The 70,766-nt window shown below is 52.3% G+C and overlaps 1 protein-coding gene across 1 annotated transcript; it reads left to right on the top strand.

Moving 5' to 3' along the window:
- Window positions 1-22,282: 22,282 nt before the first annotated feature.
- LOC128903287 (olfactory receptor 14J1-like) lies at window positions 22,283-50,962 on the top strand (the record flags this gene model as incomplete). Its single annotated transcript, XM_054187303.1, has 2 exons — window positions 22,283-22,744; window positions 50,945-50,962. Coding segments are annotated over 2 exons (480 nt in total), but the record flags the coding sequence as incomplete, so codon positions are not given.
- Window positions 50,963-70,766: the final 19,804 nt, after the last annotated feature.

Genomic DNA, 70,766 nt, shown 5'->3' with positions numbered 1-70,766 from the left:
TGCCAGGTGCAGGTCAGCAGTAGGAACCTCCCAGGATCTGGGGAGGGTGGGTGAGGAGGCAACGAGGCGCTGGAGCTGTAAGGACTTGGTGTCCTCTCATTGAGCTCAGTGGATGAGACAGAAGCCACAGCTGAGCAGACAAGGATCTCCGTTCTCTTGGGGTGTCAAAGCCCCACCAAGGCCCTTGGCCATCCCCAAAACACAGCTACACTCTCCTGTGCCTGGGTCTGCTCCCTTGCTTCCAACACCAAGCTGTGGGTTTCTGAGGATTTGCCAGTGCCTGTGAGCTCCCCACAACCCATCCCGTTTCTTCCAAATCCTTGCTAATGCTCACTTATTGCGCAAGATTTCCAAGCCCCAGAGTTCCTGGAATCCCGTATGTAGCTCCACATCCCAGCACCAAAGAGCACATCCCCCTTCTTCTTCTGCCTCAGGATCAAAACTCAACTTAGCTCACTGTTGCATGACACCCCCTGATATTTCCTTTCTTCTTTCTGCCTTTAAGTCCCTCACTGCTGCCCCTACACTGCTCTCTCCCTGGGCAAGCAAGGTCAGCTCCTTGGGCACGGCTACCCCAAGCCGTGGGCATTCCCCATTTGCCAGGCTGAGGCATGCACACAAGCTGGAAACAGCTGTTCTCATCCCTGGTTTGCACAGGAGGGGCCTTCCTCCCTGCCATCACTTTTGGTTCTTCCCCTCTTTTGTGTTGCTTTTGAAATCTTCTTTTGTTTTCCCCCTCACAGCCAGAATGATTTACCAAAACTGGTTTTCAGCGAGAAAGTGGTCAGTGACTGAGGAGGAGTCTGTTTACAAAGCTTTCTGTTCTACCTGGCAAAGTTCAAGCATGGATGGAAAGACAGTCCTGAAAAGAGAATAGTTTTAACACAGGCTTTTCCTCTTTGCCCTCTTTGGCTCTGGTTTTCCCTGAAAACCAAACCTTCCCCTTTTCTCTGGCTGTCCTGCTTACCTTTACTTCCCACATCTCTCCTCATTTGTCACCATCTCCACGCTGCTTTCTCTGTTTCTCTCCTAAGGTTAGGAGACAAAGGTTAAAGCTACTTTGCTGAGGTGTTTTATCTTTCAGTAGAATTCCTTTTAGCCCATCCTAAAAGATATATTTAAATAGACTAGAGTAAGAACGACTGAGAAACACCAATTTTTTTCTCCATCGACTGTAAAGAGGCTCTTGGGTAAAGAGCTCGAATCCAATAACTGGCATACATTTTATAGTGCACTCCTACTCTGACTCACTTAGCAAGTTTGTTCTCTGTACATCAAAGGATGTCTTCTTGCTCTCAGATGATTCTCCTCTCCTATCTTCTGTTTTCCTTCCAGCCTGTGCCCGAATGTCCCCATGAACCTCTTTTCTCGTCCTTCTACGTTCTTTCGCTCTGTCTCATCTTCTTTTAACCTCCTGAAGCATTGTTTCCTCCACTGACCATCTGCCCTTGAACACTGCAGCTTGGATGCAAACTATTGAACCATACCAGTGTCACGGAGTTCCTTCTTTTGGGCTTCCCCTCCCTCCACCATCAGGAGGTGCCTAATGGCAATAACTCTCTGGGCTTCGGACCTGGTTATCTTAGTTTGCCCTTTTGAGAGGCCTGGTTGACAGAGTCCCCTGGGAGGCAGTCCTGAAGGGCAAAAGAAGTCCAGGAAGGCAGGACGTTTTTCAAGAAGGAACTTTTAAAGGCGCAGGATCAGGCCATCCCCATGTGCCTAAACACAAGCTGGTGGGGAAGAAGACTGGCCTGGTCAAACAGAGAGCTTTGTCTCAAACTCAGGGGAAAAAAGGAGATTATGACATTTTGAAGAAGGGGGAGGCAACTCAGGAGAACTACAAGGATGTTGTGAGGTTATGCAGGGAAAAAATTAGAAAGGCCAATGCCCAACTAGGTCTTTACCTGGCTAATGTCATAACAGACACTAAAACATGTTTCTATGATTACATTAGAAACACAAAGAGAGCTAAGGAGAATCCCCATCCTTTATTGGATATGGCGGAAAACATAGTGAAAATGGATGAGGAAGAGGCTGAGGTACTTAATACCTTCTTTGCCTCCGTCTTTAGTAGTAAGACCAGCAGTTCTCTGGGTACTCAGCCCCTGAGCGGGAAGACAGGGATGGGGAGCAGCATGAAGCCCCCATAATCCAAAGGGAATAGTGAGGGACCTGCTACAGCACTTAGACATACACAAATCTATGGGGCCAGATGGGTTCCACCCACAGGTACTGAGGGAGCTGTCGGAGATGCTCACCAAGCTGCTTTCCATCATTTATCAGCAGTCCTGGCAAAGCGGGGAGGTGCCAGTTAAGTGGAGGTTAGTAAAGGTGACACCCATCAACATAAACGGCCAGAAGGAGGATCCTGGGAACTACCGCCCTGTCAGTCTGACCTCGGTGCGGGGAAGATCATGGAACAGATCATCCTGAGTGCCATCATGTGGCACATGAGGACAACCAGGTGATCAGGCCCAGTCAGCATGGGTTCATGAAAGTCAGGTCCTGCTTGACAAACCTGATCTCCTTCTATGAGAAGGTGACCCACTTAGTGGATGAGGGAAAGGCTGTGGATGTTCTTTACCTGGACTTTAGAAACGCCTTTGACAGCATTTCCCAAAGCATTCTCCCTGAGAAACTGGCTGCCCGTGGCTTGGACGGGAGTACTCTATGCCAGGTGAAAACCTGGCTGGATGGCTGAGCCAAAGAGTGGCCAAAGTGGTGGTGAACAAAGTTTAATGCAGGTGGCAGCTGGTCACAGGTGGTTTTCCCCAGGGCCTACAACTGGGGCCAGTTCCTTTTAATGTCTTTATCAATGATCTGGATGAGGGGATCGAGTGCACCCTCAATAAGGTTGCAGACGACACCAAGTTGGTTGGCAGTGTCGACCTGCTTGAGGGTAGAAAGGCTTTGCAGAGGGATCTGGACAGGCTGGATCGATGGGCAGAGGCCAGTGGCCTGAGGTTCAACACAGCCAAGTGCCGGGTCCTACACTTGGGTCACGAAAACCCAATGCAGCACTACAGGCTTGGAAGTGGCGAGGTGGCTGTTGGTGTCTTCTCCCAAGTAACGAGTTACATGACAAGAGGAAATGGCCAGGAGTTGTGCCAGGGAAGATTTAGATTGGATAGTAGGAAAAACATTTCTTCACTGAAAGGTTTGTCAAGCACTGGAATACTTTTATTTTCAGCCAAATCAAAGGGATTTGGTTGGTATCAGACAGCCAAGTTTAAACGCATGGGGGATGGAGGGCCCTGGGGACAGCCCAGTCCAAAAATCCAACCCCAACAAATCTAGCCCAAAAAGAAAAACCCAACCCAAACACCCCCAACCCAAAAAAACCCAACCAAACCCACCCCAAAATCCACTCCAAACAACTAAAAATCCCAGGGTTCAAAAAGCCCAACCCCAAAAATCGAGTCCCCAAAACCCAAAATCTAATCAAAAAACCATAAACCGAACCCCCAAAAACCCAATCCCAAAAAACCCAAACAAAAAAACCCAACCCAAAATTCAACCCAAACAACCCGAAAAATCCAACCTGAAAAACCAAACCCCAAAAATCAAACCCCAAAAATCCAACCTGAAAAACCCAAAATGCAACCCAAAATATCACTCAAAGAACATAAAATCCACCCCAAAAAATCCAAGTCCAAAAAATCCAAGCCAAAAAAGGTAAAGCCCAAAAATTCCAAAATCCAAGCCAAAATCCAACCATTAAAAAAAACCCCACTCCAACTTCAAACCCAACCGACCCAAAATCCCAGGGCTCAAGGCCAGCTTGGACGGCGTTGGAGGAACCTGACCTGCTTGAACATGTCCCTGCCGATGGCAGCCCCACCACTGCGGGCAGCACATCAGCGGTTGCCATGCCACCACCGCCAGACAATCAGCGCTGGCCCTGTCACTGTCATGTCACAATGGCTGCCTGACACACCCATGCAGGGGTAAAAATCAAACCCAAAAAACCCAACCCCAAAATCCAACCCAAAAAATCAAACCCAAAAAAGTCCAAAACCCAACTCCAAACAACCCAATCCCCAAAAAACCCAACCCAAAATTCAACCCAACCAACTGCAAAAATCCAATCCAAAAAGTCCAACCCCAAAAATCCAACCCAAAAACCCAAAATCCAACCCAAAATCTAACTGAAAAAAACCCCAAATCCACCCCAAAAAATCCAAGCCCAAAAAACCCAAGCCCAAACATCCAACCCAAAAAATCTAAAATCCAACCCAACAAAACAAAATCCACCCCAACATCCAACCCAACCCACCCAAAATCCCAGGGCTCAAGGCCAGCTTGGACGGCGTTGGAGGAACCTGACCTGCTTGAACATGTCCCTGCCAATGGCAGCCCCACCACTGCGGGCAGCACATCAGCAGTTGCCATGCCACCACCACACACTCAGCGCTGGCCCTGCCGCCCTCATGTCACAATGGCTGCCTGACACGCCCGTGCAGGGGTGAAAATCTAACCCCAAAAATCCAACCCAAGAAATACAATCAAAAATCCAACCCAAAATCCAACGCAAAAATTCAAACCCAAAAAAATCCAAAACCTGAACCCAGAAAAATCCAACCCCAAAAAACCCAACATGAAATTCAACCCAACCCACTTGAAATTTCTAACCCGAAAAATCAAACCCAAAAAACCCAAAATATGACCCAACATCTAACTGAAAAAAAACAACAATCCACCCCAAAAAATCCAATCCGAAAAAATCCAACCCAAAATTTCTAACCCGAAAAATCCAACCCGAAAAAAATGAAAAACCCAACCCAAAATCCAACCCGAAATTCAGCTCGGTTAACAGAAAAAATCTAACCTTAAAAATCCAACCCGAAAAACCCCAAATACAACCCCAAATACAACAACAACAAAAAAAAAACCATACAAAATCCAATCTAAAAAATCCAACCCCAAAAAACCCAAATACTCAATGGAAAACTCAACCAAAAAATCCAACATAAAAAATCCAACCCTAAAAAAACCCGCAAAAAACGCCAAATCCAACCTAAACGACCCAAAATCCCAGGGCTCAAGGCCAGCTTGGATGGCATTGGAGGAACCTGACCTGCTTGAACATGTCCCTGCCGATGGCAGCCCCACCACTGCGGGCAGCACATCAGCGGTTGCCATGCCACCACCGCCAGACACTCAGCGCTGGCCTGCTGCCCTCATGTCACAATGGCTGCCTGACACGCCCGCACAGGGGTAAAAATCAAACCCCAAAATTCCAACCGACCAACCCATAATTAAACCCAAAATCCAACCCCAAAACGTGAACCCCAAAAAACAACTTAAATAAAAAAAACAACCCCAAAAATCCAACAGGAAATGTCCAACAAAAAGAATCCAGTCCAGGAAACTCAACATCCAATCCAAAAGCCAAATCAAAAAACCCAAAATCCACCCCAAACTCCAACCCAACAAACCCAGAATCCCGGGACGCAAGGCCAGGTTGGACTAACAGCGTTCTGACCTGTATCAGGAACAGTGTGGCCAGCAGGACTAGAGAAGTGACCGTCCCCCTGTACTGGGCACTGGTGAGGCCCCACCTCGAGTGCTGTGTCCAGTTTTGCGCCCCTCACCACAAAAAAAGAGACTGAGGGGCTGGAGCAGGTCCAGAGAAGAGCAATGAAGCTGGTGAGGAGTCTGGAGAACAAGTCTGATGAGGAGCAGCTGAGGGAGCTGGGGCTGTTTAGCCTGGAGAAAAGGAGGCTGAGGGGAGACCTTCTCGCTCTCTGCAACTCCCTGAAAGGAGGGTGTACAGAGGTGGGGGTCGGTCTGGGGGCCGCCTCCGCTGTGCGCTAGTGCCTTGGTACCCGGGCCTTGGGAGAGGGTGCTGCCACACACACAGATGCAGCTCCTCGGGGCTTGTGAGCTGTGCTTGGTTGCTGAGGAAGTGGTGCCTGGCTGGTGTGTGTCCTGTTGTTGTTTGAAGGTGGCTGTCAGAGACCAAGAAGTGGGCGCTTTCCTTCCCGTGTATCTCGGACAGGAGGCACTAGCCCCTTCTGACACAAAAGTGTGCCTGGGCACTCTCAGTGGCCACTTCTGCGCGTGGACTCGCACATTTAGCACGAACCTGTGAGCTGCACTAAATGGCCGCATGGTTCATGGTGCTGGTTTCGCGTCTGGTTGAAAACCTCTGGTTTTCATCCAAAGACTTCTGCATCCAAAGATGCAGCGTCCCTGAACCTGACAGTGCCGGTGCTTGGCCATTCGTGGGTTGGTTTTCTCTTCAAGGCAGTCTTTGATTAGCCCAGTTCTCATTAGCAGGGGGCCCATTAAATGCTGCCGGCCTTCCGTCCCCTGCAACAACCTGCAACATTCTAGTCTCCAAAGTGTGCCGAAGAAGAAGGCCAAAGAAGAAGTGCCTAAAAGCATCCAGCCTACGCTGCTGCAGGCTACGCTGGACGAAGACCAGGAGGTTAAAGAGAAGGCCGAGACCATGGTCAAGGAAGTGCTGGAGCAGGTGAAGGCGCTGGACCAGTCCGTCCACGTCTTAAGGAGGGCTCCCGATGAGGTCAGCGGAAGCTCGGTTGCCAGTGCCAGAGGGGCAGATCCTTTGGACACTTCTTCTTCTTGGGCAAAGCTGCTCATCTTGCAGCCACTGCAAAAGGCTGTTGATATCTCCCAAGTGAGTCGTGAGACTGCCAAGGAGAGCACGCAAAAAGCCATCTCCAGAATTCAGCAGCTGGGTGCAGAATCGGTCGGGTATGCCAAAACCATTGACCCTGAAGTTCTGGAAACCTTGAAGAAGAAGTCAGAGGAAGAAAGGATGTCAGAGCAGAAATGAGAGAAGCTTCAACCAAGGAAGGTCTTGCCACCTCTCAGCCTCCCTCCAACAGTCCCACCTGCAGAGGAAGCAGGAGAAATCAAAGAGCAGATCTCACAGACTCTCCTCCCACCCCTCCCCTGAGGCGCGGAGCGAGATGCTCCCCGGCCAACAGAAGGCCTTCAGCAGTCCCGGCATTACACCTCTGGAGTCACAGAAGCAACTAACTACTTTAATAAAATATGAATAATAAAATAAAAAGAAAGTATTGAAATCTATACGATATGCACAAAACTGTATCAGACTCCCAGGATGACGATCACGTCACCGGCAGGCACTGGGAAAGTCCCAGACTGGACTCAGTGATGGACGGGAGCTGGATTCCCGATCTGGGTTTGGGAATGCACGGTTCAGGATTAAAGTCAGGTGAACTGACAGAGTCCTCCTGGGACGTCGGCCGTCGAAAGAAGAGACTGCCCCATGTGATCCCTCAGCTTTTATACTGAGCGTGGGGCAGGTGGGATGGAATACCCCGTGGGTCAGTTTGGGATCCCCCGTCCTGTCCCCTCCTCCCCGCAGGTGCCGCCCCTCTACACTTCTCCGCTTCCCCCCCTCCAACGGGGCAATAACACAGTGAGCTGAGCTTGGCTGTGACAGCAATAAGGATGAGCAGGAGCCTCTCTGCACACCGTTCCTTGGCATAAATTAGAAACAACCAGGTCTTATCACTCTGGGAGCGAACAGCGTCTGGACAATACGCTGTTAATGTCAGAGAGTTCAGTTGGTTAGAAGAGGCTTAGCTGCAGAGTAAAATTACTGAACACAAAATTGGTTCTGCTTTACCTCAAACCAGGACGCTCCCAAGGGCTTGCCTGTACCTACAGGAGTCACGCCAGGCCACACCGTGTCTGGGCATTTTCCCTGCAACGTTTTCCCTCGTCTTCCTCCCTCCTACAGCCCTGGTCAGGCTAAGACCCAGTTTTACAGGGAATGTGAAGTAGGGAAGAGAAAAGCAGCCAAGGTTTTAGCCTTGTGTAGGAAGCTTTGCGGCTGGGCTCTCTGAGGGGCTGGTCCAGCCCTGCAAAGCTCTACTCATGCCGTAGGCGAGTCCCATCTGCAGGTGCTGCTGAAGGCTGCGCCTTCTTCTGTGCCTTTATCCTCTGGTCCCCTCAAGAGCCCTGATGGGCCTTTCGGTTCCCACCCAGGGCCCTCGCTGGGCCTTTTGGTGTCCTGCCAATGGATGGGCTTCAGCTTGTTGTCTTTGCCACGGGACCCCTCCTCTTGTCTTCTCAAGGCCTGTTTCCTTCCCCTGTCCCCCCGGGACCAGTGTGTGGGCCTTTCGGGGCAGCTGAGGGGCCACCAAATGGCCTTTGGCTGCCTCCCAAGGACCTCCATTTCTCTTTGCGTGCTTCCTAAGGCCCTCTGCTTGCCCCTTGGTGCGGCCCTGGGCTCTAGATGTGCCCTTTGCTGCAGCCCAGAGCCCTCTGGCTGCCTCTCGATGCCCACCCCGAGCCCTTGGCGTGCCTCTGGGTACCCACCACGGCCCTCCGTGTGCCCTTGGGTGCCACCCAGAGCCCTCCCGCTGCCTTTCTCTATGCCCGGGGAACTCCTTTTATCCTCTTGTCCCCTCCAGCCTGGCTGGAGCCCTGCCAGAGCAAAAGGAGCAGGGGAGAGGGTTTAGGCTCCAAAGCTACACATACAGTGTCCAAAGCCTCATTTTTGTTTTCCAAAGTCTTAGTTTGGGCTTCCAAAGCCTCATGGTAGGCTCTAAAGCACCATTTTCATGGTCCAAAGGCTCCGTTTCAGTTTGCAAAAGCTCCTTTTCAGAGTCCAAAGCTGCATCTTAAGTGTCCAAAGCCTCATTTTCAGGCTCCAAAGCATGGTCTTGACGATCCAGCCAGTCGTTTTTAGGGTCCAGGTTGCACTGTAAGTGTCTAAACCCTCATCTTTATGGGCCACAACCCTCCCTTAAAGATCAAAGCCACACTTTTTAGGCTCAAAAGCCTCATTTTTAGAGTCCAACACCTTCATTCTAGGCCTGAAAGGCTCCTTCTTTGGGTCCAAACCCTCACTTTTAGGGTCCAAGACCTCATTTATACTTTCCAAGCCCCACTTTTAGGTCCAATGACTCATATGAAGGGCCGAGAACACCATTTTTAAGGCTCAAAGTCTGATTTTGGAGGGCCAAAGCCTCATTTTCAAAGTCCAAACTTCATTTCCAGGACCAAATCCTCATTTTTAGCTTCCAATACCTCATTTTCAGGGAGGAAATCTCCCTTTTTAGGATTCAGTCCACAATTTGGAAGGCCGAAAACCTCATTTTGAGCCTCCCAAGCCCCATTTTTAGGGTGTAAAGCCTCAGGTTTTGGTAGAAAAACGTCATTTGAGGGCACAAAACCTGATTTCAGGGTTCAAAGCTTCCATTTCATTTCCAACGCCCCATGTTTAAGGCTGAAATCCTCAGTTTTGGGACTCAAAACCATCTTTTCCGACACAGGACATTTCTTCAGGGCCCACAGTTCCAACCTGAGGGTCTGAACCCAAAGGCGCAGCTTGTCGCCTGGCAACGTCCGCCCTCCCCTCTGTGTCCCGCCTATCTGCCCCAAAGAGCCAATCGCCTTTGAGGAGGCGGGAGCAAGGCACAAGATTGATGTGTAAACAACCAATCAAGCTTCAAGGCCTGCAGGGAAGGTGGCAGGAGTCAAAAACAACCCTTGGCACCCTGTGGGGGCGGGGCATGTGGGCTCCACCAATCACAGCTGGAGTTCGAGCAGCACACAGATGATTGATAAGCGTCTGACCCATCAGTTGATGGGAGGAGCAAGGCAGAAGTAGAGCCAATGAAAGAAAAGATCCTGGGCAGAGTGACAGCCCAGACAGCCAATCAGAGAGTGCATCACCTCAGGTGACCTGCGCCTGGGCAGCCTGACCACCTGGGAGCCAATCAGGAGCCGCCTCCAGGCAGGGCAGGCCCCAACCCAGGGCAGAGTGACAGCCGAGGGGACCAATCGGAGGCAGCATCACCTCAGGGGAAGGGCGGGTGCTGCTGCTGTGCAGCCTGAGCACCCAGGAGGAGGGCGGTGGGCTGGGCCGGGATGGGGGAGGGGGATGCTGGCTGTGGGGCCGCCCGCCATCACCTCACCCACTCCCCTCCCGCCAGCCCAAGCGACCCCGCGGCAGCCTGAAGGCTTGTGAGGAGGGGGAGGACGCGCCCCCCGAGACGGTGCGTTGAGCAGGGGGAGATGGCGATGCTGGGCCCTCCCCCTCAAAGCCGGGGGTGCCCAGGGTTGATGCTCTCCGCCCCCCTCTCCCCACAGCTGCTGCTCATCATCTCCTTCCTGACGCTGCCCGACCTGCTGAGCCTGGACCCGACGTGCCGCTGCCTCCCCTCCGCACCCCTCTCCCCCGCCAGTGCCTGGCCCTGCAAGAGGGCCGCCATCCTCAACTGGGAGTTGGCCGTTGCCACGGGGGCGTGGGGGTGGTGGCCCTTTGTCCCACAGCCAGTAACAACGTCCCGGCGTCCCCCCCCTCCAGACACCAAGGGGCCGTACCTGCAGAGCCTGGGCCGCGGCTGGCAGCGAGCACTGATGGCCTCCATCCTGTCTCCCCCCTCTCATGGCTACCACAAGCTGGCGCTTGCCCAGCAGCACCTCTTCCTCCTGGGTTACAGCAGGACCCACCTCTTGCTCCGTGACTCTGGCCGTCACGCCTGCTCCTGCCAGGCCCTCTCCCACGGCGTCAGGGATGTATGCCGACCCCTCACTCTCCCTTCCCCCCCTGCCACCGCCATGCTGGGTGACCGTCCCCTCCTCCCCACAGTGACAGTGGATCCCCGTGGGGAGCCCCCCCACGCCTGCATGCTGACGGAGCAGAAGCAGAGCGACACCCTGGAGGTGTTCGACCCAGCCGACGTCCAGCACATCTTCTGCATCAGCTTCCCCTCCTCCATCCGCGTCAGACAGGCGGTCGTCACCAGCACGGAGGTGACGTGGACCCTTCTGCTGCTCACAGGTTTGGGGAGGACACTGAGGAGATGGGGAGAGCACCTTGGGGTGTGGGGACACTGCGGGGAGGGGGACACACGTGCCAGATTCAGCCCCCTGACTTCCCCGTGTGGGAGCGCAGAGGAGGGGCAGGTGTACAACCTGCAGCTGACCCTATCCCTGACCCCAGTGTCATCCCTGTAGGTGCCATGTCCCCATCGCTGTCCCCACAGGTGTCCTGGCCACACCACTGTCCCCAGCCCTGTCTCTGTCCCTCCAGGTCTCTTGTCCCCCTCCCTGTCCCCACAGGTGCCCTATGCCCAGGGCTGTGGGGACAGCGGCCGCCTGCTGGGCTGGTTCCATGGCAGCATCAGTTTTGTCCACCTCCGTGTCACAGTGAGACCAGGGGACACTGTCGACCCCACTGGGGGCTGGAGAGGGGCCCCCAGGCTCAGTTGTGTTTTGTAAAGTCTCCTTTCAAGAGCACAAAAACGCATTTTTTGTTTCTAGAGCTTCTATTTCAGACTCCAAAACGGCATTTTTAAGATTAAGCCAGTCAGTTTTAGGGTCCAAGATGCATCTTGGATGTCAAAACCTTAATTTTTATGGTCAAAACCCCTCTTTTAGGGACCAAATTATCATGCATTTGAACCCAAAGCTTCATTTTTAGGTACAAACCCTCATTTACAAGTTCCAAAGTCCATTTTAAGATTCAAAGACCCATTGTCAAGTTCTAAACAAGCATTTTTAGGATCCAGCCAGTCATTTTTAGAGTCCAAGCCACATCTTGACTGTCCAAAGCGAGAGCGAGTGGCCCACACGCGTGTCCAGACGAACCTCCAGGTGGGCCCCGAGGTGGCTGGGCAGCAGCCGGGCAGCGGCGTGGCAACATGACGATGTGCAGTGCGGTGTCGTGGCAACGTGACGATGCAACAATGTGCGTCTGCTCTCTAGAGCCGCTTGCTGGGAGACTGGCTGTGGTGGCCGCAGCTGGGTGCCTCTGGAGCGAGAGGTGCCATCACTCTGTCTACCCGTCTTTTAATTACCTCCAGGGATGGTGCCTCAGCCACTTCCCTGTGCAGCCTGTTCCAATGCTTGAAAAACCTTTCAGGGGAAAGACTTTCCTAATATCCAGTCTAAACCTCTGCTGGGGCAACTGGCGGCCATTTCCTCTTCTCCTGTTGCTTGTTTCTTGGGAGAAGAGACCGACCCCCACCTCTGTACACCCTCCTTTCAGGGAGTTGTAGAGAGCGAGAAGGTCTCCCCTCAGCCTCCTTTTCTCCAGGCTAAACAGCCCCAGCTCCCTCAGCTCCTCCTCATCAGACTTGTTCTCCAGACTCCTCACCAGCTTCATTGCTCTTCTCTGGACCTGCTCCAGCCCCTCAATGTCTTTTTTGTGGTGGGGGGTGCAAAACTGGACACGGCAATCAAGGTGAGCCAAGTGCAAGGTCCTACACTTGGGTCAGGACAACCCTCGTTACCAATACAGGCTGGGGGATGACTTGATAGAGAGCAGCCCTGTGGGAAAGGACTTGGGGGTCCTGGTGGATGAAAAGCTGGACATGAGCTAACAATGTGCGCTTGCAGCCCAGAAGGCCAATCATGTCCTGGGCTGCATCAAAAGAAGCATGGCCAGCAGATCCAGAGAGGGGATTCTCCCCCTCTACTCTGCTCTCGTGAGACCCCACCTGGAGTACTGTGTCCAGCTCTGGAGCCCTCAGCACAAGAAGGACATGGACCTGCTGGAGCGGGTGCAGAGGAGGGCCACGAAGATGATCAAAGGGCTGGAGCACCTCTCCTGTGAAGAGAGGCTGAGAGAGGTTGGGGTTGTTCAGCCTGGAGAAGAGAAGGCTCCAGGGAGACCTTATAGCGGCCTTCCCATACCTGAAGGGGCCCTGTCAGAAAGCTGTTGCAAGGCTGTTTGCAAGGGCATGTAGCCTTAGGACGAGGGACAATGGTTTTAAACTAGAGCAGGGCAGGTTTAGATTAGAGTTTAGGAAGAAGTTCTCTCCACTGAGGGTGGTGAGACAGTGGCTCAGGTTGCCCAGAGACGGGGTGGAGGCCCCATCCCTGGAGACATTCAAGGCCAGGTTTGATGAGCCTCTGAGCAACCTGATCTAGTTGTCGGTGTCCCTGCTTACTGCAGGGGGGTTGGACTAGATGACCTTTAAAGGTCCCTTCCAACCCCACACATTCCATCATTTTATTATTCCATGATTTGTCCAAAAGCTTGTTGCTGCTCAGGGCCCCCTTTAGGCAGATTTGTGTATTCAAAAGACCATTTGATTTACTTTGTCTCTTTGCTTCTCTCTGCGAATCGAGGGAGCTCGTGACGTGAGTGTAAGCCTCACTGCGTGCAAAGAACAATTATGGACAAAGAAAGAAAGTCCAGGACAGGGAATCTTTTGGGAAGTCTTGGGATCTGTGATTTAACAAAAATTATGTTTTCTGTTGGTCTAAGGTTAGCCGCTGTAGGAAGCAGATTTCGGTGGGGGTAATGTGGACTTTACACATAGCTGAGGAATGTCTCGTTTTTTTACTGAACTATGCATTCCTTTGTTTCCATTTGTTGGCAAGTGACAAACACCCTTCTGTGTCCGTGTGCTGCTCGTTCTCCAAGTAACCCAGGTGGGAACCGGTGCCAATGGGCTGAACCGCGCAGCTTCAGTGGAGGAAGCTCAGATTGGAACAGGGCTGCTGTAAGTCCCAGGGGGCTGATGAGAGAAATGCTGGGTTGGGGGCAGGATGAAGACTGGCCATAGGTTGTGGAACACAAAGGGTCTTGATTTTCATATCTGTTCAGACTGCATTAGCAGACGCTCAGGATCAGTATCATGTAGAGACTGCTGATTTCCATTCATGTATAAGCAGAAAAATAAAGTAGGAAAAAGAAAAAAGAAACCCTTTCTTCTTGTTGTTTAGTAATCATATTATTTCACTTTGATTACATTCCTGCAACTTCTCTAATTAAGCACATGAGAATTGAAGACTTTAAGGAAAAATATGCCCAGAGAGACTTGACTTGTTAGGGCGTTTTGCATGTTAATGAGCCCTCTGGTGCCAAGTGCCTGAACTGCAGATCCTGAAAGACTGAACAAGCCTCAAGACAAGTAAAAGTCAGCAGCAATCCTCCAAGAGTTTCCGAGAGTCCTTGGAGGCTGGTGAAGCAGGAAGTCAGAGGTGCTGCTTCGAGGTGGAAAATCAAACGTGGAACGTGGTTGTGAAAGCCATTGATGTGTGTCACCAAGCAGGACAGCCAAGCCCTGACCCCATCTGCTGGGAAAGGGGATCCGTCAACTCACGGGATGCTCACACCTCAAGCCCTGCTCCCCCGGACACTGCTTCAAGGCTTCTAACAGAGATGCAGACTGCTGCATTGGACATATGTATGTTTATATTTTTTTTAATAGGTACTGATACTCCTTGGGAAATCAAACAAACTCCTGAAGGAGTATTGAAGGATTCTTGATATGGTCAGGGCTGTATAAGGGCATGTGTAAAGCATCCCTGCACCTGATGCGAATTAATTCGGTGGCCATGGAAGCTCTGATGCACACACAAGATGCCGGTGTGACCAGGAAGGGGAAGACTGGATCTAAACAGCACGTTTCCAAAGCTGAGAGCATGAGCGTCATGGTTTCACTGCAGGAGAGCTCCAGCCTTGGGGCTAAATCACAAAAGTGGTCTAGTACATCAGGGCCAGCAAATGTGTCTGGGACAAGAAGGAAGTGATTACTGCAGATGACAGAAATCCCCCCAGCCAAGGTGCAGCTGTCTTCTAGCGACAACCCTTCCAGTTCAGGAGTCTTGCAGAGAGCAGGGGGTGGCACAGAGCCAAGTACTGTTCATAGCATGTGGCCACCAGCAGGAGCCACTCTGTACCTGCCAAAGGTGCAGGAAATAGCCCTAAGAGCGCTGTGAGCAGAGATGGTGCTGTGCCCAGTGGGAGGACAGTCAGGGTGGCGGAGCTGTAGCAGGTTTCCATGTTTTCCAGCAGCAGCCCCATGCTGAGGCTGTTCCCAACTGCAATTATGGGGCAGGTCATGGGAGGGAGGAGGAAGAGATTTTTCTGAAGGTTGGGGACGTTCCCCATTCCCATTAGGGGAAACTCCATTGATGATGACAAATTGTCCTAATCCCCTGTTTCCATGGAAAATTTTAGGTCTTCCTGTCCCCTCTCTCCTTGTGGGTACGCCTTCGAGTGACCACATTTGTTTCTCTGTTAGGTGCCTAAGGACATTGGGAAGGAAGTTCAGAGAGGTGAAACACGGAGGTGTCTGTGCTTCTGAGTGCATCATAGTCCCTAGACATGCTCTGTTCTGTGTGAAGGGTGAGAAAAGCCATCTTCTGGAGGGCAGTGACACTCCTGCTTGCAGAACGCTTTCGGACTGCGCGGGCGAAATGCTCTGTGGACGTGCTGCTTTCAGACTGTGTGAAACAAGAGATGGGCCATAAGGACAGGGGAGGGTGAGGCAGCACACAGAGGCACTTGCGATGAACCGGAAAAGGCAGGTGAGAGAAATCTCATTGGGCCGGTGGGGTTGTTCCTGAAGTCACACGCAGAATTGTCAGGGCTCTGACAGGGCTGTTCAAAGCCGCGAGCCCTTCCCTTCCACGTGCAGAGGCGTAGGGACTCTCTGGCCTCCTGCTGCCACTCCCAGATGCTGGGAGGCACCTCAGCCCTGTGGTGTGGTGCCCATCTGAGATGCCTCATGGCATGAGGTATGGACATAGGGACCCTGGTTCACGGAAGCACATCCCAGTGCGGCATCCAGGTGGTTTCCCAGAGGATGTTCCTCTCAAAGTCAAGTTACCCGAAGACAGAGTGTGTCCCACAGGCCTTCGTGGACGCTCTGGGAATAGCTGGTGGCACTTGTGCTCAACTCGGGTTCCTCTCCCCACATGCACATGATGTGCATGCTTCAGTCTCCTCCATGCAATGCAATTGAGGACTTCTGACCTAATCAGGTGGCACTTTCTCGGCTCGCTGTGGCTCCATCATAGATGTCCCTGAGGCTCCAGGGGAACCTGCTGTGAAACAAGCTGAAGTCATGACTGATGTTTCCTCCCTCAGCTGTTGGGGGGGGACATTCCTTTCCGGCAGTATCATTTCCCCTATCAGAGGCAGAGTTAGGTCCCAGAACGACCTCTTCTTTTCCACCTATGAGACAGGACACCCAGACAATGAAAGGGAGGAATCTCCTGTACCCCTGCAAACCACAGTGCACATTTGAAGTGCCAGAGGTGGCCCAAGACATGTGCAGGTATCTCTAAACTTTGATGGAGCAGTTCAGAGGGACAGGGCAGCGTCTGGGGCCATCATTTTGGAGGCTCTTGGGGCATTGCTTTGGGCAGCTGAAGTGACAGCAGATGACCACCTTTAGGACAATGAAGCCTGTTCCTGCTCACTATGTACAGGGCAGCCTATAGAGCTATTCCTCTGAGCAAATGGAGTCATTGCCATCTGAAGAGCTACGTCTCTCTCTCTTCTCCACCAGCCGTCTTTACCAGATCTCCGTTGGCAGTTAGGGCTGGGTTCTCACTGGCACCCCTACAATGCCCAACCTAATTCAGGGCAGCTGCCCAATTTCAAGGTTAACTCCATCCTGTGGAGCTGCCTGAGGTGCCAGGGCTCTCCAGCACAACTGCGTGCAGCCGGCAGGGACAGCACAGGACTTGCGCGAACATCATCCCCATTCAGAGCAGCCGTGTAAGAGACCCCAAGAGACCTTCTGAGGCGGTCAGTGCTTTCCTTCAAGCAACTGCAGTGAGGCAAGTGCTGTCCCATCTCAATCCAGTAGATGCAGGGAGTGCTTCTCCCACATCCCTCAGTCATCCCTTTGATGATGCAGTCAAGGAACAGAGCAATGATTTGCACAGTGTTCCTGGATCTTAGGATACCCATAGCCAAGGACACTTGCTAAGCCCCTTGTCCTTCCTGGAGATCAGCTTCACCTGCACCACAGGCCCTCTGGGGCTGCAGACACCCCGCAGACAGCAAAGCCCTCTCGTGCTGTGGCTGCAGAGTCCAGCCCTGCTTCTCTCTCGTCCTGAGGAGAGCAGGGATTGATCTCCTCCTTTCCCCTTTACATTGCCATCTGCCATCCCCCCCAGCATGCTCTGACGCAAACCTTTTGCCTGCACGGTACTTGGGCACTTGGTAACAGCTGGCTTTGTTGCACGCCTGAGCTTGGCCCTGGTGCCACGACTGAGGTCCAGCACATCTCTGCTCTGACACAAAGAACCTATAATGAAGGAGAGGAAGGGGACCAACTCTTATTTAACCAACCTGAGGAAGTCTTGGGCTCACCAACGACTTAACGTCTTACCGGGGACATCAATGACCCTGTGTATTGCGTTGACATGGCTAGGTTTTGGTAGGGGTGAGGGGGCTGCAGAGGTGGCTTAGGAGAAAAGGGATCAAGAGGTGACTCCATGTGAGAGAGAGCCACTTTCAGCTGGCTCCAAAGGGGACATGCCACTGCCCAAAGCTGAGCCAGTAAGCAATTCTCGTAGCACCTCTGTGATAGCATATTGAAGCAAGGCTAAACAGCAGTGTGCAGTCACTGTAAGAGAGAGGAGTGAGACACATGGAGAGAAACAGCCCTGCAGACAGCAAGGCGAGTGGAGAAGGAGGGGGAGCGGGAGTGAAGCTGGGTGGGCACCTGGCAGCCAAAAGTCAGCCCAGCACCCCCTGACATTCCCAGGAGAGCACGGTGCAAATGCTCCTTTAGGTGTCTGGAGGCTCTTTGCCTCAGCTTTTTAGCACAGCTGCCAGATGGGCCAACCAAGGTGATGCTCATCTGGATCAGAAAACCTGTGTCATCCTTGTCAGCCTTGGCTCTAGTAGCAAAGAAAGAGTGGAGTCTCAGCTCCCGAGGGAGTGAGGACGAAGAGCAGAGTGCAGATTCCAGGTCTCAGGGTGGCAGACATTGGCCTGTTCTGGGAACTTTCCGTTCAGGCTGGAAGTGACCTTGCAAGATTTCTATAGACCAACATTCTACGCAAAGCAGGGTCACAGCAGAAAGTGCCTGCAGCATTTGGGTGCTGCCAGTTGTTAGGGAGTTCCCGCAAACTCCAGATCCTTTCAAGGATGATGGAGAGTGGCTTTACTGTGGCATCGTCCTGCCCTCTCAGCTCCCTCGGATGCCACCCCTCCAGTCCCATAGACTGGTAAGGATTGTGTTTGCTCAAGTAACTCCTGACTCTCTCCAAATTCACCACGGTTTTTTTTCCCTCCAGAGTCCTGCCTCAAGGCACAAAGGCCTGGGAGAGCTTGCTGGAGGAGACCAAGGCAAGAAGGACACAGGGAATCTCAGATTCATCTACACCTGCTGTTACTAAATTCCAGCAGTGGCCACTCATTCTCTTTGTTTCTTCTTTAACTGTTCCTGAAGCAGCGGCCTCTCCTCTTGGTGCCCTCGAACCCTTGCCTTGCAAGGGTCTACACTTGGGAAGCTCTAGCTTACCTAAAGCCATCCCCATTTCTCCTCTAGAGACCCAGCATCTGTAGTCTGCTGCGGTCTTTTCTCACTCCCCTTGGGAGCTGAGACCCCGCTATTTCATGGTCGCTACAGCCCAGGCTGACATTTTCACACCCCTGATCAGAATTCCCTCTGAATTGACTGGACTCAGCAACACCTTTGTTGGCCTACCTTGCGCCTGTGCAAAGAAGTTGTCCCAAGAGACATGAAACCTGCTGGACAGTATGCATGCTGCTGTGTTCCCCTTCCAGTGGTGTCAGGGTCATTAATGTCTCCAATAAGACCTGGGGTCATTATTCTGGAGACTTCCTTGTGTTGCTTAAATAGGCAAATGAGTGGAGATCCCAGTGTGATGTGCTTCCTGTTCCTGAACTGCTCTGCATCGACTGGATGGAGGTGGGTCAGACCCTGCCTCATTGCCCTCGTGGGATTCAGTTGCCGGCCAACAGAAACTGAATCTATGAGACATGGCATCTGGAGTGTGTGTCTCGCACCCACTCTGAAGGCGATGCCTTTCCCGTAGGTCCTGTGCAGTCCCTGCCGGCCACCTGCAGTTGTGCTGGAGAGCCCCGGCACCTCCTGTAGCACAACAGGCCTGTCCATGGCCATTGAGTAGCTGCCCTGAATTAGGTTAGGTGATGTGGGGATGTCCATGAGACATCTGCCGTTACAGTCAGTGGGGATCTAGTATACACGGCTGATGGAGAAGATGGATGATGTCAATGGCAATGAGTACATCTGGTCCCCTGTCTACCTCAGAAGGCTGCCCTGGGTTGAAAGAGTAGGGAAAAGTTCAGTTGTCCGAAATGTGGGCACGTGCTGGTGGCCAAAGGAATTCCTCGTGAATCTCAAAGATGGTGGCACCAGATACTGCCCTGTCTCCATGAACTGCTCCGTTAGATCTTGCAGTTACCGGCACGTATCTTGGACCACGTCTGAGACCTGAAATGTCAGTAGGTGTTTGAGTCTGAAGAGCTCACTGCTGGCCTCCATCTCCAGGAATGACGCTGGGAGCTGAGACCAGCAGCTCCCATGCAGCAGGTGCCTATTTTGTGCCCACCTGAAGAGAGGCAAGAGGAATCCCCCCTCCTGTGGGATTGTGGCAGCCCTAAGTGAGAGCTGAGTCCACTTCACACCCAGGACTACAAACCAAGGAGGAGATGCCTCAATTGACGAAGCCGACTGCCTTCGCTCAGCAGGGGCAAAGGAGATCTGGCACTGTCCAGGTTTCCTGTCTCATACCAGAAGGAACAAGACCTTTCTCGTGCGCAGCACTCTCTGATAGCAGAAATTACCCGGCTGGAAAGAAGCGTCTCTCCAGAGGTGCAAGAGAGACCACACAGTATTACTTCAGTCTCTTTCCCAGCAGGTTCCCCTGGAGGCACAGGGACACCTCCAGGGAGCCCCGAGGAGGCAGAGAAAGTGACGTCTCGGGCTGGTCCTCTGCGTCTGAGCTGGGCTGGGCTCCTGGCATGGAGGGAGCTCGTGGCAAGCGGGCAGCGCTGCAGAGAGACAGCTCTGCCCAGGAGCAGCTCCTCTGCAAAGGGCAGCAGGGCTGAGGGCACTGCCTGCAGGTAACGAGGGGAGATGTGTGAGGCCAGCGGATCTTAAAGGCAGCCTGGGGTGGGAGAGTGCTGAGAGCTCACTGGGAGAAATCCTCACAGCCTTTGCACAGTCTCTGGCTGCAGGGCATTGAATCTGCAGCTGCTGGAGGGATCTCCAGAAGCTGGAACATCCCCCAGCCTACGGGATCTGCAAGTACAACTCTCACAGTTTCTCTAGTTTCGAGGAGAAGGACAACGTGTGGAGCAGGGCTTCCCTGCTGCACCGTCAGAGGGACAGGGCATGCTGTGTCTCTGCTGCAGTATAATGCAGAGAGGCTCCCTGGAGCAGTCTCCTAAAGCTGGCATAGCCCATGGCTAATGTGATCTGTCAGGAAGGCTCTCAAGGCTCCGTCGGTGTTGAGAAGGATGTGCTCGAGAGCAGGGCACCCCTACCACATCACCAAAGGCACAGGGCATGTCGGCTGCCTTCTCCCAGGGACGGCTGCCGGGCTGTGAAGGTGGGTGTGCGTGCAGGGGTGCTCAGGGCTGTCCTTCAGAGCAGGGTCCCCGTGTCCCAGGGAACTGTGTGCTGGGCCAGGGACTCTGCTGCCTGCCAGGGTCACCTCTCAGCCTGCCCGGGGAGCTCCCCCTGGCGCTGCGGGGAGAAGCTGTGGGTGGAAGGAGTGACCCCAGTCGTGTCATGGCAGGGTCCTTGTGCAGTCGTGAGGGTGCTGCATGGGTCGTGTTTCCTCCCAGCTCCAGATCACCCCCAGGACATTTGCAGAGGATCCTTTTGGAGAAGGACTTCAAGGCAGCATTTACCTGAAAGAAATGGAGCCCATGTTTTGAATTTTCCACCTTTAGTGGGATGCATGGGGAGTGGGAGAAAGGAATTTCCTTTTCCATTTAGGATGGCACCTCCCCACCACCACACATACATTCCCTGGAAATACTCCCTGGTCTCCTCTCCCACATCCTGGAGGAGAAATGTTCAAGTGTCTCCCTGTCCTGACTCTTTTTGAAGAAGAATTTTCACCTGTTCCCCTCTCGCCCCTGCTGTCCTTGTTCCTTCCCTTCTTCCACTGTGGTGGGGGCTGAGGATTCAGGTGCAGCTCAGACACTGACGCTGCACGTCCTGTCATGCAGGTGTATCCAGGGAGGAAAAGCATCCAAATGCTTTTAATATTTTGGGCTCTGGGGACTGCAGTGTGTGGGGCCGAGAGTAAGCCACCCCATCTTTAGGCTAGTTGGCTCTTTCCCAGGAGTGTCCTGCTTGGCTGCACGCTGCCCTCCAGAAGGGCTCAGCTCTCCCGTGGCATCCCTGTGTCGTCTAGCAGCCCCACGGAGTAGACATGTCAGTGCCAAGGCCACGTAAATCCAGCTGGAGGGCTGAATGTAGGCAGCTGCAGTGAGCCCCCTGTGTCCCTGGCTGGGAGGGGAGAGCTGAGATCCTCCTCGGGTCCAGTGAGCTCAGGTGAGGGGCTGGGAGAACTGCGCTTGTAAATGGGACTCCTCTGCTCTCAGCAGTGTCCAGGTTCTTCTCAGGGGAATGTCTGCTTGGGATCATCCTCCAGCTCAAAGGGGCAGCAGCACAGGGCAGCTGAGAGCAATTCCGATGGACAAACTCGCTGTCCTCGCTCTGCACTGAGGGACAGTCCCCTTGGCTCGCAGGACCCACAAGGTTTCACTTGCAGCACAGCAGAAATGCCAGGGATTTCTGCCTTAAAAACACTCCTCAGGTGTGGTGGGGAAACTACAACAGAACAACACCAACAACAAGGTGCCCTGAGCTCTGCCCTGCAGTCGGGTGACAATGCTGAAAAGCCCTTTGATGCCAGGAGTGGATTTAATCTGAGATCACCCCGTGTTCCTTTTTACCCATGGCTGTAGGGCAGGACTGAATCCTGCAGAGATCTCAGCTCTCTGGTGGACTATCAGCCAGCACCAACCAGAGTGTACAAAAAGGACCTGCAAAAGGTCTTCCTGAAAGGCGAGAGCCAGTTTGGTGGGTTTCTAAGACCAATTGAATACTTTAGTTTGAGAGAAATCTTCCCTAACTTCTCACTGCTTTTCTTTCCATTCACAGGTCTCCAAGCCCAGGGGAAGAAAATGTCGAATGGCAGCTCCATCACCCAGTTCCTGCTCCTGGCATTTGCAGACACGCGGGAGCTGCAGCTCTTGCACTTCTGGACCTTCCTGGGCATCTACCTGGCTGCCCTCCTGGCCAACGCCCTCATCATCACCACCATTGCCTGTGACCACCGCCTCCACACCCCCATGTACTTCCTCCTCCTCAACCTCTCCCTCCTTGACCTGGGCTCCATCTCCACCACTCTCCCCAAATCCATGGCCAATTCCCTCTGGGACACCAGGGACATCTCCTATGCCGGATGTGCTGCACAGCTCTTGTTCTTCATCTTCTTTCTCACAGCAGAGTATTGTCTTCTCACCATTATGGCCTATGACCGCTACGTTGCCATCTGCAAACCCCTGCACTACGGGACCCTCCTGGGCAGCAGAGCTTGTGTCCACATGGCAGCAGCTGCCTGGGGCAGTGGGTTTCTCTATGCTCTCCTGCACACGGCCAATACATTTTCCCTGCCCCTCTGCCAGGGCAATGCCCTGGACCAGTTCTTCTGTGAAATCCCCCAGATCCTCAAGCTCTCCTGCTCACACTCCTACCTCAGGGAAGTTAGGCTTCTTGTGGTCAGTGCCTGTTTAACCTTCGGGTGCTTTGTTTTCATCGTGCTGTCCTACGTGCAGATCTTCAGGGCCGTTCTGAGGATCCCCTCTGAGCAGGGACGGCACAAAGCCTTTTCCACGTGCCTCCCTCACCTGGCCGTCGTCTCCCTGCTTGTCAGCACTGCCATGTTTGCCTACCTGAAGCCCCCCTCCATCTCCTCCCCAGTTCTCGACCTGGTGGTGGCTGTGCTGTACTCAGTGTTGCCTCCAGCACTGAACCCCCTCATCTACAGCATGAGGAACCAGGAGCTCAAGGAGGCCATTAGGTATCTGATTTCTTGGATTTTTTTCAAGAGGGAGAAATGTTCCACCTCTCTCCACAAATGACTCCCGCACTGTTTGATTCCATCTGCTTTTTTGTGTGTTTTGTTATTGGCTTTGTGTTTTTAATGATTACATTTCTCATCATTGCTGTTGATATTGTCATTTATGGTTTTTATGCTCCTACACAAAGGTTTCACTTGTGTCACTTCACCTGAGACATTTACGTCTTAGTTTCACCTGGTTCCCTTCTAAAAATGTATTTCACAGTGGCTCAGAGCTGGCCTCTTTCACAGAGTCTCTGTTAACAAAGCAAGATCTCCCTGGTGCAGTGCTTTAATGCTGGGGTCTTTCTCCAAACATGCCTGAGGAAATTCACCCCTGAAGGTCTTCTTCCTCCTCCATGTGTCCAGGAATAAAAAGCTGACTGTCCGTTTGTAACATTTTAGAGATATTGGACTGGATTTAGGAGTCACCAGTCGGTGTCTGGTGAGAGGTAAGATCGTGGGTTTAACTGAGGGACGTACCCCAGCCCTTCACACAGATGACATAAAGGCCACCCATCCTGTGGGAGGGGAATCTGGAGCTGTCTGGAGAGGCTGGTGTTTCTCCAGGGACAGCATGTTCCTGGGGTTGTGCTGGGATGGCAGAGGTCAGAAGGATGGGGTCTGGGGCCTCAAGCAGAGGCCATGTGCAGACCTCCTCTGGGCACTCTCCCGTTCCTCCCCACCTGTCTACAGCAGGAATTCCCACAGAGGGACAGACACGTCCAGGTGTGGCCACACCACGGCTCACTGAAAGGGCATGAAAAGTCAAGCTGTCTGGGTAGCCCTCTCCTCCTAATCCATCCCTGTGTGCAGCTGGCCTCGTTCATGGTCAGCATGTGCCACTGGCTCACGTGGTGTCCCTCATAATGCGTGGGCCCTTCTCCTCAAGGTCACTGCTCATCCTGTCACGTCCCACCTGGCACTGTAATACGGTGTTTTTCTTCCCCCTGATGCAGGACTGGCCACTTCTCTTTGTAAAACTTCAGCAGTTTCTTCTGGCTGAGTCCCAGAATTTCCCAAGGTCCCCCTGGACTGAAGATCCATTTTGTTCGTTCTTCATGTTTGCGTGCAGGCAGCTCACCATGGTTGTGGTGATGCATCAGCACAAGATAACAGCACGAGGAGTTGCAGGGCACTACAGGGAATTAAAGACATTCCTAATTTTGTACTGTCCAGCAGAGGAATTGTCACAACAGCTATGTTAGAAACATCTTTGTGCCCCGTAGAGAGGGCACAAAGCAAGCAAATGTAGGGCCTGTGGGGAAAGAGAAGCTGGGCTGTTTGTAGAGGAATCTATGACAATGGTTAAAGAAAAGAACTTGGGAAGGGGAAAGAGGAAAAAGGAAAACCAAAAGTTCAACTCAGGATATGATGAAAGCAGTTTGGAGATACCCGATGAGCAGCATTGAGTCAATGCCTTGAGTGGGACAAAAAACCCACAGCGGAGTGGACCAACATTATGTCTGCTTACTTCTGTGGTCATGGGCAACGTGAGCGCTCTCCCCCTCATCATGAAGGGAAGACCCGTGGTGGAAAGAAATGCACAGTCTCTCATCCTGGAAGGGACCTTGGGAAGACTCCAGACCAAGACAATCCACAGTCTGTGGAGAAAGGGCAATGAGGATGGGGCTGTTTGCATGCTAGTTAGCGTTAGTGTTTGATGTGTACCTCTATAGATACACAGACAGCACGGATCCCTCCAGGAGCTGGTCTCAGACCCTCCATCTCTCTAGAAGCTGGCCTCGGGATTCCCTCATCCCTCCAGTTCCCCCATGCACAGACAAGCACACACACACACAAACAAATGGCCCTCTCCAGCACAGAACCACGGAACCCTGGAGGCTGGAAGGCAGCCAGCTTCCACCTTCTCTGTGCTTCCTCTTCAGGCTTGATGTTACTCAGAGCTCTTTTCTCATGCATGCCAGCCTCCTGACACCTTGGCATGACTTCCTGCATGTTGGCATGGACCATTCTGGATGACGAAGAGGTGATCCTTGACCACCAAAAAGCTCTCTGCAGGACCCACCTGGCCACAGACATCCTCTGATCCAAGGTTATCAAAATCTACCTCCCTAACTGTTATGCCCATCAGTCTTTATCGTATGAAAAGGAATTGACTTTCTTAAGATATATATCTAGCTAGCTCCCATTGTGTACTGATTTATCATGCTTGCGTAAGTGAGTTAAAGGAGGTCAGCTCATCACAAGGAGCAGAAGAACAGCCCTGCCCTCAAAATAAGGACTTCTCAGAATCATTCAGCTGTCCATGAAGGATAAAAGATACCCCTGGAGAACCGAGATAATGCCAGTATCCTCGTCCCTCTTACACACCTTTGAAACTCTCCCAGTGTCCAGCATCACAGACAAGTAATTAGCAATAGACCAACTCCGGGGACGTCTGGATCAATAGACAAGCCGCGAGAAGGCTGATGGCTGATGGAGCTGCAGAGATATAGCTACTTTGTGCAGTTTTACTGTGATTAGGAATTGGTACTCCGTGTCTGTGTTAGTTAGTCATTAGTCAAATAATAAGGTACCTGAATGCTTGAATGGCATAAGAACCCTGTGTTTAACCGCATTTGAGGTACCCCAATTGAGCTCGGACACCTCATGCACATGACTAAATATTTACGCGTGCACCTCTGTACTTTGTGTCCTAGCCTCTCTGCTCGGTCAGCACGGGCCACTTGCAAATTTTCATAACACAAGTGACTGATTGCCACTGCAGTGGGACAAGGTCTCTCCCTTCTCCATGCAGTACATGTGAGGCAGTTTAGAACACAAGACACGTCACACCAGGGTCTCCACTCATGTGTTGCACTCTCAAAGTGCTGTGTTTTCTCTTGCCCAACATTTACTCGCCCTCTTCATAATACAGTCAAGGAACAGGCAAAAAAATCTCGTGGGGGACCTGTCAGCAGCACCTTGTCATTCATGGAGATCACCTTCACCTTTGTCAAAGGCCCTTGAGGGCTGCAGAGACACCACTGACAAAAACCCTCTTTCTTGCCAGGGCCGCCCTTCCCAGCCCTGTTTCTCTCTGTTCTTGCAGACAGCAGGCTTTGCTCACCATCAACATCCAATTTCAGCTTTAAGCTTCCAGGTGCCGTCCACTTGACCGTGTCTCTGCCGTGAAGCAAAGCCTTTGCACACAGAAGGTCTTCAATGCTTGGTACCAGGTTTCCTTTAAGAGACGTCCGAGCTTGGCCTGGAGCTACACCTGAGGTGCCACAGCCCAGATGTGCACCAAAACTCTCAGCCAGGGGAAGAGACAAGTTGAGAGAGAGCCTGTGCTTTTTGACTTTGACAGAGGAACTGCCAAGGCGTGGTGGGACAAGGCACACAGCTTGGGGTGCTGCAATGGATGGCTACAGGCTTTTCAGGAGAGACAGGCTGGAAGGATCAGGAGTGGGGTTTCCTGAAAGTGAAGCCGTTAACTGGATGTATGGCGCAACTCCTTGGGGCAGGTGAAGAGTTTGGTGAGCCTTTGTGGGGGAGGGTGAGAGGAGAGGCCAGTAGAAGTGTCCTGTCATGGTGGGAGATAAGGAACCCACAGTCAGGATGAGGAAGAGGGTATAGTCTTTCTGAAGGATCCCAGGGAAGCGTCTGGCTGTACGAGCCTGGGTCTCGCTGGGGACTGCCATGATACTGGCAGCTTCTGAAAGAGGAGCACAGCAGCACGTACAGTCCAGGTGGTTTCTGGAGTGTCTTAGGACAACGTCTTAGCACAGCTGCCAGATGGGCCAACAAAAATAATGCCAACCTTGATGTGATACCTGCAATGCAGGAAGAGCTGGTCAGAGACGTGAAGATTGGCTGTCGTGACCCTGAAGTAGTGGGGTCCCAGCACTCCAGGGCAGTGAGGAAGCAGAACAGAAGACTGCAGACGCTGGACCTCAGAGGTCCTTTTGCCTTTGGCCTACACTGAGGAGTTTTCGTGGGGATCCAATGGTCAGGAGCACTGAAGGTGGCGCAAAGCTCTGTACAGCTGGTCTTCAAGGACAGCATCCTCCAAGGAGAACATTGGCCTGTATCAAAACTCAGTTTGAAACCTGAAAGTAAATTCAGGGGAATCATAACGAGATTTCCAACTTCAGGAATTCTTACAGAAGAAAACAAAGATATTAGTTGGACACTGCTGTATTGAGTTAGAGTAGGGAGAGAGAGTTCCGAGATACTCTATGCCTTTTTTGCCTCAGACTTCCCCAGCAAGGTCTCTCAGGGCTTTGTGCCTCGAGGCAAGACTCTGGACAAGAACAGCCAATGGCGGATAGGAATGAAATCAGGATCTACTGGAGCAAACTCAACCACTACCAGTACATGGGAATGGACGGGTTACATCCAGAGGTGCTGGAAAGTAAGAGAATGTCACAGTGAGGCCACTCTCCATCATCTTGGAAAGGTCCTGGAGGCTGGCGGGACTCCCTGACATCTGGCCAAAAGTAAATGCTGCATGCATCTTTCAAAAGGGTCCAGAGAAGGAGGTGGGGAGCTAAAGGCTGCTTAGCTTCCCTTTAGATGAGGAACATGTCCCAAAGCATGTTCTCTCGCACTGCATTTCTGGGTGCCTGAAGGAGACGGTGCCTGGATGAACTCAGGGAACATGTACACCGGTTACGGTTTGGCACTTGGAGGACCATGGTGTTATGCCATTGTATGCCCCATAAAGATTTGGCCATCTCAAAAAAAGGGACGATAGGAAGGAAGTGCTAGCAGGTGGGACCATTGCTTGACTGCAAAGAGATAAAGGCAGGATCTATCCAACGTATCCAACCTTCATTGATCCCAGCCTCTTTTAGATAGAAGATATAGATGTGAAATATATTAAAATAAACTTGTCCTCGGAACACAGTCTGGGATCTGTGCTTGACAGGAAAATGTGTTTTCTATTGGTCTAAGGTCATCCAGAATGGAAAGTGAACTTCAGGGCAGGGAATGGGGACTTGACATACAGCTGAGGAATGTCTTCTCTGTATTGAACTCTGCCTGCCTTTGATTTCCTTTGTTGGCAATTAGGAAACACCGTTCTGTGTCAGCTCGTTTTCAAGGTAAAGCAGGTGGGAACCGGTGCCAAGGAGTGGAAACACGCAGCTACGGACTGGAGTGGAGAAAGCTCAGGTTTGAACAGGCTGCTGTCAGTCCTGGTTGCCAGGTGAGAGACATGGTGAGATTGAGACAAAGCCTGTCCATGGAGTGTTTGCAATAAAGGGTCTTGCCTTAAAGGGTCTTGAGGCTCCATTAGCAGAAATTCGGGGTCAATATGAACTGGAGATTGCTGGCATCATTTCATGTGTAAGAAGAAAAAATAAAGAACAAAATAAGAAGGAAGCAATCCTTTCTTATGGTTGTTTAGTATTGAAATGTATTCATCTGAGAACTCTCTAATTAAGCACAGAAGAACTGAGGAATCCAGGAAGTCTATGCACAGAGACTTGGCTGGTTATGGCATTTTGTATGGAAATGAGTCCTCTCTGGCCAAGATCCTGTAGACCCTCAAACACTGGGCAAGCCTCTAGAGAAGTAAAACTCAGCAGCAAACCCCAAGATGGTGAGGGTGTTACCAGGCCCCACTGATGCCCATCACTGGAGACACCATGGAGGGAACGACCGGACAAGATTCCTGTCCCTGGGGACCGGTGAAGCAGAAAGTCAGAAGCACTGGTTATAGGTGGAAAATCAAATGTGGAGGTGGCTCTGAAAACCTTTGATGCATTTCATCAATGGAGATAGCTACGCCCTGTCCCCTGTCCCTTGGGGATTTGCCAGAGCCTGTGAGATTCCAACAGTTCACCCACCTTCTTCCAAAGCCCTGATAATGTTCCCCTCGCACAGAAGATGCCTTAGCCCCCCGACTTGCTTGAACCTTCTGGTGGAAGTTCCAATATGAACTGGTGCCAAAGGCAGCCAAGTGGTGTGCTACATCTGACATTGCCAATGCATTCTTCTTTTTCAATCCCTTTGGCAGCAGGGTGCAGGCCACAGTTTGCTTTCACGTGGTGTCCAATGCACCTGGAATGCCCCCAGTGACAGGACAAGAGGTACTTGAACATAAGAAGTTCCATCCAAACATGAGGAGGAACTTCTTGACTTTGAGGGTGGCAGAGCACTGGAACAGGCTGCCCAGAGACGTGGTGGACTCTCCTTCTCTGGAGACTTTCAAAACCCGCCTGGACGCATTCCTGTGCAACGTGCTCTAGATGAACCTGCTCTGGCAGGGGGGTTGAACTACGTGATCTCCAGAGGTCCCTTCCAACCCCTACCATTCTGTGATTCTGTAATCGACTATCCTACAGTTTGCCATGGACTAATCCAAACTGCACTGGAAGAGCCTGATAGCCCTGAACATGTACAATACATCCATGATCTCATCATGTGGGGCAACAAAGCAGAAGTGTTTGAAAAGGGGAAAAGAGCAATTCAGATTCTTCTGAAAGCTGGTTTTGCCATAAAAGAAGCAAGGTCAAGGGACTTGCAGAGAAGATTCAGTTCTTGGGAATAAAATGGCAGGATGGATGCCATCATGTCCCTATGGATGCAGTCAACAAGATTGCAACCATGTCTCCACCAGCTAAGAAGAAGGAAGCACAAGCTTTCTTAGGCCTTGTGGGATGCTGGAGAATGCATATTCCAGGTTGTAATCAGCTTGTGAGCCCTCTCTATGGAGTAACCTGAAAGAAGATCTATTCTGAGTGTGGCCTTGAGCAACAGCAACCCTTTGAGCAGATCAAACAGGAGATAGCTCGTGTGGTAGCTCTTGGGTCTGTCCAGACAGGACCAGCTGTGCGTAATGGTCTCTACAGTGCAGCTGGGGCACGTGGTCTCACCTGGAGCCTCTGGCAGAAATCATCGGGAGAAACCTGAGGTCAACCTCTAGGCTTTGGAGATGAGGGTATTGAGGATCGGAAGCCCTCAGCACCCCAACCGAAAAAGAGATCCTGACAGCGTATGAGGGGGTTTGAGCCACTTCAGAAGTTGTTGATGGGCAAGCACGGCTCCTCCTGGCACAGCAGTTGCCTGTGCTACACTGGATATCCCCTCCACACATCACGCGACTGACGCTACATGGACTAAGCGGGTAGTGCTGATCACACAGTGAGCTCGACCAGGAAAACCAAACCTCCAGGAATCCTTGAAGAGATTACGGACTGTCCAGAGGGCATAGATTTTGGAGCATCTCATGAGGAGGTGGCTCCTGCCCAGGTGGCACCCTCATACAATGAGTTGTCATCTACTGATGAAAGGTGTTATGCTCCGTTCACTGAAGATCCTGTCGTGTTGTAGGAAACCATCGGAAGCTGTGGTGTGGAGTCCCACACAAAAAGTTGCTGAAGCCACGGAAGGAGAAAGGGTGTGAAGGCAGTTTGCAGAAGTGAAAGCCATCCAACTGGCCCTAGAGACTGCTGAACAAGAAGAGTGGCCAGTACTGTCTACTCTGGGGGTGACCAGAGCAAAATCAGGGGCAGAGGGGAGGGCATCAAGACTGCCTTGCAACCGTCAGCTCCAGGTGAGCTTTGCCTTTCCTAAAAACATTCTTGTGCAACACAGACAATAAATGCCAAGTACTTTTCTGTAACCCGTCCTTACTTTCACCTCCTGGACACCTGCTTTGTGGCCCATACCAGTGCCCTCTCCATACCCAGCCCCAGCCCCACGCTCGGTCCCACTGTGCAGGAGCCCCGTGGGATGCATCGGTTCAGGGGTGGGGAGAGATCACCAGGGCAAAATGCCCTGAGAGCCCTCAGTGCTCAGTCCATGTCTGCCCTCCTGCACTGACAGCACCCTCAGTGCCTGACCGCTTCCCAGCCCCAGCCGTGTCCCACACGGAGGGTCGCAGACAGTCCTGCTGTGGGGTCAACCAAGGTCTGGGCAAGTAGAGAGACTGGGCACGGTGGGGTGTTCCCCCGACAAAGGCGCTGAGACCAGCAAACCTCACCCATTACCTGGGGCGAGTGGCAGGTGCTGGCAATGGCCTATGGGACATGCTGGGGTGATGAATGTCCCGGACACCTTCCTGGTCTGTTCATGCCACCAAGGGCACACAGCAGCCTCCTTTCTCCTGCACCTATGTGCCTCCGCTCCCTTCATGGACACCTGGCTCTGCACTGCACACCCACGGGAGCGTGTCCTCACCCTGCATAGTCACACCGCCCAGCTAATGCTCTTTGGTTTTTTTCTCTCCTGGTCACTTTGCAGTCCAGGCCAGCTCTCCTCACCTCCCTCGCCCTCACCCAGCTGAACCCAGACCAGCAGAGCAGCCCATTCTGGGCTGGCCCCATGGCAGAGCCCACCACAGGGTGAAGCAACACTTGGGGAGCTCACCCCACAGCCCCTCTACAGGGCTCAGCAGCTGCTGGGGGGCAGAGAGGGGTCTCTGTTTCCCCATGAGCCCCTGGGCTGGAGGCTGAACACAGCAGGAGGAAAAGGAGGTTAGTGAAACTTCGTGATCCCTGGTCTCAAGTCCAGGAGATCCCCACCACAGACTGCCTGAGCTCCCCCAGTTCCAGCCCCTCTCCCCAGGCCAGATCAAGCACCCTGGCCCAGCGACAGAGCAGCCTGCCCCAGGCGTGTGCCTGCAGAAAGAGTTTCTCTTTCTCACGGATTCCTCCCTGCAGGCAAACAAATGCTCCCTTGCTCTTCTCCAGAGACACCCCTTCTCCCCAGAGAGCCTTTCCCCAGGTGAGTGTGTCTCTGCTGGCCTGGCTGGCCGTTCATGGTTGCCTCCTCATGCGCCCTGCAGGGCCCCGAGCTGGCGGTGCTGCTCTGTAGAAGGAGGGGGCTGCGGTGCCCTGTGGCCATGGAAAGACCCTGCACTGGCCGGGCTGGTCATAGTGCCGAGCAGCCCCAGCCGTACGATGTTCACGCTTGCTGAGCCCTTCTGCATCTTCCTTCATGGCTCAATAGCCAAGGATGGGGCTGGGCAGGATTCAACCCAACCAACTCGAAATTTCTAACCCAAAAAATCCAACTCAAAAAACCCCAAATCCAACCCAAAATCTAACTGAAAAAAACCCCAAATCCACCCCAAAAAATCCAAGCCCAAAAAATCCAAGCCAAAAAAGGTAAAGCCCAAAAATTCCAAAATCCAAGCCAAAATCCAACCATTAAAAAAAACCCCACTCCAAACCCAACCGACCCAAAATCCCAGGGCTCAAGGCCAGCTTGGACGGCGTTGGGGGAACCTGATCTGCTTGAAGATGTCCCTGCCGATGGCAGCCCCACCACTGCGGGCAGCACATCAGCGGTTGCCATGCCACCACCGCCAGACACTCAGTGCTGGCCCTGCCACCGTCACGTCACAATGGCTGCCTGACACGCCTGCACAGAGGTGAAAATACAAGGCAAAGAATCCAACCCTAAAAAATCGACCTGACCAACCCACAATCAAACCCAAAATCCAACTCATTAAACCCAAAATCCATCCCCAAAAAAACCCAACCCCAAAAACCCAACCCCCAAAAACCAACCACAAAAATACCGGTCCAAAAATCCAACCCCAAAAATCCAGTCCAAGAAACTCAAAATCCATCCAAAATCCAAATCAAAAAACCCCAAATCCAACCCAGAATCCAACCCAACCGACCCAGAAGAGGCTGTGTCCAGACCTTCTCGCTCTCTACAACTCCCTGAAAGGAGGGTGTAGAGAGGTGGGGGTCGGTCTCTTCTCCCAAGAAACAAGCAACAGGAGAAGAGGAAACGGCCGCCAGTTGCCCCAGCAGAGGTTTAGACTGGATATTAGGAACAATCTTTCCCCTGAAAGGTTTTTCAAGCATTGGAACAGGCTGCACAGGGAAGTGGCTGAGGCACCATCCCTGGAGGTAATTAAAAGACGGGTAGACAGAGTGCTGAGAGACCTTTGGTTTAATGATGGTTTTTCTTAGAGTTAGGCTGATGGTTGGACTAGATGATCTGAAAGGTCCCTTCCAAGCTAGGGCAATTCTATGATTCTATGATTCTCCCTCAAGTGTGCCCCGGGGCCCGGCTCAATGCTGCTGGATGAGCCAGAAGGGCACATTGCCCCAGCACCTGGACACACAGACGCCTGCTGCAGGCAGGGCCCCGGCCGCGCATTGGCACGGTGCCAGAAACCAACCCAGAAAACTGGCAAGTCCTCCTTTTTGTCTCTGTGCCAGGGAGCCAGGAGCTCCCCTCTCCTCCCCTGCGCTGCCACGTTGAAGGGCTGCAGCGCCCACTGTAGAGCAGCTGGCCACAAGGGGGAAGGACAGGGGGACTCTGTCAAAGAGGAGAGCTTTTCTACCCCTTTCCACTTCCTTTACCTTTTCCCCCAGCTTTGTCCTGCAGAAGACAGGCTTGGAGCCAGACAGCACGGGGACCTTGACCCCGAGCGGGAGGTCCAGCAACGCTGTAGGTCCTTCTGCCAGTGGCTGTCTCCTGCTCCCGAGCTAGAAAGAGACACACACTCAGGGGCGCTCAGGCACTATCTCCATAAGCCTCCTGCACGGCACTTGCTAGAAAGGCTCTCGCAAGACTCCCACCAGGGGCAGCGCCAAGAGCAAGCCCCGTCAAAAGCTGCTCTCTGCTTCCTCGCCCCCGGCCCCACAACTCCCATCCTCTCCTCAACCCACATCCGCCTCCTGTCGCAGCAACCCCTGCCACCTGCTTAGCCGTGAGCCATGCTGGGCAGAGAGGCACGACTCCCCACAACTGTGCCCAGCACCACCACCTTTCCATCCCTCCCAGCTCCCCACACACGCCCCGAGGCCCCAGAGCAGCCCCACGTGTCCCCGGCTCCCGGGCTGAGCCCTCTCCATCGGCCCGTTGCTCACCTCTCCCCTCCTCCCCGCTGTGCTCAGCAGTGTGTCCACCTTTGGGACGCCAGCAGTGAGACGGTGCTCCATGGCTCCTTGCAAGAGCTCTCCTGGAGCTGTGACCCTGCGCTGCCACCTCTCGCTCCAGAGGCACCCAGCTGCGGCCACCACAGCCAGTCTCCCAGCAAGCGGCTCTAGAGAGCAGACGCACATTGTTGCATTGTCACGTTGCCACGACACCGCACTGCACATCGTCATGTTGCCACGCCGCTGCCCGGCTGCTGCCCAGCCACCCCGGGGCCCACCTGGAGGCCCATCTGGACACGCATGTGGGCCACTCGCTCTCGCTTTGGACAGTCAAGATGTGGCTTGGACTCTAAAAATGACTGCCTGGATGCTAAAAATGCTGTTTGAGAGCTTGACAATGAGTCTTTGAATCTTAAAAAGGGCTTTGGAACTTGTAAATGAGGGTTTGTACCCTAAAAATAAAGCTTTGGGATCAAACCCATGATAATTTGGTGCCTAAAAGAGGGGTTTAGACCATAAAAATTAGGGTTTTGACATTCAAGATGCACCTTGGACCCTAAAACTGACTGGCTTAATCTTAAAAATGCCTCTTTGGAGCCTGAAAAAGGGCTTAGGAAACTAAAAGTGCGTTTTTGTACTCTTGAAAGGAGACATTACACACCACAACTGAGCCTTGGGGTCCTCCCCAGCCCCCAGTGGGGTCGACAGTGTCCCCTGGTCTCACTGTGACACGGAGGTGGACAAAACTGATGCTGCCATGGAACCAGCCCAGCAGGCGGCCGCTGTCCCCACAGCCCTGGGCATAGGGCACCTGTGGGGACAGGGAGGGGGACAAGAGACCTGGAGGGACAGAGACAGGGCTGGGGACAGTGGTGTGGCCAGGACACCTGTGGGGACAGCGATGGGGACATGGCACCTACAGGGATGACACTGGGGTCAGGGATAGGGTCAGCTGCAGGTTGTACACCTGCCCCTCCTCTGCGCTCCCACACGGGGAAGTCAGGGGGCTGAATCTGGCACGTGTGTCCCCCTCCCCGCAGCGTCCCCACACCCCAAGGTGCTCTCCCCATCTCCTCAGTGTCCCCCCCAAACCTGTGAGCAGCAGAAGGCTCCACGTCACCTCCGTGCTGGTGACGACCGCCTGTCTGACGCGGATGGAGGAGGGGAAGCTGATGCAGAAGATGTGCTGGACGTCGGCTGGGTCGAACACCTCCAGGGTGTCGCTCTGCTTCTGCTCCGTCAGCATGCAGGCGTGGGGGGGCTCCCCACGGGGACCCACTGTCACTGTGGGGAGGAGGGGACGGTCACCCAGCATGGCGGTGGCAGGGGGGGAAGGGGGAGTGAGAGGTCGGCATACATCCCTGACGCCGTGGGAGAGGGCCTGGCAGGAGCAGGCGTGACGGCCAGAGTCACGGAGCAAGAGGTGGGTCCTGCTGTAACCCAGGAGGAAGAGGTGCTGCTGGGCAAGCGCCAGCTTGTGGTAGCCATGAGAGGGGGGAGACAGGATGGAGGCCATCAGTGCTCGCTGCCAGCCGCGGCCCAGGCTCTGCAGGTACGGCCCCTTGATGTCTGGAGCGGGGGGACGCCGGGACGTTGTTACTGGCTGTGGGACAAAGGGCCACCACCCCCACGCCCCCATGGCAACGGCCGACTCCCAGTTGAGGATGGCGGCCCTCTTGCAGGGCCAGGCACTGGCGGGGGAGAGGGGTGCGGAGGGGAGGCAGCGGCATGTCGGGTCCAGGCTCAGCAGGTCAGGCAGCGTCAGGAAGGAGATGATGTGCAGTAGCTGTGGGGAGAGGGGGGCGGAGAGCATCAACTCTGGGCACCCCCGGCTTTGAGGGGGAGGCCCCAGCACCACCATCTCCCCCTGCTCAACGCACCATCTCGGGGACGTGTCCCCCCCTCCTCACAAGCCTTCAGGCTGCCACAGGGTCAGTTGGACTGGCGGGAGGGGAGTGGGTGAGGTGATGGCGGGCGGCCCCACAGCCAGCATCCCCATCCCCCATCCCGGCCCAGCCCACCGCCCTCCTCCTGGGTGCTCAGGCTGCACAGCAGCAGCACCCGCCCTTCCCCTGAGGTGATGCTGCCTCCGATTGGTCCCCTCGGCTGTCACTCTGCCCTGGGTTGGGGCCTGCCCTGCCTGGAGGCGGCTCCTGATTGGCTCCCAGGTGCTCAGGCTGCCCAGGCGCAGGTCACCTGAGGTGGTGCACTCTCTGATTGGCTGTCTGGGCTGTCACTCTGCCCAGGATCTTTTCTTTCATTGGCTCTACTTCTGCCTTGCTCCTCCCATCAACTGATGGGTCAGATGCTTATCAATCATCTGTGTGCTGCTCGAACTCCAGCTGTGATTGGTGGAGCCCACGTGCCCCGCCCCCTCATGGTGCCAAGGGTTGTTTTTGACTTCCGCCACCTTCCCTGCACGCCTTGAAGATTGATTGGTTGTTTACACATCAATCTTGTGCCTTGCTCCCGCCTCCTCAAAGGCGATTGGCTCTTTGGGGCAGATAGGCGGGACAGAGAGGGGAGGGTGGACGTTGCCAGGCGACAAGCTGCTCCTTTGGGTTCAGACCCTCAGGTTGGAACTGTGGGCCCTGAAGAAATGTTCTGTGTCGGAAAAGATGGTTTTGAGTCCCAAAACTGAGTCCCAAAATGGAGGCTTTGAACCCTGAAATCAGGTTTTGTGCCCTCAAATGACGTTTTTCTACCAAAACCTGAGGCTTTACACCCTAAAAATGGGGCTTGGGAGGCTCAAAATGAGGTTTTCGGCCTTCCAAATTGTGGACTGAATCCTAAAAAGGGAGCTTTCCTCCCTGAAAATGAGGTATTGGAAGCTAAAAATGAGGATTTGGTCCTGGAAATGAAATTTGGATTCTGAAAATGAGGCTTTGGCCCTCCAAAATCAGACTTTGAGCCTTAAAAATGGTGCTCTCGGCCCTTCATATGAGTCATTGGACCTAAAAGTGGGGCTTGGAAAGTATAAATGAGGTCTTGGACCCTAAAAGTGAGGATTTGGACCCAAAGAAGGAGCCTTTCAGGCCTAGAATGAAGGTGTTGGACTCTAAAAATGAGGCTTTTGAGCCTAAAAAATGTGGCTTTGATCTTTAAAGGAGGGTTTTGGCCCATAAAGATGAGGGTTTAGACACTTACAGTGCAACCTGGACCCTAAAAACGACTGGCTGGATCGTCAAGACCATGCTTTGGAGCCTGAAAATGAGGCTTTGGACACTTAAGATGCAGCTTTGGACTCTGAAAAGGAGCTTTTGCAAACTGAAACGGAGCCTTTGGACCATGAAAATGGTGCTTTAGAGCCTACCATGAGGCTTTGGAAGCCCAAACTAAGACTTTGGAAAATAAAAATGAGGCTTTGGACACTGTAACTGTAACTATGGACCGTACAGCAAGGCTGCATGCCTGAGAAAATGAGGGTTTACACCCTGAAAATGAAACTGGTGGCTCTAAAAAAAGCTATGGTCATTAAAGATGGGTTGTGACCCTCAAAATGAGGGTTTTGACCCTATACCAAGGGCTCGGGGTGGGCATCGAGAGGCAGCCAGAGGGCTCTGGGCTGCAGCAAAGGGCACATCTAGAGCCCAGGGCCGCACCAAGGGGCAAGCAGAGGGCCTTAGGAAGCACGCAAAGAGAAATGGAGGTCCTTGGGAGGCAGCCAAAGGCCATTTGGTGGCCCCTCAGCTGCCCCGAAAGGCCCACACACTGGTCCCGGGGGGACAGGGGAAGGAAACAGGCCTTGAGAAGACAAGAGGAGGGGTCCCGTGGCAAAGACAACAAGCTGAAGCCCATCCATTGGCAGGACACCAAAAGGCCCAGCGAGGGCCCTGGGTGGGAACCCAAAGGCCCATCAGGGCTCTTGAGGGGACCAGAGGATAAAGGCACAGAAGAAGGCGCAGCCTTCAGCAGCACCTGCAGATGGGACTCGCCTACGGCATGAGTAGAGCTTTGCAGGGCTGGACCAGCCCCTCAGAGAGCCCAGCCGCAAAGCTTCCTACACAGGGCTAAAACCTTGGCTGCTTTTCTCTTCCCTACTTCACATTCCCTGTAAAACTGGGTCTTAGCCTGACCAGGGCTGTAGGAGGGAGGAAGACGAGGGAAAACGTTGCAGGGAAAATGCCCAGACACGGTGTGGCCTGGCGTGACTCCTGTAGGTACAGGCAAGCCCTTGGGAGCGTCCTGGTTTGAGGTAAAGCAGAACCAATTTTGTGTTCAGTAATTTTACTCTGCAGCTAAGCCTCTTCTAACCAACTGAACTCTCTGACATTAACAGCGTATTGTCCAGACGCTGTTCGCTCCCAGAGTGATAAGACCTGGTTGTTTCTAATTTATGCCAAGGAACGGTGTGCAGAGAGGCTCCTGCTCATCCTTATTGCTGTCACAGCCAAGCTCAGGTCACTGTGTTATTGCCCCGTTGGAGGGGGGGAAGCGGAGAAGCGTAGAGGGGCGGCACCTGCGGGGAGGAGGGGACAGGACGGGGGATCCCAAACTGACCCACGGGGTATTCCATCCCACCTGCCCCACGCTCAGTATAAAAGCTGAGGGATCACATGGGGCAGTCTCTTCTTTCGACGGCCGACGTCCCAGGAGGACTCTGTCAGTTCACCTGACTTTAATCCTGAACCGTGCATTCCCAAACCCAGATCGGGAATCCAGCTCCCGTCCATCACTGAGTCCAGTCTGGGACTTTCCCAGTGCCTGCCGGTGACGTGATCGTCATCCTGGGAGTCTGATACAGTTTTGTGCATATCGTAGAGATTTCAATAGTTTCTTTTTATTTTATTATTCATATTTTATTAAAGTAGTTAGTTGCTTCTGTGACTCCAGAGGTGTAATGCCGGGACTGCTGAAGGCCTTCTGTTGGCCGGGGAGCATCTCGCTCAGCGCCTCAGGGGAGGGGTGGGAGGAGAGTCTGTGAGATCTGCTCTTTGATTTCTCCTGCTTCCTCTGCAGGTGGGACTGTTGGAGGGAGGCTGAGAGGTGGCAAGACCTTCCTTGGTTGAAGCTTCTCTGAATTCTGCTCTGACATCCTTTCTTCCTCTGACTTCTTCTTCAAGGTTTCCAGAACTTCAGGGTCAATGGTTTTGGCATACCCGACCGATTCTGCACCCAGCTGCTGAATTCTGGAGATGGCTTTTTGCGTGCTCTCCTTGGCAGTCTCACGACTCACTCGGGAGATATCAACAGCCTTTTGCAGTGGCTGCAAGATGAGCAGCTTTGCCCAAGAAGAAGAAGTGTCCAAAGGATCTGCCCCTCTGGCACTGGCAACCGAGCTTCCGCTGACCTCATCGGGAGCCCTCCTTAAGACGTGGACGGACTGGTCCAGCGCCTTCACCTGCTCCAGCACTTCCTCGACCATGGTCTTGGCCTTCTCTTTAACCTCCTGGTCTTCGTCCAGCATAGCCTGCAGCAGCATAGGCTGGATGCTTTTAGGCACCTCTTCTTCGGCCTTCTTCTTCGGCACACTTTGGAGACTAGAATGTTGCAGGTTGTTGCAGGGGATGGAAGGCCGGCAGCATTTAATGGGCCCCCTGCTAATGAGAACTGGGCTAATCAAAGACCGCCTTGAAGAGAAAACCAACCCACGAATGGCCAAGCACCGGCACTGTCAGGTTCAGGGATGCTGCATCTTTGGATGCAGAAGTCTTTGGATGAAAACCAGAGGTTTTCAACCAGACGCGAAACCAGCACCATGAACCATGCGGCCATTTAGTGCAGCTCACAGGTTCGTGCTAAATGTGCGAGTCCACGCGCAGAAGTGGCCACTGAGAGTGCCCAGGCACACTTTTGTGTCAGAAGGGGCTAGTGCCTCCTGTCCGAGATACACGGGAAGGAAAGCGCCCACTTCTTGGTCTCTGACAGCCACCTTCAAACAACAACAGGACACACACCAGCCAGGCACCACTTCCTCAGCAACCAAGCACGGCTCACAAGCCCCGAGGAGCTGCATCTGTGTGTGTGGCAGCACCCTCTCCCAAGGCCCGGGTACCAAGGCACTAGCGCACAGCGGAGGCGGCCCCCAGACCGACCCCCACCTCTGTACACCCTCCTTTCAGGGAGTTGCAGAGAGCGAGAAGGTCTCCCCTCAGCCTCCTTTTCTCCAGGCTAAACAGCCCCAGCTCCCTCAGCTGCTCCTCATCAGACTTGTTCTCCAGACTCCTCACCAGCTTCATTGCTCTTCTCTGGACCTGCTCCAGCCCCTCAGTGTCTTTTTTGTGGTGAGGGGCGCAAAACTGGACACAGCCTCTTCTGGGTCCTGCTGGCCACACTGTTCCTGATACAGGTCAGAACGCTGTTAGTCCAACCTGGCCTTGCGTCCCGGGATTCTGGGTTTGTTGGGTTGGAGTTTGGGGTGGATTTTGGGTTTTTTGATTTGGCTTTTGGATTGGATGTTGAGTTTCCTGGACTGGATTCTTTTTGTTGGACATTTCCCGTTGGATTTTTGGGGTTGTTTTTTTTATTTATTTAAGTTGTTTTTTGGGGTTCACGTTTTGGGGTTGGATTTTGGGTTTAATTATGGGTTGGTCGGTTGGAATTTTGGGGTTTGATTTTTACCCCTGCACGGGCGTGTCAGGCAGCCATTGTGACATGAGGGCGGCAGGGCCAGCGCTGAGTGTCTGGCGGTGGTGGCATGGCAACCGCTGATGTGCTGCCCGCAGTGGTGGGGCTGCCATCGGCAGGGACATGTTCAAGCAGGTCAGGTTCCTCCAATGCCATCCAAGCTGGCCTTGAGCCCTGGGATTTTGGGTCGGTTGGGTTGGATTTGGGTTGGTTTTAGTTGCTTTTTTAGGGTTGGATTTTTTGGGTTTGGATTTTTTGGCTGAGTTTTTCGGTTGTGTTTTTGGGCTTTTTGGGGTTGTATTTCTGGGATTGGATTGTTTGGATTGGATTTTTTGTAGGTTTTTTTTTTTTTTTTGGTTGGATTTTGGATCAGATTTTGGGTTTTTCGCATTGGATTTATAAAGTTAGATTTTTTGTGTTATTGGGTTGAATTTTGGGTTGGGTTTTTTGAGGTTGGGTTTGTTGGGGTTGGGTGTTTCGGTTTGGTTGGGTTGAATTTTGGGTCGGATATTTTGGGATTGGGTTTTTTGGAGTTGGCTTTTGGATTTTTTTGGGTTCAGTTTTTGGGGTTGGATTTTGGGGTGGTTTTTTTGGATTTAGTTTTTGGCCTTGATTTTTGCCTTTGCGTGGGCGTGTCAGGCAGCCATTGTGACATGACAGTGACAGGGCCAGCGCTGATTGTCTGGCGGTGGTGGCATGGCAACCGCTGATGTGCTGCCCGCAGTGGTGGGGCTGCCATCGGCAGGGACATGTTCAGGCAGGTCAGGTTCCTCCAACGCCGTCCAAGCTGGCCTTGAGCACTGAGATTTTGGGTCGGTTGGGTTTGAAGTTGGAGTGGGGGTTTTTTTAATGGTTGGATTTTGGCTTGGATTTTGGAATTTTTGGGCTTTACCTTTTTTGGCTTGGATTTTTTGGGCTTGGATTTTTTGGGGTGGATTTTATGTTTTTTGAGTGATATTTTGGGTTGCATTTTGGGTTTTTCAGGTTGGATTTTTGGGGTTGGATTTTTGGGGTTTGGTTTTTCAGGTTGGATTTTTCGGGTTGGATTTTTCGGGTTGTTTGGGTTGAATTTTGGGTTGGGTTTTTTTGTTTGGGTTTTTTGGGATTGGGTTTTTGGGGGTTCGGTTTATGGTTTTTTGATTAGATTTTGGGTTTTGGGGACTCGATTTTTGGGGTTGGGCTTTTTGAACCCTGGGATTTTTAGTTGTTTGGAGTGGATTTTGGGGTGGGTTTGGTTGGGTTTTTTTGGGTTGGGGGTGTTTGGGTTGGGTTTTTCTTTTTGGGCTAGATTTGTTGGGGTTGGATTTTTGGACTGGGCTGTCCCCAGGGCCCTCCATCCCCCATGCGTTTAAACTTGGCTGTCTGATACCAACCAAATCCCTTTGATTTGGCTGAAAATAAAAGTATTCCAGTGCTTGACAAACCTTTCAGTGAAGAAATGTTTTTCCTACTATCCAATCTAAATCTTCCCTGGCACAACTCCTGGCCATTTCCTCTTGTCATGTAACTCGTTACTTGGGAGAAGACACCAGCAGCCACCTCGCCACTTCCAAGCCTGTAGTGCTGCATTGGGTTTTCGTGACCCAAGTGTAGGACCCGGCACTTGGCTGTGTTGAACCTCAGGCCACTGGCCTCTGCCCATCGATCCAGCCTGTCCAGATCCCTCTGCAAAGCCTTTCTACCCTCAAGCAGGTCGACACTGCCAACCAACTTGGCGTCGTCTGCAACCTTATTGAGGGTGCACTCGATCCCCTCATCCAGATCATTGATAAAGACATTAAAAGGAACTGGCCCCAGTTGTAGGCCCTGGGGAAAACCACTTGTGACCAGCTGCCACCTGCATTAAACTTTGTTCACCACCACTTTGGCCACTCTTTGGCTCAGCCATCCAGCCAGGTTTTCACCTGGCATAGAGTACTCCCGTCCAAGCCACGGGCAGCCAGTTTCTCAGGGAGAATGCTTTGGGAAATGCTGTCAAAGGCGTTTCTAAAGTCCAGGTAAAGAACATCCACAGCCTTTCCCTCATCCACTAAGTGGGTCACCTTCTCATAGAAGGAGATCAGGTTTGTCAAGCAGGACCTGACTTTCATGAACCCATGCTGACTGGGCCTGATCACCTGGTTGTCCTCATGTGCCACATGATGGCACTCAGGATGATCTGTTCCATGATCTTCCCCACACCGAGGTCAGACTGACAGGGCGGTAGTTCCCAGGATCCTCCTTCTGGCCGTTTATGTTGATGGGTGTCACCTTTACTAACCTCCACTTAACTGGCACCTCCCCGCTTTGCCAGGACTGCTGAAAAATGATGGAAAGCGGCTTGGTGAGCATCTCCGACAGCTCCCTCAGTACCTGTGGGTGGAACCCATCTGGCCCCATAGATTTGTGTATGTCTAAGTGCTGTAGCAGGTCCCTCACTATTCCCTTTGGATTATGGGGGCTTCATGCTGCTCCCCATCCCTGTCTTCCCGCTCAGGGGCTGAGTACCCAGAGAACTGCTGGTCTTACTACTAAAGACGGAGGCAAAGAAGGTATTAAGTACCTCAGCCTCTTCCTCATCCATTTTCACTATGTTTTCCGCCATATCCAATAAAGGATGGGGATTCTCCTTAGCTCTCTTTGTGTTTCTAATGTAATCATAGAAACATGTTTTAGTGTCTGTTATGACATTAGCCAGGTAAAGACCTAGTTGGGCATTGGCCTTTCTAATTTTTTCCCTGCATAACCTCACAACATCCTTGTAGTTCTCCTGAGTTGCCTCCCCCTTCGTCAAAATGTCATAATCTCCTTTTTTCCCCTGAGTTTGAGACAAAGCTCTCTGTTCGGCCAGGCCAGTCTTCTTCCCCACCAGCTTGTGTTTAGGCACATGGGGATGGCCTGATCCTGCGCCTTTAAAAGTTCCTTCTTGAAAAACGTCCTGCCTTCCTGGACTTCTTTTGCCCTTCAGGACTGCCTCCCAGGGGACTCTGTCAACCAGGCCTCTCAAAAGGGCAAACTAAGATAACCAGGTCCGAAGCCCAGAGAGTTATTGCCATTAGGCACCTCCTGATGGTGGAGGGAGGGGAAGCCCAAAAGAAGGAACTCCGTGACACTGGTATGGTTCAATAGTTTGCATCCAAGCTGCAGTGTTCAAGGGCAGATGGTCAGTGGAGGAAACAATGCTTCAGGAGGTTAAAAGAAGATGAGACAGAGCGAAAGAGTGTAGAAGGACGAGAAAAGAGGTTCATGGGGACATTTGGGCACAGGCTGGAAGGAAAACAGAATGGAGAGGAGAATCATCTGAGAGCAAGAAGACATCCTTTGATGTACAGAGAACAAACTTGCTAAGTGAGTCAGAGTAGGACTGCGCTATAAAATGTATGCCAGTTATTGGATTCGAGCTCTTTACCCAAGAGCCTCTTTACAGTCGATGGAGAAAAAAATTGGTGTTTCTCAGTCGTTCTTACTCTAGTCTATTTAAATATATCTTTTAGGATGGGCTAAAAGGAATTCTACTGAAAGATAAAACACCTCAGCAAAGTAGCTTTAACCTTTGTCTCCTAACCTTAGGAGAGAAACAGAGAAAGCAGCGTGGAGATGGTGACAAATGAGGAGAGATGTGGGAAGTAAAGGTAAGCAGGACAGCCAGAGAAAAGGGGAAGGTTTGGTTTTCAGGGAAAACCAGAGCCAAAGAGGGCAAAGAGGAAAAGCCTGTGTTAAAACTATTCTCTTTTCAGGACTGTCTTTCCATCCATGCTTGAACTTTGCCAGGTAGAACAGAAAGCTTTGTAAACAGACTCCTCCTCAGTCACTGACCACTTTCTCGCTGAAAACCAGTTTTGGTAAATCATTCTGGCAGTGAGGGGGAAAACAAAAGAAGATTTCAAAAGCAACACAAAAGAGGGGAAGAACCAAAAGAGATGGCAGGGAGGAAGGCCCCTCCTGTGCATACCGGGGATGAGAACAGCTGTTTCCAGCTTGTGTGCATGCCTCAGCCTGGCAAATGGGGAATGCCCACGGCTTGGGGTAGCCGTGCCCAAGGAGCTGACCTTGCTTGCACAGGGAGAGAGCAGTGTAGGGGCAGCAGTGAGGGACTTAAAGGCAGAAAGAAGAAAGGAAATATCAGGGGGTGTCATGCAAAAGTGGGCTAAGTTGAGTTTTGATCCTGAGGCAGAAGAAGAAGGGGGATGTGCTCTTTGGTGCTGGGATGTGGAGCGACATACGGGATTCTGGGAACTCTGGGGCTTGGAAATCCTGCGCAATAAGTGAGCATTAGCAAGGATTTGGAAGAAACGGGATGGGTTGTGGGGAGCTCACAGGCACTGGCAAATCCTCAGAAACCCACAGCTTGGTGTTGGAAGCAAGGGAGCAGACCCAGGCACAGGAGAGTGTAGCTGTGTTTTGGGGATGGCCAAGGGCCTTGGTGGGGCTTTGACACCCCAAGAGAACGGAGACCCTTCTCTGCTCAGCTGTGGCTTCTGTCTCTTCCACTGAGCTCAATGAGAGGACACCAAGTCCTTACAGCTCCAGCGCCTTGTTGCCTCCTCACCCACCCTCCCCAGAGCCTGGGAGGTTCCTACTGCTGACCTGCACCTGGCACCTCATCACTGCCACATCACCCAAACAGAGCCCAGAGCATCTCAAGAGGCAACGGACATCCCTCCCCAGGGGATGGGAGTCCAGGCTTGGCCGTCCTGTTTGGTGAAGCACATCAAGGCCTTTCACAGTGATTTCCACATTTAAGTTTCTTCCCGGCCCATGTGTCTCCGACTTCCTGCTTCACCACACCACAGGGACAGGAACTTTGTCTGCTCCTTCCCTCCATGGTCTCTGCAGTGAGGGACTTCAGCAGGGTCTGATAACACCCTCAGAAACCTGGAGGTTTGCTGCTTTTACTTCTCAAGAGGACTAGTCAATCTTTCAGGATCTGCACTTCAGGAACTCGGCACCAGAGCGCTCCTTACCACAAAAAACACACGAAGGAGCCAAGTCTGGGCATAAGTTTCCTTTAGTCTTCAGCTCTTCTCTGGCTCATTAGAGAGATTTCAGGAGTGCAGTCAAAATGAAAAGATGTCCAAGCAAAGAGGCCAAGTCAATTTAACGCTTGATTTTGAAGAGCCAGTTCTGCATTAATCCCAACACATTTGGCTTACAGAAATGTCTTCGGGAAGAGTCTGCCCCGTCTAGACCCATGTGGATGGACTGGCACAGCCACCCCCAGCAGGCGGAATCCCCATCTCCTAGGCTGAGGCACGCAGTCAAGATGCAAACCTCTGCAGTGCCCACTTGCTACAGGCCTCCAGGCAGAGTGTGACTCATTCCACATGACCCTCTGAGCCTCTGTCAGCTCATTGTGCTTCCTCCACCCATCCCTGCAACTCTCAAGCCTCTGGGAGCTTTGGCTTTGGCATCCTCCCGACATCCTGGGGCCAGGTTTCTAAATGCCTCCTCTGCAGCTTCCCCGCCTTCCACTTCTTGTGTGCTGCCTTTTTGCCCTGCAGCCCAGTCCATTTATACCAGCAGCCTCCTGAGATGAGTGTTTCTCTTCATGGTATTCCAAGACATCATTCCTGTGCTTGGAGGAGGCTGTGCTGTAATGCCTATACGATTTCCCGAGCTCCTTCACCCTTCAAAGCTGCTTGCCATGGCACCGCTTGTATCAGTCCCCCGAGTACATCAAAGTCTTCTCCTCTGGAGCCACCCACGTGTGTTCCTCTGCTGGCCTTCCTCACTCCTCTTTGGCCTCTGGGACCACGCTATTTCCTGGTCACTCCAGCAAGGCTGACACTAATTATCACATCCCTGACCAGCTCTTCCTTGTTGGCCAGGACCAGGTCTAGGTGAGCATCGCCCTTCCTGGCCCACCAGGCAGCTCTGCTAAGAAGTCGTCTCATGATGCTCCAGGCTGCTGGCACCTTGTTTCTCTGCCTGGCCAGTGAATGCCTGGGCAATTACTGTTCCCCATAGGAATTTCCTCATTTACCTGGAGACTTCTTCGTGTTCCTATTTAAGACTTGTTCTGCCTACTGTGCCTGATCACGTAGTTTATAACTGCCAAGACAGTGTCACGCTTACTGGCTTCTCCTCCCATCCTCACTCACACAAGCTACTCACCCTATTGCCCATCTCATAGAGGAGCTCCATAGGTCTGAGCTGCTCCTTCACACAGGCGGCATCCCCCCATCCTCATCCTCCCTGCCGCTCCTTCCAGCAGAGCCCGTGTCCTTCCATTGCAGCACCACAGCTCAGCAAGCTGTGCCACCACACCTCATTGAATCCAAAATCATCACAGGGCTGGGACAAGACACGGGGATCCTCCTGGAAGGGCACAATTGGGCGGCAGCAGCTCAGCTGTGGCACCAGGGTGGAGCGCAGACTCCTCACAGGGAAACCTGAGCACCGATCCTGACCAGAACAACCATTGTCCATCGAGCAGTTTGTGCTGGGCTGGGCTGTGCTGCACGTACAGCGTGGCCTTCACACCCGTGCTGTGCTGCACAGGTCCCTTGGCTGCAGGACAACCTCAGCAGCATGTTGTCACACAGGAGCCTGCAGACAGGTCCCACTCTCTGCCGGACATTACGCCTCCTGCGAGGCCTTGCCTGTATGCGACCCTGCAGCAGGAGCTTCTCATGGAAACTTCCTTTCTGTTTGAGTGTAGAGATGGTGAATAGTGTTGTTCCCTGTAAGAAAATCCTACAGTAGCTTGAAAGAGAAAAACAGGAGACTGTCTTCTATGGGTGGGGTCTGCATGGTGTCCTGCACTCAGTTCAAAGCCCATTTAATGCACACATCCTGGAGTCCCCACAATCTAAAATGTCATAGGATTGCCCCTGGGATACTCTCCGTACAGTGCTAGACCACATGAACAGCGTTTCAAAACATACATTATGAAGTCGGAGTGCCTTTCTTACTGGGATCATAACAGACCAACACTTCCTAGTGAAAAATCACTCTCTCAGCACCCCTGGATGCAAACCTCTGGACCCACGGACTGGTAAGGGTGTAGTTTGCTCCAGTAACCCTTGACTTGATCCCCACCCACTGCTGGTTGCTCTCCTCCAGAGTCCTGCCTCAAAGCACCAAGGCCTGGTAGACCTCGCTGCTGGTAACTGAGGCAAAGAGGACATTGAATATCTCAGGTCTAGTCCTACTCCTACTAAATTCGACAGTGCTCCTACATTATTCCCTTTTCTTCGTTTAACTATTTCTGAATCACCTAAAGCTCATCTCGGTGCCCTGGAATTCCTATTTGAGTTTCAGTTGAGTTTTGATATGGACCACTGCTGCATCTGGAGGATACTGACCTCTAAGGCAAGATGTATGCAGGCACACTGTGAAAATTATTGGTGTTTGCGATGATTGTATCATCAGGGCAGTGAGTAAAGATCCCCGTGTGACGTGCTCCATGTCCATGCGATGCCTGCAGCTGTTGTGTGGAGAAGGGACAGCCCTCGCCTCTCTGATGACACCTGATGACTGATGCCTCTGACTGAAGGCACCAGTCAAGGGAACAGACACCCAGCTGCACTCTCTGCGATGCCATTAGAGGCACTGGAGATCTGGTAAATTGAGCTGATGGAAAAGAGAGAGACCAAGCTCTCCCTATGGCCCAGGACGGCAGTTGTACATAGGAATTCCTCTAAAAACTGCCATGAACACAAAGAGGAGAAGATTCTTATGGCCCGTGTTTAGGCATCAGCTGTCATTTCACTTGGCCAAAGGGCTTTCCCACCAGGCTCATTCATGATCCCTGAGACGATGCCCTGTCTCTATGAACGGCTCCAGCAGAGCTTGCGGTTATCTAATAATAAGACCAAAAAAGGTGATATTTTGATGTAACTTTGAGAGGAGAATTAAAAGTTCTGGAAAGAAGTGTCTCTGCCCAGCTGAGGGAGGGAACATCAGTGGTGACTTCATCCTGTTTCCCAGCAGGTTCCCCTGGAGCCCCAGGGACACCTGGAGGGAGCCCCGAGGGGGCAGAGAAAGGGCTGCCTTGGGCTGGTCCTCTGCTGCTGAGCTGGGCTGGGCTCCTGGCATGGAGGGAGCTGATGGCAAGCGGGCAGCGCTGCAGAGAGACAGCTCTGCCCAGGAGCAGCTCCTCTGCCAAGCGCAGCAGGGCTGAGGGCACTGCCTGCAGGCAGCGAGGGCAGAGGAGGGAGGCAGAGAGTGTAAAGGCAGTCTGGGGTGGGAGGAGAGAGGAGAGCTCGCTTGGAGAAAGATCTTCACAGCCCTGAACAGGGTAAGTCTCTGGCTGCAGGGCAATGCAGCTGCGGTTCCTGGAATGATCTCCCAAAGCTGGCACATCCCACAGCCTCTGGGATCTATCAGGAGGTCTCTCACAGTTTCTCCAGCGTAGAGGAAAAGGACTTGCTTTGGAGCAGGGCTTCCCTGTGGCTCTGTCAAAGGGACAGGGCACATCAGCTGCCTTCACCCGGGGATGGCTGCAGTGTGAAGGTGGGTGTGCAGCCAGGGGTGCCCAGGGCTGTCCTTCAGAGCAGGGTCCCTTCACCCAAGGGTGCTTTGTGCCGTGGCAGGGACTTATCTCCTGTCAGGATCAGCTCTCCGTTTACCTGAGGAGCTCCCAACAGCAGTGTGGGGAGAAGCTGTGGGGGGAAGAGGCAACTCCTGGCAGGAGAGTGTCCTGCTGTCAAGGGGGTGCTGCGTGGGGCAGGGCTGCTCTCAGCTGCAGTTCACCCCCAGGACATTTCCCAGGGGATTGTTTGAGGGAAAGCTCAAGGCAGGAATTACGTTACAGATAAGGAGCTTTCCTGCGTTTGTGTTTTTATTTTCCTAGTGAGAGGGTGGGGAGGTAGAACAAGGGATACATGTATAGGGAGCTCTCAAGTGGGAAGAAGTCAGTGAGACTCCTGAGCTGTAGCTTTGAGTGATCAGTAGGTCTGCCAGGAACCTCCTGGAGTGCCTTCAGCCACTCCTCTGCCCATGGGCAGCACCAGCATCAGCTCTGCTGGACCCATCGGGGTTGTTCTGACCTGCCCTTTTCCACCTGCAAACAGGAACGTGAACCCGGCCAGTGCCCGGCAAACAGGCAGGTTTCTGTGGGGCCAAGGGGAGCGCACAGGGGTTGGGATGGGATCTGTGAGAGCTGACAGGGAAAAGACATGGGACAGGGAAACACCTCCCAGGAGGAAAATCTCCCGGCAGCAGAGCTATGATCAGGGAATGAGAGGAAAGAGAAACCAGAAATGCTGTGGGAGGAAGGATTCAGAAAACTCTGTATGATCCCCTCCAATGCAGACCCCTTCCCCTGAGCAAGTGTCTCCATGGGAATGAAGTGTCCAAGCTCTCCTCTAACCCGTGGGGCTGTGGGCAAAGTAGTCTATGTGGCTGGGGAATGAGCTGACTCTCCCCTTCTGAGACACCATCACTAGGACACTTGGGTGTCTCCTTGGGGTGTCCTTCCAAGCACTGCGCTGCCCTCCAGGATGCCAGTCTGTCCTGGAGCATCCTGGTGTTACCTGAATGCCCAGTGGAGAAGCGCAGAGACGCTACGACCAAGGAAAGGCTGCTGGGTTTGTGAAACGAGCCATGTGTGTCCTTGGCGAGAAGTGGGGTGCTGAGACCTTGAGAAAGGGTGAGACGCTGAGCTCTCGGCAGTGGGTTTCTCTGCTCTCAGCAGCGCCTGGTGTCTTTTCAGGTCTACATGTGAGTGTGATTCCCCTCTGTCTCAGAAAGGCACAAGCAGAGGGCAGCTGGGAACAAGACAGAGGGACAGGCCAGCTCCCCTCGCTCTGCACTAACCCTCAGACAATCCCCTGGCCTGGCAGGACTCCCTTTGCTGTCCCTGAATGCAGCAGAAATGGTGAGGGTTTCTGAAATCCAAGAGAATCTCCTGCTGAGATGGGAGAGAGCTGTATAAGAACCTCTCTCCAACACTCTTGCAACTGTGGTTTCATGGCAATGGGAGTGCAGAGACTGACAAGCCCTTTTTTCACGAGGAGAGGTTTATCTGAGAAATTGGGACACCAGGACTGCCCACCCCATTCCCACGAATCTGCTGCTGCAGAGCAGGGCTGACTCCTGGGCATCCGGCGGGCAGAGGTCCCGCTCCTCCTGGCACACCTGGACAGAACCAACCAGAGCTCCAGCCACAGAGCTGAATGAAGATCTGACAGAAATGGAAAAGCAGAGCAGAGCGTGAGGTATGAGAACTGGTGTTGATTTTTCTCAGAAAAGTCTCCCCTAACTTGTCACTGTGCTTTCCTCCTTGTTCAGTGCTCCACACCAAAAGGCACCAAATGTCCAACAGCAGCTCCATCACCCAGTTCCTCCTCCTGGCATTCGCAGACACACGGGAGCTGCAGCTCTTGCACTTCGGGCTCTTCCTGGGCATCTACCTGGCTGCCCTCCTGGGCAACGGCATCATCATCACGGCCATCGCCTGTGACCACCGCCTCCACACCCCCATGTACTTCTTCCTCCTCAACCTCTCTGTTCTCGACCTGGGCTCCATCTCTGCTACTCTTCCCAAATCCATGGCCAATTCCCTCTTAGGTACCAGGGCCATTTCCTACAAAGGATGTGTTACACAGGTCTTTTTTTTCTTTTTCTGTACTGTAGCAGAGTTTTATCTTCTCACTGTCATGGCCTATGACCGCTACGTTGCCATCTGCAAACCCCTGCACTACGGGACCCTCCTGGGCAGCAGAGCTTGTGTCCACATGGCAGCAGCTGCCTGGGGCAGTGGGTTTCTCTATGCTCTCCTGCACACGGCCAATACATTTTCCCTACCCCTCTGTCAGGGCAACACAGTGGACTAGTTCTTCTGTGAAATCCCCCAGATCCTCAAGCTCTCCTGCTCACACTCAGACTCCCTCAGGGAAGTTGGGCTTCTTGTGGTTAGTGTCTCTTTGTGTTCATCGTGCTGTCCTACGTGCAGATCTTCAGGGCCGTGCTGAGGATCCCCTCTGAGCAGGGACGGCACAAAGCCTTTTCCACGTGCCTCCCTCACCTGGCCGTCGTCTCCCTCTTTATCAGCACTGCCGTGTTTGCCTACCTGAAGCCCCCCTCCATCTCCTCCCCATCCCTGGATGTGGTGGTGGCTGTGCTGTACTCCGTGGTGCCTCCAGCCGTGAACCCCCTCATCTACAGCATGAGGAACCAGGAGCTCAAGGATGCCCTCTGGAAATTAATGACCAGGTTATTTTCTGCAGCAATAAACTGTCTCCTGCAAATCACTCATAATGTAATTCATTATACGCCAAGCCCGTCTTCTGTAGGTTTGGTTAGGGGTTAGGTAACTGTGTGTTAGGTTTGGTTGAGGGTTTTGGCTTTTTCTTACTTTTTTTTTTTTTAAAATTATAAACTTTTGTCCACAAATAAATGTCATTATTTGAGATTTTTTTTTTTACTACCTATCTATCCAAATTTCTGAGACTCACAGAGTCATGCCCAAAATCCTTCTTCTCAGGCCTTTTCTGCACGGGTAGAGCTGCAGGGGTAGAGCCTGAGCGCCGAGGAGGAGGGGAAAGAATCCCAGTACTTGCAGAGCACCAGCACTTGTTCTTTCCGGGGCTGCTCTATTTTCACTTCCACACTCGCCTTCTGAGCCCCTGTGTTGATCTAAGGCCTGAGTGCTCTGGCAGCTTGGTCATGGTGCTGCTGTGTAGCAGCTCTGTGATCACAGGCACGGAGAAGCAATGGGCACCTCTGAGAAAAAGCTCGTCTGCATAACAGAGTTTCCACCATGAAAGGGGATCTGCTCAGGGCAGCGCAGGAAGGATTAGGTCTTCTTCCACAGTTGCTGTCAAGAGCGTTCCTTCAAACGTGCCCTGGTGAGGGATGCCCAGTAAAGAGGTAAAGAGTGTGCGTGTGCAGGGTGAGGGCACACACAACAGTGTCCTTGCACAGCCACACCTCCAGGGACAGGACTGAAGGACCAGCAGAGCGGGGTCTGGTCTGTGCCTTTGTTTGCTGGACACCCCGGGGAAGCTGTCCCAGGGCAATCGTCACAGAACAGACACCTGAAACCACCATTTGCAGAACTGGACGCCTACGCAAACCCAGAGAGGATGTTTGTCTGCCTGTGGAGAGACACCGAATAACGAGGTCAGAAGTCCCTGTTTGCATGGTTCAGAGGAGATTTCGGCATGCACACCGTGTGCATGTGGGGACATGAACCCGAGAGAGCACAAACACCAGCAGCTGTTCTTAGAAATGCCCGAAAGTGCTGTGGGACAGGCAGTGTCCCTTCATTGGAGAGTAACGTCCCCTGGGAAACCCCCTGAATGCAGCACTGGGATGGGCTTCCTTGACCCCAGGTCCCTGTGTCCATTCCTCACGCCGTGGGGCATCTCAGAGAGGTGCCGAGCAGGGAGACACAGCGCGGGGCTGAGGTGCTGCCGGCCTCTGGGAGTGGCAACAGGAGGCCATGGAGTCTGCTGCAGGGCCTCTGCCCGTGCCAGGGAAGGACTCGTGTCTCTGAGCAGCCCTGCCAGAGCCCTGACAGTGCCGTGTGTGTCTCCAGGAACACCTGTGTGCTACCTCACCCTCCCCTCTCTTCATGGCCTGGCCCTTTGATTACACGGTGTGACAGAAGCACCTCTGTGGAGCATCTCCCCTGTGCAGTCCGAAAGGGTTCTGCAGGCGTGAGCGGCATTGCCCTCTAGAAGATGGCATTTCTCACCTCTCACAGAGCACAGAGCACGTCTAGGGAGTAGGAATGCAGTGAGAGGCACACACCCTCCATGTTTCACCTCTCTGAACGTCCTTCACAATATTTTTAAGCACCTGACAGAGAAGCAAATGTCTTCAGAAATAGGTGGGCTGGGCTGTTTGCACCAATGCCGAAACTCTCCTGATGTGAAACCATTACATTCATCATGGACTTTGTTTTCATAACCTCTTTTTAGACCCATTCTTCCCCTGCCTGCACTTGGAGGCAGCTCTCCTGCCCAGCATGGGCAGGCAGAAGGCCTTCTCCACCGGCTCCTCTGCCCTCCCTGGAGCCACTCCTTTCTGCGGCACCCCCACCACTGTCAGTGGGATGCCCAGAACAGCCCTCCTGAGAGAGTTTAACAAAGCCCTGTTTCAACACGCACCTCACCCCTGCTCGATCCTCTCATCTACAGCCTGAGGAGAAGGAAGGATGGGGGTTGGGAGGAACTGACAGAAACAGCTTAGGAAAGCTGTCGGCTGCCGAGAGATCCCGTTGGAGTCGTGGGCTTGTAGGAAGAAATCACTTCTGGTTTTCTTCTGAAGCGGCCCCCAAGGATCTGGACAGCGAGTATTGTGTCCTGGGCACTCCTCTGGCAGCGTGTCATAGTGAGAAGACTTTTGGTGTCATGGAGATGGAGAAGGCTGGCCAGTGCCATTGTGAGACCTCTCTCCAACACCTTGGAAAGGCCAGAGCCATCTGAGAGCCTTGGAAAAAGCAGAAATGAAACCAGTTTTCAAAAAAGCAGGAAGGAGGATTGGGCCAATGACAGACTGGCCAGCCTCACCAGGGAAGGGATATGACAAGTCCTCCTGCAGCCATCTGCAGGCGTTTGAAGGACAAGAAAGGGATGGCAGAAGACATGTGGGAGGGAAAAGAAGGGGATGTTGTGTACCCGGACTTTAGCAAGGCCTTTGACATGGTCTTCTGTAGTCTCCTTATAGCCAGGTTGTTGACATATGGGCTGAAGAAGTGGACGATATGGTTTGTGGAAAGCTGTCTGAATAATGACAGAGGGACATCATCTGTGGTACAAAGTCCTTCTGGAACCCACTTACTAGTGGCATCCATCAAAGACCAGCCCTTGACAACTACTATGGAACATTATTATCTCTCCGTATGATGGCAGACAATGCGCTTTCACCTCCTTTGTAGATGATGCCAAGCTGGGGGAGCCCTTGAGGAATGTCACCCTGTTAGCACTGTTGGTAGCAGGAGAGTTGGGAAGGATGACTGTGGTGGGTTAAACATGGCAGGGCACGGAGGGTCGGAAGGGAGAAGCGTAGAGGGATGGCACCTTTGGGGAGGAGCGCACAGGAGAGGTGACCCAAAGCTGACTAACAGAGTACTCCATCCCACCTGCACCTTGCTCAGTATAAAAGCTGAGGGATCACAGGGCTCAGGCTCTTTTTTCAATGTCAGATGCCAGCTGGAGGAGCGGTGCCAGAGGAGGCTGGGAAGCAAAAGCGTGGTTGTGATGTGACAATTCACAGGAGGAACTCAGTGCCCTGAGCAAGAGTGGGGAAAACTGGAGGACGCAGGCGGTGCAGGGGCCCAACTGGCGAGCTCAAGGGGGGCAGGAATAGCAACCAGCTGCCTCGTTGGGGCAGAAGCAACACTCATTGCCCTCCAGGCGTGTCGTAGGGTAAAACGAGATGCTAAAAAGCCACCCACAAATGTTTTTTGGAGCTGCAGGGTGGGAGAGGAGCTGGGTGGGGGCCTGGCAGCCACCCGAGGTGCACCCAGTGCAGTTGCTCAAGGGGGTTCTTTGGTAGCACTAGTTCAGAGTCAGTCTGTGGCTGTATCTTGGGGGGTAAATAAAATTCATTGGAAACGAACTTGTAAGACACCAAGTACTTTGCTGCAGGAGTCTCACAGACGCAGTCCTGCACCTGGGAAGAGTGGAAAAGAAGTCCTCAGCCCCCCGACTGTGCCGGCCAAAGCTGTGAAGGGGCTCGCTGACAGCCCTGGGCAGGTTTTTATGCCTGGGGCTGGTGCGGCTCCAGGCAGAGGCGGGAGCTCTGTGGGCAGATGAGCAGCCCTTGGCCAGCAGTGCCTGGGGCAGCCCAACAGCTGCCAGCTGGTGGCTGCAGGAGGTGCCCCAGCTGTGGTGGCTGAGGGGCCACAGTGTGTCCCCGTGCGTCTGGGGGTGGCCCCTGTCACAAAGGGGCAGTGATGTGGCACCTGGCCACTGCTTGTGAGCTCACCTGGCCAGGGCTTGGCATCCTCAAGAGCGGGCCAGCCAAAGCTCCTTGGGCTGAGCTGGCCTTGGGACAACTCGGCTCCTGCCTTTGCCACTTGCTTGGCTGCTTTTTCACAACCATTCATCGTTTACTGCCCACTTCTCCTCACCTTCCATCCTCTTCTGAAGGTAACGATGATTTGACCTTCAGGACAGATCATACAGGAGGTAGATATGGGATCAAAGTGATGGCTGGTCTATGCCTTCGGAGCTTTAGGATGAGCTGTTACAGCTTTATAGGCTGGCCAGATACGCGCTATGGGTAGAGTTCCTATTTGCTAATTGTTATTTCTTCAACACATCCTAGGGTGGGTAAGTAGGGGTGGCAGTGTACTCTGAGGCTTTGGGCTCCGTCTGGAATGAGAAGAAGCCCATCCTGACGGATGCGGTAGGAAGAGAGACAGAAAAGGAGCACAGCGAAGGCAGCTGTTAAGGCAGCGGCTGAAGGCCGGTCCCTCCTGTGTCCAAGGGGGAAAAGTGTGGGGTGGAGAACCAGAGGGCTCTGCCGCTAATGGCAGCCAGAGGGAAGCAGCAGGTCCTCTTCAGAGAAGGTGACACCCAGTGCAGTCTTCCCAAAGGGCCTTGGTAACTGCTGTCAGTTGGAGTCCTGCGACAGGGACAGCAGGGCCGTCAGCTGCAGCTCTGCAGCGGCTGGAACTACCACTGAAACGGTGCTGGTGGCGGATGCTGTTCTCTGGGTTTAGTTTGGGATTTTTTGTAATTTATTTTGTTGAAGTGCAACTATTTCTTTGCACTCAGGTGTCAGGATTAGCACTGATCTTCTCTTTCTGGAGTATGACCTGGCATCCTTCATCATCCAGAGATTTCCCTGCTGTTCCTGAAGAGGAGCGATGGCCTCAATGGGGCCACCCATCACTCCTGTGAGTGCCGACTTCACCATCAGGCTTGGACTTTGTGAATCCCCAAAGGCAAGGGACGTGGCTGGTGCTCCGTCCCTGAATGGTGATGTACCGGCAATCGAGAGGGAATTCTGGGGTGAGTCAGTCATGACTTATGAGCCAGTTTTGACATCTCATGTCATGACTTCTCATCATGATGAGACATGAGGGATGCCCCCATCCATCCCCCATGTCCATTCAGCACCCAAGCACATCATCAAGGCCTTTCAGCCTTCAGTTCCCTGAGTGTGTTCTGCACTCCAGTTTGGGAAGAAAAGGCCTATTTTCACCCATGGCACTGAGGAAACTCCCTTTTATTGCAGAGATACCACAAAGGAGGCCAGCGTTACCATGGTTCCATCCCATCTCCTGAGTGTTCCATCCCATCTCCCATGCTCAGTATAAAAGATGAGGAATCAAAAGGTCGGCTCTTTTCTTCAATGGCTCTCTTTGTTCAGTGACTGATCCCTGAGGAGGACCCTGTTTCTCTGACTTTGATCCTGACCTGTGTGTTCCTGAATCTATATCCGATATCCAGTTCCTATCTGGTGCTGAGTCCAGTCCTTGACTTCCCCAGTGCCTGCCATTGACATCTCCCTGGGAGCCTGAAACGGTTTTGTGTGCATTGTATCTATTTCATTATTTCCTTTATATTTTATTATTAATATTTCATTAATGTAACTACTTTAATGAACTCTTACTTTTTTATTACAGTAACCATTTTTTTCTAAACTCATAAATCTTTTATCTCTTTTCTGTGTCTCCTTGGAATGAGAGGTGGGGGAGAGCATCTGTCATCTCACCATTGGCCAATCTGCCCCAAACCACGACAGCCCTCCTGTCCAGCTGGTTTTTACCCATCTATTTATCCATCCATGCAGACCATAGTGTGCTGACATTGAACATTGTGGGGGATGATGCTGAAAGCCTTGCTGACTTCCAGGTAGAAGACAATCATTGCTCTTCCTTGCCCAGAAATCCTCTCCTTTCTTCAGAAAACGTAAAAAGGATGGCCAGGAAGAAGCTACCTTGGGTAAATCCAGGGTAAATCACCTTCTCTTTCAGACACCCAGAAAGGGGTGTCACAGGGGGGCACAGCCTTCTGTTACCCTGCTCATCCTTTGGGCCTTTTTGCAAGGTGCATGCAATGTTTGGGTTCTTACAGTAATCAGGGAGTTCCCTCAGACTCCGTGACCTTTCAAAGATGATGGAGAAGGGCCTCACGGTGACACCGTCCTGCTCGCTCAGGTCCTTGGGAGCCTGCCCCTCCAGCCCCATAGGCTGGTAAGGACTATGTTTGCCCAAGTGACACCTGAATTGATCCGCATTCACTGCTGGTTATTTTCTTCCAGACTCCTGCCTTGAGGAGCAAAGGGCTGAGAGACCTTGCTGGGGAAGACTAAGGCAAGGGGGATACAGTATCTCATATTTCTCTACACCTGTTCTTACTAAATTCTGCAGTGGCCACAGATAATCTTTGGGTTTTTTCTTGCATTGGTCTGGAAGTACTAAGAGATCCTCTTGATGTCCTCGAAGCTCTTGCAAGGGTCAACACTAGGGAAGCTTTGGCTCCTCTAAAGCCATCCCTATTTCTAAATTCCTGCATCAGTCCTTGCATCCACGTTCCTTCCTTAGCCAAGCTGCTCTCCTGAAATGTCTGGTTGTTTTCCGGCTTATGAATGTCGACAGTTCTTATGCTTGGAAGATGCTTCTCTGAAAGACCAACTGTACTGAGCTCTGCTGCCTTTGAATACTGCTGCCCATGGGCCTACCACTGAAAGTCCCCTGAAGAGGCTAAAATCTTCTCCCAGTATTTCATGGTCCCTACAGCCAAAGCTGACACTGGTTTTCGCATCCCTGATCAGCACTTCCTCTTTTGCAAGGACTGGATTGGAGTGAGCATCACCTTTGTTGGTCTGCGCCTGTGCAAAGAAGTTGTCCAAAGAGACCCCAACACCAGCTGGACAGTATGCATCCTGCCATGCTCACCTGCCAGTGAGTGTCATTAAAGTCTCCAATAGCACTTGGGGTCATGGAGTGGGAGTCATGGGTGGCCCCATTGCGGCCATCGTTCTTCTTCAGGAAGATGTTTTTTATTCAAGTTTTCTATTTTTCTATTTTAGCTAGTTTGGTTATCCATAGGGAGGGGGGAAATGTAGGTAGTTAGGGTCTGGCGGCCGGAAGATATCGCGCTGTACGGAAAGATAGAGCCCCTCTCCCAATAGTGGTTAGTTTATGATGTGAGCAGACGGAAGGGACGTTGTAAACTCGAGCTATATAAGGCTGTGTCACTTACTAATAAACGCCATTTGCCGTCCACCACATTGGTGTCTGCGAGTCGATAGACCGAGCGGCCTGTGATTGGTCGCTGTGCTGTTCCTGAACCAGGTCGCCACGCCAACCCCAGGCAACACGATACTGTGAAGTCCGTGTTCTTTATTCAGCTTTCTTGTTGCCCTTGATGCCTCTGGCCAGATTTGACTCTCTCTGGGCTTTGGCTCTCCTGACATGATCCATGGCTGCTTGGACAATTTCTCTGTATTCCTCCCAGGCTACCTGTCCTTGCTTCCACCTTCTGTAGGCTTCCTTTTTCTTTGATTTACCCATGGTAAGTCCATGCTGATGGTTCTTAGCACAGCTGCCAAATGGGCCACACTGATGCACAAGTGGAGCTGGTACTGCCAAGAGGCAGAGCTGGTCAGAGATGTGAAGACCAGTCTCAGCCTTGGCTGTAGTGACCATCAAATGGTGGTCTCCCAGATCTCCAGGGGAACAGGGAAGGAGAGGAGCAGAGCACAGGCCCTGGACAGTACGGAAGGAGGCCTACTGAGGGCACTGGCAGGTGGGCTCCCATGGAAACCATGTCAGGGCCCTGAAAATATCCACAGGCCTTCATGGCCCTGAGCAGCTTCACCTGGGGCCTCCTCCCACCCCTCTGTCCCTCAGCTCAGGATCCCCTTTAAGCCCAGGCCTGAGGTTCAGCCCCAGCTTGATCTACGCTGTAGGTGTAAAGGTTCTCCAGACACAGCCTTGCCTGTCCATGGACCTTGTTGGTTTGCTCTTGCAGGCTGACTTCCCAGCTTGATTCTTTATCGGGTGGACCACGAAAGAACTGCCATTCACTGAGCGGCCCTCCAAGTGCCAGACCCCAGCTGATTCACAGGGGCCTAGGGCCTTTCTGCTTTCTTTCTTCATGTCACTTGGTCAGGTTTGGGGAGGAGAGGAAGAAAAGCATGTGAGGTTTCTGGGTGCCAATGCTGAAAGTGGGAAGCAGAAGCATCCCATGTGAAGTGATGTAAAGGCTAGGCTAGTTCAACACTCTTATTTTCAACTCCTTTCTTGGAGGCCTTCAACCTTCCACAGGAATCTGGAAGCTCTGAGATCCCTCCATCTCACTCTCTTTTAGCAATTAAGTTGATAGTAACCAAGCCAGAGGCTTTGTTTCCATTCTCTTTACAGCCTAAATCACCACTTGGTCTGGAGATGTGGAGAAGTTTGTAGAAGAACAAGAAAGACAAGAAAGTGGCTGCTCCCAGGAATCTCAGGAGGCATGGCATACTGGTAGCTTTGTTCAGGAAGCTGGTCAAATGCCTCAAGGCACAACCAATGCTGGTCAAATGTTGCTCAAGGCTTTATCCCGTAGGAGATGGAAAACATCCAAGGACAGAGATGGCACAATGTCACTGGGAAACCTCCTGCAATGCTTGGATGCCCCCACAGAGAAAAAGATTTTCATTTTCTTTGTCCTGAACCTTCCTTATTTCAACATCTGACCATTGTCTATTAACCTCCTGCCAAGCACCACTGTCACAAGCCTGGCTCCATGGCCCTGAAAATGTCCCCATAGGGACACACAGGCTGCTATGAGCTTCCCAAGACCTTCCCTTCTCCAGGCTAAAGAAGGCCCTTCCCCTTCAGCCCCTAAGCATCTTGGTGGCCAACCGCTGAACTCGCTCCCAGCTATCACAATCTTCCTTGCTGTGATGTGTTGACCATGGCCAATAGCCAATAGCCCAGCAGCCACACAGTCGCTCACACTTTCTTCCCCCTTCACAAGTGGGACAAGGAAGAAATAAAGTGTGAAAAGTTTGGGGTCAACATAACAATTTAACTGGTGAAGAGAAGAGATTAAAAAAAATCTCAACAAGTGAAACGGAGACCATCACTCAACACCTCCCACAAGCAGACTAATGCCCAGCCAGTCTCCAAGCAGCAGACTCCTTAAACAATAAAAAACCCCACCATCTTCCTCCTGTGTCTCAAGCTTTTATTCCTGAGCATGAGGTCATATGGTATGGAATATGCCTCTGGTCAGTTTGGATCAGCGGTCCTGGCTGGGTCCCCTCTCAACTTCTTTCTCACCTCCCACCTACTCACTGGAGGGAGCAGAACAAAGAAACAGAGAAAGCCTTGACACCATGCAAACTCTGTTCAGCAATACCCAAAACACTGGAGTCTTCTGAGTTTTCTCAAGTCCCACGGGCATAGGAAACAGCCATCCTCCGGGACTTCTTGTGGTCTGGTCCAGAAGAGAAGCCGTGCTGGGCTGGCCTTTTTCCTTTAGGAGCGGTAGACCAGCAGCCCATGGAGGACCCCGGTGGAGCAGGCTCCTGGCAGGACCTGCTGCCCAAGGAGAGGAGCCCATGCTGGAGCAGGTTTTGCAACAGGACCTGTGGCCTGTGGGGGACCCACACTGCAGCAGTCCACGCCTGAAGGACTGTACCCTGTGGAAAGGATCCACGCTGGAGCAGTTTGTGGAGAACTGCAGTCAGTGGGAAGGACCCACATTTGGGCAAGGTCAGAAACGAAGTGTTATGAACTGACGGCAACTCCCATTCCACAACCCCCCTGTGCTACTCGGGGCAAAGGTAGAAGAGTTCAAGTGACCATGAAATGATAGAGTTTTCAATTCTTGGTGAAGTGAGGCGGGGAGCCAGCAGAACTGCCACCTTGGATTTCCGAAGGGCAGACCTTAACCTGTTTAGGAGCATGGTTGAGAGTGTCCCTTGGGAGGCAGTTTTGAAGAGCAAAGGTGCCCAGGAAGGCTGGTCATACTTCAAGCAGGTGCTCTTAGAAGCACAGGAGAAGGCCATCCCCATGTCCCGAAAGACGAGCCGACGGGGAAGAAGGCCAGCCTGGCTAAATAGAGAGCTTTGGCTGGACCTCAGAAAAAAAAGGAAGGCTTACATTCTCTGGAAAAGGGGCTTAGCAACTTATGAGGATTATCAAGATATAACAAAGCTATGCAGGGGGAAGATTAGAAGGGCCAAAGCTCAATCAGAACTCAGCTTGGCCACTGCAGTTAAAGACAACAAGAAGAGATTTTTCCAGTATATCAACAGAAAAAGGAAGACTAGGGAAAATATAGGCCCACTGATGAATGAGACGGGTGCCCTAGTGGTGGAAGACACAGAGAAGGCGGAGTTACTGAATGCCTTCTTTTCTTCGGTCTTCACTGATAAAGCCGTCCCTCACGCATCCCATACCCTGGAGGCAAGGGGGAAGGTCGGGAGAGAGGAAGACTTTCCCTTAGTTGAGGAGGACCGGGTCAGAGACCACTTGGCCAAGCCGGATGTTCATAAATCCATGGGCCCTGACGGGATGCACCCGCGAGTGCTGAGAGAGCTGGCAGATGTTATCGCTAGACCACTCTCCATCGTCTTTGAAAAGTCATGGGGAACAGGAGAGGTGCCTGAGGACTGGAGGAAGGCTGACATCACTCCAATCTTCAAAAAAGGCAAGAAGGAGGACCCAGGGAACTACAGGCCGGTTAGTCTCACCTCTGTCCCTGGGAAGGTAATGGAGCGACTCATTCTGGATGTCATATCCAAGCACGTAGAGGAACAGGAAGTTATTGGAAGTGGTCAGCATGGATTTACCAAGGGCAAATCATGCCTGACCAATCTGATAGCTTTCTATGATGTTATAATGGGTTGGCTGGATGAGGGGAGAGCCGTAGATGTCATCTACCTTGACCTTAGCAAGGCTTTTGACACTGTCTCCCATAACATCCTCATTAGGAAGCTGAGGAAGTATGGGCTAGATGAGGTGACGGTGAGGTGGATCGAGAGCTGGCTGAGTGACAGAACTCAGAGGGTTGTGATCAGCGGCACAGAGTCCAGTTGGAGGCCTGTAACCAGTGGTGTCCCTCAGGGGTCAATACTTGGTCCAATTTTGTTCAATATATTCATCAATGACCTAGATGAGGGGACAGAGTGTATCCTCAGCAAGTTTGCTGATGATACCAAGCTGGGAGGGGTGGCCGACACTCCAGAGGGCCATGCTGCCATCCAGCGTGACCTGGACAGGCTGGAGAGCTGGGCAGAGAAGAACCTAATGAGGTTCAACAAAAGCAAGTGTAGGGTCCTGCACCTGGGAAGGAAGAATGCCAAACACCAGTATAGGTTAGGGGCAGACATGCTGGGAAGCAGCTCTGAGGAGAAGGACCTGGGGGTCCTAGTAGACAGCAAATTATCCATGAGCCAGCAGTGTGCCCTTGTCGCCAAGAAGGCCAATGGCATCCTGGGCTGCATAGGGAAGAGTGTGGCCAGTAGGTCGAGGGAGGTCATTCTCCCCCTCTACTCTGCACTGGTGAGGCCACAACTGGAGTACTGTGTCCAGTTTTGGGCTCCCCAGTTCAAGAGGGACAGGGAACTACTGGAGCAAGTCCAGCGTAGGGCAACCAAGATGATTATGGGACTGGAGCACCTCCCTTATGAGGAAAGGCTGAAAGAGCTGGGACTCTTTAGCCTGGAGAAGAGAAGGTTGAGGGGGGACCTGATTAATGTTTACAAGTACCTAAAGGGTGGGTTTAAGGAGGACGGAGCCAGGCTCTTTTCAATGGTTCCCAGCGACAGGACAAGGGGCAATGGGCACAAGCTAGAACATAGGAAGTTCCGTTCAAATACACGGAAAAACTTCTTTACGGTGAGGGTGACAGAGCACTGGAACAGGCTGCCCAGGGAGGTTGTGGAGTCCCCTTCTCTGGAGATTTTCAAGACCCGCCTGGATGCAGCCCTGAGGGATGTGCTTTAGGTAATCCTGCTCTAGCAGGGGAGTTGGACTAGATGATCTCTAGAGGTCCCTTCCAACTCTGAAGATTCCGTGATTCCGTGAGTTAGGAATGAAGTTGAGCCTGGGAAGAAGGGAGGGAGAGAGGGGGGAAGGTGTTTTGAATTGTGTTTTATTTCTCACTGTCCTATTCTGTTACAATCAATTGGAAATACATTTAATGAATTTTCCCAAGTTGGGTCTGTTTTGCCCATGGCAGTAATTGGTAAATTAATTGGTAAACAAATGATCCTCCGAGTTTATTGCTATTGACAAACGTGGCAAGAGTGCCCTCATGCACAAATGCAGTTACTACATCGTGAAGGCAGTCAGGTTGGCGAGGCATGATTGACCCTTGGTAAGTCCATGCTGATGGGTTTTGGACACGTTCTGCTGTTGGTGCCCACAAATGTCACCCAAGAGGACTCCAACTGATGGCCCGCTCCTCACCGATGTGAGCCTGTGCAGCCTCTGGTTCCCTGGGGTGCAGTGTTGGATTCTTCCAAAGACGGGTGCACCACTTGCTTGTCCTCTCTCACAAGAGACCTCTGCCAATCCCATAACCTCTCAGAAAGGATATTCCAAAGAAATATTGATCTTCCCTGTGACGCCATTACAACTATTCTCCCTGTTACACAGTGCAGTTAGTTTCTCTAATTTTTTGTCTACTTGTCCTGATACAGTGACCATTTCTAAAGTCACCTTTTCAGATCCAGACTGTCTAGGCAAAGGCCCTTTCCGTAATTCTTCAGTTTTCTTCTCCATTTACTCTTTGTTCATCCAGGTACCTCTCGCCCACGCTGCTGCTTTCACCTTCAGGGACTGAACAGCCTGACTGTCTCTCAACAGTCTAATTGCCTCCTTAGCCAGCTCTTTAATTATGTTTATATCTATCGTTTTTTATCTAACTACCTAAGTTTATCCCTTGTAGAAATCAACTTCATTAGTGGTAGCTTGTACTTAGCATATGATTACAGAATATCATTTATTGTTTATGAAAACTGATTGTGCTTTACTTTTCTTTTCTGAAGAATGGGGAAAATTCTCCTGTGCCTGGGTGCAGCCAGGTCTCTAAGGGGCTCAGGTGGGAGATGGAGCAATGGAGCTGTAACCTGCAGCTGCAGAGACCAGTGGAGAAGTCTGATGCAAGGAGCAGTGATGCAAGTCCCAGGTGGGCAATGTCAGAAATGGTGAGGTTGGGGAGGTGAGGAGCAAGGCTGTCCATCCAGCGATGGACATCAAGGGACTGCTTTACCTAGGTGTCCAGACTTCCTGAGGAAACACTCTGCACCAATATCAATCAGAGAATGCTTCTATCACCTCTTCTGCAAAGTGAAAAGTAATAAAATATATCCTTTAACAGAAAAGATCATTTTTATCAGATGCATTTTGAAATCTTCCTACTTCATTACACTATGAAACCTCTCCAATTAGCTGTACAAGTCTTGAAGAAAATTACAAAAAGAGAAGCTTGTTAAGGCTTTCTGTCTTTTAATGAGCCCCATGGGGTATTTGCTGCTGAGTCCACAGACCTCAGATACTGAGAGAAGGTTGAACAGAGTGCTCAAGAAATCAGAAGTCAAACTCCAAGTACCTGGAAGCATTAATGAGCCCCACTGAGGGCCATTCCTGACAAAGCCTCCCCAGGGACTCGTTAGAGCAGATAATTGGAGGCTGTGATTGCAGGTGGGCAAAGGCAGAGTGCAGGTGGCTGTAATGCTGAAGAAACCCTTGGTTGGTTTGATGCAGCAGAAAGACCAAGCCCTCAGCCCCAGGCCCTGGCAAGGCAGATCCTGTCCCTCACTTGTGGCCCAGGGCTCTTCCTGGGGCAGAGGGATGTGAGGGGGAGCAATGCCAAGTGCAGGAAAATTCTGTGACACCTCCTGGCCTCCCAGAGAAGGGGCGAGGAGGAAGCAGAGTCCTGAGGCTCAAAACAATCACAGACTCATGGAATCATCTATGTTGGAAAGGATCTTTAACATCATTGTGTCCAACTGTAAACCCAACCCTGCCAGGTCCACCACTAAACCACATCCCTGTGTGCCGCATCTTGTGGCGCTGCGCTCTCCCGCTTCTGCCCCTCCCCAGCTCCTGCTCAAGCCATAACCATCAGTGGGAGGTGTGATGAGTGTCACCTGGACTTTGGGGGATGGCTGGCAAGACAGCCAACACACTGTCTGGAGTGGGGGCCTAGATATTTTGTTCCCATGCGAATATGACTGTAGGTCAATTCTCTTACTCTATAAATAGTGGACAGCCCAAGAGTGCTTGGAGCTCTCCTGCACGGCAGTGGGCTGCACGCCAGGATCTCCCCTTGAGCAGGGATGCTCGCTTAAGGTTCTCCTCCTAGACGTCGAGAGATTCCTTGCCACAACAGATTCTCGGTAGGTGATTAATAGAACGTTAAACTGTGAAATCTTAGCTAAGTGATAGAAAGGATTGATTGCACATATATAATCCTTTAGACATAAACCGTTAACCAAGGCTGGGACTAGCATTGGATCCAGCCTCAGGCAGACTCCTCTCCGAGAAGGAGTTTAGAAAGCAAGTTGAGCCTCATGACTCAACGGGAGGGTCTCCCTGACAGCTTGTCCGACCCTGTCCTCTATGCAATAAAGAATCAAGTGTACCTTGTCATCACATCCCATAAAACACTGTCGCGTTCACTACTAATTTTGTTAAATCACTGTTTGTATATTAATAAATATTTCACTCTTCACGCCCAGGCATCTTAGCTTTGTTGGACGCCCTACCAGTGAGCCCAGAAACCTCAACCCATGGAAGAGAAATCCCAAGAGATTTCACTGCTCAGAAAGTAAAAGCTGGAAGAAGCCTTGGGACCATTAGTGTGGATGTCCCACCACCTATGTTAGAGTCCAGAAAGTTTCCAAGATGAAGAGACCACACAGGCTCCAAACACAGCCACAAGCCTCATTTTGGCCTACAAAGGTATTCAGAAGGAAATGACTTCACAAACACAGACCCCAGTCATGAGCCTGCTGCTGGATAATCATGTGCCCAAGCAGCAGTGATCCCACAAGCGACCTCTAGCTGCTGGTGTGTTCCATACATGCTGGCGTGTCCCATACTGTGTCTTGCATTCATACGGATGCTGCTGGCATGTCCCATACTTGGGGCCTCACAAGAACCAAGCCTGGTCTTCAACCTGCTGGCCTAAGGGGTGCTCTGGAACACAGGGCTTCAAACACCCACGAGCTTGCTCATGGTCTCTCAGGTCCTCAGGCAGCAGCAGCCTCACAACTGGCATTCAGGCCATTTGCCTGCTGCGGGGCTATCAAGGACTCAGGCAGAAGTGACCTCCAAATCAATATCTGCCTGCTTCTGGCCTATCAGAGATTGTGGCAGCACTGACCTCATAACCAACATCCACACCACGTGCCTGCTGCTGGCCTGTCAGGTACTCATGGAGAAATGACCTCGTAGGCACCGAACCCAGCCTTGAGCCGGGGGTTGGCCTGCCACCAGGTTCCTGCCGTTATAGCAGCGGTGACCTCACAATCAACACGCCAGGCCTTGGCCTGCTGCTGGCCTGTTGGGTTCTCAGGCAGAAGGGACCTCACAAGCATCTACCCTAGATGTTGCTGGACTGCCATGTCCTCACAGAATCATGTAGATTGAAAGGGATCTTTGGAGATCGTCTAGTTCATTCCTGCTGCCCTAGAGGGAGTCAGCCAGAGCAGGTCACTTAAGAAGATGTCCAGGCTGGTTTTTAGTATCTCCACAACAGGACACTCCACAGCCTCTCAGGGCAGCCTGGGCCAGGGTTGTGTGTTCTTGATGCCAAAACCTGTTTTCTTGAGTTCAGTTGGAATTTCTTAGTTTTGAGGATTGGGGCTTAGTGCATAAGCCCTGTCTGGGAACGATGAGGGACATGGGCTTCTTCAACCTGGTGAACCTCCTCCAGCGAGGGTCACCAACCAAAAGGAATAACCTCACTCCAAGTATGGGAGAGAGATGGATGGGATATGACAGATATAAACACATGGAAGGATTAGGCTGAAGAGATTATCAGCCTGCCGAAAGACCAGGGCATTCTTCCAACTGCCTGAAGCTCAAAGCAGCACCTGGGTACTTTAGAGGGATGTGACTGAGCGAGGAGTAAGGGGATGGGAAACCGGAGAGCAATGGGAAGGCCGTCCTTGCTGCCCCATTAACGGTCCAATGGCCCCACCGTGCTGGAACCGCATGGGACAGGTGTGCTCAAGGGTGGGGAGACACCTCCCTGGCAAAGTACCCCAGCAGCCCTCAGGGCTCTGTCCCCCTCAGCCCTCCTGTTTTGGTGACCTCCCCCAGTGCCAGGGCCACAGATGGTCTGTGTCCCCTCAGTGCCAGCCCCTCTCCCCAGGCCAGCACAAGAGTCCTGCTCCAGGCACAGAGCAGCCTGCCCAGAGTGGGGGCCTGCAGGAAGAGGTTTCTCCTTCTCATGGATTCCTCCCTGCAGGCACAGAAATGCTCCCTTGCTCTTCTCCCTGGTCACCCTTTCTCCCCAGAAAGCCTTTCCCCAGGTGAGTGTGTCCAGGCTGGCCTGGCTGGACCTTCCTGGTTCCCACCCCATGTTTCCTGCAGGGACCTGAGCTGGCGGTGCTGCTCTGCAGAGGGAGGGGGCTGTGGTGCCCTGGGGCCATGGGGTGACCCTGCACTCGCCATGCTGGTCAAGGTGGGGAGCAGCCCCAGCCAGAAAGGGATCACCGCTGCTGAGTCCCCTTCCATCTTCCCTGATTGCTCAGTAGACAAGGACAGGGCTTGGCAGGACAATGGGGTGTCTTTAGTGTCACAAAGGGCAGGGAAGGGCTGCCCTAGATCGGTCCCACAGGGTCTCCAGGACAGTGGGCTGAACCATTGTCTAGTCTTTTGTCCCTTTGGCCTGCTGGCTCCTGGCATTGCAGGGGCCTTGTTAGCCCATGGGCTCTTTAGGTTCACCTTTCCTTCAAGGACACTCCACCTTGGATGGTCACTCATTTGATGAGGTGCCACTCACTGCTCACCCAGACTCACATACTTTTCCGGGAGATCCCATGAGCTCTCCTGGCAACTCCAAGTTCCTCTCCAGGATAGCGGTGGCCATCACCCATACCACAAGTGGGACAGTACCAGGAAGAATAATCGAAGGCCATGTGCACTCTGCTTGGACATGTGCCACCAAGAAGGGAGCTCTCTTCGTCCAGCCCTTGGTCCCTAACAGATCCCCCTGCAACTCTGACCCTGTCCCCCTGAGTCTGTGGAGAACCCCAGAATACCATGAGGACTTTTCATGGAACAGTTCCTTGGGTGTGCTCCTGATACCAGCTTTGGGAGAGGCATCCAGCCTTCTGGCCCTGCCTTTCACACCTTTCATCAGTAGATGACAACCCATTGTATGAGGGTGCCACCTGGGCATGAGCCACCTCCTCATGAGATGCTCCAAAATCTATGACCTCTGGAAAGTCCGTAATCTCTTCAAGGGTTCCTGGAGGTTTGGTTTCCCTGGTCGAGCTCACTGTGTGATCAGCACTACCCGCTTAGTCCATGTAGCGTCAGTCGGGTGATGTGTGGAGGGGATATCCAGTGTAGCACAGGCAACTGCTGTGCCAGGAGGAGCCGTGCTTGCCCATCAGCAACTTCTGAAGTGGCTCAAACCCCCTCATACGCTGTCAGGATCTCTTTTTCGGTTGGGGTGCTGAGGGCTTCCGATCCTCAATACCCTCATCTCCAAAGCCTAGAGGTTGACCTCAGGTTTCTCCCGATGATTTCTGCCAGAGGCTCCAGGTGAGACCACGTGCCACAGCTGCACTGTAGAGACCATTATGCACAGCTGGTCCTGTCTGGACAGACCCAAGAGCTACCACACGAGCTATCTCCTGTTTGATCTGCTCAAAGGGTTGTTGTTGCTCAAGGCCGCACTCAGAATAGATCTTCTTTCAGGTTACTCCATAGAGAGGGCTCACAAGCTGATTACAACCTGGAATATGCATTCTCCAGCATCCCACAAGGCCTAAGAAAGCTTGTGCTTCCTTCTTCTTAGCTGGTGGAGACATGGTTGCAATCTTGTTGACCGCATCCATAGGGACATGACGGCATCCATCCTGCCATTTTATTCTCAAGAACTGAATCTTCTCTGCAAGTCCCTTGACCTTGCTTCTTTTATGGCAAAACCAGCTTTCAGAAGAATCTGAATTGCTCTTTTCCCCTTTTCAAACACTTCTGCTTTGTTGCCCCACATGATGAGATCATGGATGTATTGTAGATGTTCAGGGGTATCACGCTGTTCCAGTGCAGTTTGGATTAGTCCATGGCAAACTGTAGGATAGTCGATTACAGAATCACAGAATGGTAGGGGTTGGAAGGGACCTCTGGAGATCACGTAGTTCAACCCCCCTGCCAGAGCAGGTTCATCTAGAGCACGTTGCACAGGAATGCGTCCAGGCGGGTTTTGAAAGTCTCCAGAGAAGGAGAGTCCACCACGTCTCTGGGCAGCCTGTTCCAGTGCTCTGCCACCCTCAAAGTCAAGAAGTTCCTCCTCATGTTTGGATGGAACTTCTTATGTTCAAGTACCTCTTGTCCTGTCACTGGGGGCATTCCAGGTGCATTGGACACCACGTGAAAGCAAACTGTGGCCTGCACCCTGCTGCCAAAGGGATTGAAAAAGAAGAATGCATTGGCAATGTCAGATGTAGCACACCACTTGGCTGCCTTTGGCACCAGTTCATATTGGAACTTCCACCAGAAGGTTCAAGCAAGTCGGGGGGCTAAGGCATCTTCTGTGTGAGGGGAACATTATCAGGGCTTTGGAAGAAGGTGGGTGAACTGTTGGAATCTCACAGGCTCTGGCAAATCCCCAAGGGACAGGGGACAGGGCGTAGCTATCTCCATTGATGAAGTGCATCAAAGGTTTTCAGAGCCACCTCCACATTTGATTTTCCACCTATAACCAGTGCTTCTGACTTTCTGCTTCACCGGTCCCCAGGGACAGGAATCTTGTCCGGTCGTTCCCTCCATGGTGTCTCCAGTGATGGGCATCAGTGGGGCCTGGTAACACCCTCACCATCTTGGGGTTTGCTGCTGAGTTTTACTTCTCTAGAGGCTTGCCCAGTGTTTGAGGGTCTACAGGATCTTGGCCGGAGAGGACTCATTTCCATACCAAATGCCATAACCAGCCAAGTCTCTGTGCGTAGTCTTCCTGGATTCCTCAGTTCTTCTGTGCTTAATTAGAGAGTTCTCAGATGAATACATTTCAATACTAAACAACCATAAGAAAGGATTGCTTCCTTCTTATTTTGTTCTTTATTTTTTCTTCTTACACAATAAATGATGCCAGCAATCTCCAGTTCATATTGGTCCTGAATTTCTGCTAATGGAGCCTCAAGACCCTTTAAGGCAAGACCCTTTATTGCAAACACTCCATGGACAGGCTTTGTCTCAGTCTCACCATGTCTCTCACCTGGCAACCAGGACTTACAGCAGCCTGTTCAAACCTGAGCTTTCTCCACTCCAGTCCGTAGCTGCGTGTTGCCACTCCTTGGCACCGGTTCCCACCTGCTTTACCTTGAAAACGAGCTGACACAGAATGGTGTTTCCTAATGGCCAACAAAGGAAATCAAAGGCAGGCAGAGTTCAATACAGAGAAGACATTCCTCAGCTGTATGTCACGTCCCCATTCCCTGCCCTGAAGTTCACTTTCCATTCTGGATGGCCTTAGACCAATAGAAAACACATTTTCC

The sequence above is a fragment of the Rissa tridactyla genome, unplaced genomic scaffold, assembly GCF_028500815.1.
Source record: "Rissa tridactyla isolate bRisTri1 unplaced genomic scaffold, bRisTri1.patW.cur.20221130 scaffold_29, whole genome shotgun sequence".
Classification (NCBI taxonomy): Eukaryota; Metazoa; Chordata; class Aves; order Charadriiformes; family Laridae; genus Rissa; species Rissa tridactyla.
This window is presented reverse-complemented; position numbering and strand designations above follow the sequence as displayed.